We start from the raw sequence: 60948 nt of genomic DNA, 5'->3' as shown, positions 1-60948 counted from the left end.
TGCCTGGAACACAGCATTAGCCAAAACGACCGGATCGCTTACTTCTGCTTTAAAATACCATCATAATTGACTGTAATGTGGTATAAAATAAAAGATAGCATAAAAGACAAAAAGCTTGGGTAACCCTTGAATTTACAGGCCGCTAATTACATGATAATGTCTAGAAAAAGCCTAGAAATATAGCCAAGATATAATGATTGACCGCCAAGAAATAGCCCAGAAATAATTGATTGTAATCGACAATTGCAAGGACTTGGTTGAGAAAAATTCTGGCCTTTCCCAAAAAATTTGAAGCATGAAATTGCAATCTTTTACCTTCATGAAAAAGATGACATGACAATGAATTTCTTGACATTATCACGTAATTGTCTCAAATATGTATTTGAAATAAGGAAATCTTATCATCTTTTTGAGATGCTCACTTCTAGAACGAGTCAAGGCATCAGTAGACAACATTGCCTAGAACAAGGACCACTGTGTGTTTGGGATGAAACACAGAGACTGAGGATGGAGAAGTTCAGCTGTGATTGGTGGGATTTAGTTAATGCTTTTTTTTTTCAGGCAAGAATTCAACAGTTTTAGATGATTCCTTGAGGAGAAGAGGAGAGGGTGGTTGATAGCGGAGAGAAGTGCATCAACAATGGAAGGATCTATTAGACCCTGGAAGGTTGATTCTCAGTTGAGCATTTATTAATGACGTTGATTGATCAATGGCTGTCTCAAGATACCGAAGAGCAACTTCACTGAGACCTTAGACAGTCATGTCTCCATACCATACCTTATATTTTCAACAACCAACACAACCTGTTGTCTTGCGTAACTATCATTACCATCTACCACGTGAACTGTAGATTATACGGCATTATAGAAGTCTATGTATGAGCAAGGATTTTTAAAAAATCCAACTATCAGTCTATTTAGCTATTTATAAATCTGGTAGCATGGTTTTAGAGATTTCACCGGCCAGTGAACTGTACAGCAATGTCAGTAACAGGAATTTCTGCCTGAGTCACAAATGAATGCATCATGGGGCCATGCGGTATGTGCAGTGCGCTCACAGCACAAACTCAGAAACTCTTACTAATCCTGTACGTTCCTCAATATTGCTTACATTGTGAGTGTGGAAAGTATGTTGGTAGATTCCCAACAACGCAACTGCTTCATTTCACTCTGCTTCACTTTATTGCAGTGACATCTACAGTACAAATGTCTTTCAGTGCAAAGGTCCTGATTTTTCATAATTCAAAACATTACGGGAGCTTATCAGGCCCAACTGTTTGTCATAGTTCCAAGATCAAGGTTGTTAATTGGACCGGAGACATCGGCTTTGAATCAGCTACGACTATTCCAAGGAACTGGAAGCAAAGCATGAGTCAATATCATGACTGTGGTCAGTCACTGAACGGTGACAATTTATTAGCTCACCTTCCTGGTTGAAGAGCTGTGCATGAGCAGAACAAATGGCATGGAGACGACTTGATGACGACACATTTCCCATCTCTGATCACAAGTTCACATTTGATTTACTGTGCATTACTGGCTGCAGCTGCACCACAGCTGGCAATGAGATCAATAAACCACTATGATAAACCCACTTGGCTCGCTATAACAGTTTGAATCTGTGCTTGCTTTGCTGCTCGACGTCTGCTGAGCCAATTCCTGGTGTCAGCTAATCATTACCTGCACCCTGCTACCTTATTCACCTCACGTGTATGGGGTGAGCTCGTGTGTGAGTTGAAAGGTGTCGGGCTGAGCCACCTGCGTCCTGACAGACTCAAAACACAGAGCTGAGATGAGCGGGTTATCTCCCCAGTCGTAACTGTTCTTTACGGTCACTTATCTGCAGCTCACACACCTGGTCCAGAGGTCACTGCTGTGATATCTCTGTGAGAAGCGTGTGAGAGCGACACATTCGTGGTCGCCATGGGTTTGGGGAAGGACTCGCAGAGAAAGAAGAAGATCATTGTAAGTACCGGTTCTGACTCTAACAGACTGAGGCCTCATATTTATTCATTTATTATTAGTTTTACACAGAATTTAAAATGAAAGAGTTATATTGAACACAAGATATGCCGAGTATGAGTATTGTAATCTCTACTCATCTGTTCAGGCACAGATGAAAATCTATATACTTTATAATGCAAAAGCCCAAACACTGGTAAACTCTTTGAATTAAAGGGCATTTCCAATCGTAATCAATGTTTACCTCAGATATCAGCTCACCGATGATCAGTTCAAGAATCTATTGTTTTTCCAATGTTCATTAATGGGCTCCGGACTACTTTTAAAATTGTTCTGTGGTCGCAAGTAACGTCCTTTTGACAATCATTTAAAGTCTAAAATTCGCTTTACAATTAAATTAAATCACAATTCGGACTTACCGCATCTTCCACATTGTTCCTTTCCGGGTCAAAGAACAAACGCCTCAGAGTCCCTCTACCATTGTGTTGTGAACATTTAGATTTAATTTAATCGTAAGGTGAATTTTAAAATTTAAATGATGGTAAAAAAGGACGTTACTGTACTTGCGACCACAGAACAATTTCAAGATGAATCCAGAGTCCATTAATGAACATTGAAAAAACGATAGATTCTTGAACAAAAAGGAATATAAACGTCCACACGCTGCAGTTGGGAGTATGGATGGTATGAAATGAACTGATCATAGGTGACCTGATATCTAAGGTAAACATTGATTACGACTGGAAATGCCCTTTAACAATGGATCACAGGTTTAACTTAGATGGGTTCCAGTGATGTGTGCCTTTCTCATATCTCCAATCACAGATAAGCATGAGAAGATTATTAGACACATATAATAATGATGATGTTTGCTTCTTGCTGTTGTGTTGCCTGGAACAGCTTGAGACTGAATGAGGATCATTAGCATTACTTCTGCCCTCCTGTTGCTTTTGCTCCATTGCTGAAATACATATTTATTCTACGTGAGGTGCTGCCCCATCCCTGTGCAGCTGCAGCAAGTCTTGTTGCAGCTGCACAGGAATGGGACATAGTACAGGCTGCTCTGCGCTCCAGTACGACAGTTGAGTGAGTTATGTGAGATCAAACATGTTTCTCCGAGGTCGATGGTGTAAGATCCAGTGTTTCTCTTGCTCTAATACCTTCTGGCTGCAGCTCAAGAAATCCTTGACGACTTCAGAGTCTTCAGAGGGAGTGTGTGTGTGTGTGTGTGTGTGTGTGTGTGTGTGTGTGTGTGTGTGTGTGTGTGTGTGTGTGTGTGTGTGTGTGTGTGTGAGAGAGAGAGAGAAACCTCTGTTGTTTTGGTTACCGGGGCATGCCCCATCCTGTACGTTATGAATTTGTTTGCAGCTCACATAGCTGTCAAAGCACACTCTGAGGAAATCTATTTTTGTGTGTTCATTACAGATAGGTATCTTGGCCGTATCAATCGTAACCCTAATCCTCGGTCTTGGACTCGGTCTTGGATTGGACTTGCAGAGATGTCGGAACAAAGGTGCTGTCAAACACCAACACATACACACACACACACACACACACACAAACACACTGACATATGCCAACATGCTCCTACTCGCCCACATCAAAATTAAGTCTTATATAACAACCAAACAACTCTTATTTATCTTCAGTGTTGATCACCGTGCACCGTGTCTCCTCTCACACTCGTGACTCACTGACTCAGCCTCTTCATTTCAACACCCCCAGATTTTGAATTTTATCACCAAAACAATAGAAAAACCCTCCAAGTCACACTTCACCTCATGAGTCACAGTTTTAAAAATGTCAACTCCTTGTTGACTTTTCAGATATGATATGATTATCTTTTTTTATGGCGCCTAAGGTTAGTCCCGTATTTGATGTTTTTTCCAGTATTACTCTCAGAGCGGCTTCTCTGTGGCGCCGTGGTAACAACAGGTCAGTGTTTGCTGAGCGACTACAGTAAATAAGCCAGTGCTTGTACCTGATGCACACAGAATACACAGTTACTCCAACGCAACATGAGCCAAAGGCTTCGTTGCATGCCGGCTCATGGCTGTAGATACCAAAAAAGGTTTTAGAATCAGTTTATTTCTGCTTTAGCTAATGCAGAACTTCTTTTTTTTTGTACTTTTTTCCCCCATTTTGTTGCTGCTTGGCTGAGAACTGTGACATCACAGAGTAACAGGAAGCGAGGACAGCTAGACTCAGTTTCAGAGTACAGATCACAAATAGTAGTGAGATCAAGAAGTGGGTTTGTCTGGTGATTTTGGGGTTTCCTGGAGTTGCCCCTAAATGCAAACAAAGCAGTTTTTGAAAACTTCTGGACGATGAGTAACAGTTGATTGGCGCCATATGGGAACTATCTTTTTATCTGCTGTCAGAAAGGTGACATATGCTGCTCATCATCATTACAAACTTGTCAGAAGCTTTACTCAGCACAGTATCACACTGCGTCAGACATGCACGAGTAAGTCACTTGAGTATGTCACGTTAGTGCTTAGACTGTGATTTGATTACTCAGCTGACCATTTCCATTTTCTGGCCCTTCTCCTTTCTCGAGCATGTCTGCAGCACAGACGAAGAGCTGACTCATAGGAGGAACCACTGTGCTGAGCCTGAGCTCTTCACTTGGCATTGTGATGCATTTCTGAATGAATGAAAAGGTGTCAAGTGTTTCATGTTGTTCAGTTTGGTTTTCAGTTTACATCAACAGAGTACATATTAATTTCCTTAAGTTGAACTTGTTGCACATAATGTAGCGTACATTTCTCAAAAGACACAAAATTGATTAATGACGTGTTGGTTTTGCAAGAGGTAAGGTGCCAGGACAGGACCTGTTTTATGTGAGTTTGAAGGTGAAAGTGTGGGACAGGTCTCCAGAGGCTAAAGGAACATGATTCTGAGCTTGTTACCCATCTAACGTCATATCGTAGGCGTGGGGAGAGGCTGATAAAAGCCATCCAGGCCATAATCTGGTTGTTCATGGGCAGTTCATCCCAGTGGAACGTCTCCAGGGATCTATAAGAGAGCATTTGGCAGCATTATTGGACATATCAGCAGGGAGGAATGCAGTCACTGTGAGTAATGGGGGATTCTTTTATTTTGAAATTGGCCAAAATATTAATAACTAATTCAATTTTGGGAATATTCCTTTGAGACATCACAGCTAATGACCTCAAACGTAGATTTCTATGGAACAAGGGTGTATTGGGTAAAATGCTCTAATATAACTCATCCCCAGTGAGGTGTGTGGATTTTTTTTTTTTTTTTAAAGGGTTCTTCAATAAAGGGATTTTTTTCTGTCCCTGGTAAAATGTCAATATATACAGTGTATTTCAGAAAAAACAATTATTGTATTTGTTGGGGCTAAATTGTAAAAAAAACAAAATGGCATTTCAATATTTTTTTGTTTTGGGCTTGACCCCAACTCAGACTTTAGAACATTCTTTATAGTAGTAAAATAATAAAAATTTGCATTGTCTCATAAGATGAAAAAACATCCTTTAAATTCATTTGGTGTATAAATGGGCAATTAGAACATTTAAAAAAAATAATATATAGTTGTGTCATTGCCATCACACCAACTGTTTTAGTACAATAAAGGTTTTTCAAACTACTATTCAGTTGTTGTTGCCAGGGCCACGAGGCAACAAATGTGAGTAATTTGAAGATTCATGCATCCTGATCTGAGTGTATGTTCATTAGGCTTCATCACTGAACAAGTTTCCATTTGGATATTTTAGTTCAGAGAGAAGAAATGTCACTTTATTCACATATACAGTGTCCAGTGCACATTAGCTACTGAGTTATGCCAGGAGATCTGACACTTAACTGACTTTTGCTCCAAAAGGGGAAAATTGTCATCACCATCACGCATCACTAACGTCACAAAATTGGCTGACAACCAATGATGTCAAAATGACTCTTGTTCCAGAAGAGAGCTTTAGAAATAGAAAAACACGGTTAAAATAGGGTATAAGTCATAAGGTCATGTGGCAGTTGAATAATCACCCATAAAAGGAAGAAAATGAATGGATGTACCAATACATGGCCGATGGGTTGCACCTGACTAACCTGTGCAACTTAGATCGTCAACAAGCGAGTTAAAGGTTAAAGAATCTGCTTCGTCATATCGGCTCGTGTTGTTAGTTTCCCTGTACAGGTGATTCACACCTAGATGACGGATAGGAATAAATGTCATGTGTGAGAGAGCACAGAGTGACGACTGTGAATCCCCCCCCCCCCACACACACACACACACGAAACAAAAGAGACTGTTTGAAGACAAATAAGGACGAAGCTGTGAGCTCATGATGGCCCAAACATGTCACATGCTCCACTGCACAGCCGACATGCAGAAAGACGAGCGTAAGCATGACAAGCTAGCATTATTATTCTTAAGCTTGGCTGCAGCATGTTGTTGTCTGCCTGAACTAGCTTCGGTCTGTTGTATGTCCTGTTCTAAAAACAAGTAACAAAAGTTAAAATAGTTAATTTCTTCTAAATATGAAATGTTTTGTTGTGAATAGTGTAGAGAAAATAAAGTAATACAGATAATTGATGTTTGAGAACATTTTAAAGTTTGAATTTAGTGCATAAAATGTATGTAAAACAGGTTTCATGGCAACAAGAGATACAGAAAAACAGGCCCTATTTATAATAACTTTGGTTGGTTGTGAGATTGTGAATAATGACACTTTAAATTCTACCCACATTGCTGTTTTGAACCCTTCATTGAACTGTGTTGTTTTTAATCAACTTAATCAAGTGAATCGGAGCAGGGTGTGTGGGAGCTTGGGAACGATTAGATTAGGACACTGTTCTCTGAATAATAAATGACACATTGTTGCAGTTTCTACTTGAATGAAAGAATTAAGATGTTGCAACATTTTAACTGCACATCAAATGTGCAAACGTTTGTGAAATAAATATTACATCTATTTAATGATATTTAATGAGTCAAAATGGGCACGTTATTCTAATTAATTTATGTTTTGAGAGATTTTGTTCCTTGTTTGAACATTTTAAAAGATAAAACCCAAACCCAAAACCCTCTCAAACCCAACCGGTTGAGGCAGACGTGTTAACATCACCCTGTAAAGATCCATGAGATAAAGTTTATTATTATAATTTTTTAAAAACACTGAACATATAAAAGTGATATTAGCTGGAATTAGCTCGAAAAACGTCTCTGTCTCTTCCAGTTGTCCCACACACTTCCTGCAGAAATCGATGCTACGAGCCGTACGACGTCGAGATCCCCGGCTGCAGGTGTGACGAGGGCTGCGCTGCCAGCAACAGCTGCTGCTATGACTACCACGACATCTGCACCATCCCAAGTGAGTCATAGAAACCCCCTTCCAGACCACTTTCCTGGACTGAGGAGATTTTGGTTTTTTTTTTCAAATCCAATGAGAAACATATAAACATTTGCTTTTTTAAACCTACAAATGTGAAATACACATATAGTTGCAATATGTTATGCCATAGGAAATGTCATCAACAGTTTCAGTATACATGTTATTATGGGTATTTCCTGTATAATGTGTTACAAATTTACACCTTCATCAGGATATATCTACATTTGATGACATATTATGTGTCAATATCACTCTTATCGGACACAAGACCCGTTTTCAAATGAAAAAATGTACAATGCTTGTATGATGTACCTAAACCTCCATATTGTAATTGTTGCCTTTAGCTGAGCAGTGGGAGTGCACGAAGCTCCGCTGTGGAGAAAAGAGGCTGACGCAGAGCAGATGTCACTGCTCAGATGACTGCCTATCTGCAGGAGACTGCTGCACCAACTACAAACACGTCTGTCACGGTGAGAATGAAATCTGATCACGGAAGTCAGTAGACAAGAAATTGAATTGAAAGGATGACTCGAAACCAAAAAGGACAAGTTGAGGATTGGCTGCTCAACCTGATTCTTTTCTGACAGTTGTATTTGTAACACTTTGGCCTCAAAGCTGTTTGTGTGAACAAATGTCATACTTGGCAAACAACCATTGGTTAATTCCATTTCTCTATGAAATTCCCATTTGACTTTTATAGGTCAAAGTCAACCTGGGACTATAGTTATCTGGTATTTGGGGTCTAAAAGAATGAATCTGAAGATTTTCTTTTTAATGTCTCCTGTTTTGCAGTAGTTCTGTCTGTCCCCGCATCGCCATGGCAGTGATTAATGGCAGCGGACCGATCTTATCTCTTTAGGCTGCTTACAACCCTCAAAACCACATTTTTTTTTCCACAGACAACGTCAGATGGCTTCAAACATACTGTAGCTACACCAAGGGGTTTATACTTCAAGAAAGCCGACATGTTGGTAAATGGAGCTGTAATACAGTCTCGCAAAGTCTCACGCAAGACTCAAGTTGGTAGAATAAACAATATACAGACTTAAAAAAAAGGAAGGAGTTCCACCGCACACAAAGCGTTCGTATAAACACTGATTACGACCCCTTTTTGTGTGGTGGAACTCCTTTTTTCCTTTTTTTTGGACTTTATTCCTGACACCACCGGCACCATTGTGAGGTTCTGATCTGTGCTGTGCAAGGCAATCTCCTCCTTCTCAATATCCAGACATACTCTTACTGCTACGAAGAGTTTCAGACGACCTGGGTATTCCATCAAAGTCGCTAAAAACATCCAGACTCTGGTGTAATCTTGAAGTTTGAATTAGCAGGAACTCCAAACCTAGCCTCGACCCGTTCCAGATCAGCTTTCTCCACTTGACGCTAATTCAAGCCTCACCTGTAAGCCTCACCTCGTCCAAGCCCACACCAGTCGAGTGCCGAAAGCAAAGTAAACACACGCACCGAAGCTTCTCCACAGCCGAGTAAAAGCTCCTCATGGAGATTTAGGATGAACGTCAGGAATGTACAAAAAGAAAAGGAAACACAGCTGCTGTTAGCAAGATAACAAAGGAGGTCAATGCACGACTGACACACAGGTCCGTCTATTTTAGCATCAGATGAACCATTGCTCTAGGCGTGTCTTATAGCTCACTGGGTAGAGTGGAGGCTGTAAAGTGTTTTAGTCCTCCCTGCAGCGAGTCCGAGTTTGAATCCCCCACTGGTCCTTTTCTGCGTGTTGTTCTCACCCGTCGTTTCCTGTCTCTCTCCACCTTTCTTCTTGAAATAAAGGTGTAAAAGTCCAAACACCCCTCATCAAAGGGACTAAGTGTATGTAGATAGTGACACCTATTAGCATTTAATTCATTTAGCCTAAAGAAATTCACAAAATCTATTAATTATATATTAATTATATCTATTAACATTTATCAACTAGCTATTTCATGTGATTATTTCACAATTGACTGTAGAAAATCATATTTACCAAATCTATCAATTCAAGGAGATGAAGTGATAGTGAATAGCAGTTTTAATCCATCTTCCATCCATCCATCATCCATCCATCCATCCATCCATCACTTCCCTCTCCCCTAACCCTCCTCCACCTCCTCCAACTCTCCATCCATCCATCCATCCATCCATCCATCCATCCATCCATCCATCCATCCATCCATCCATCCATCCATCCATCCATCCATCCATCCATCCATCCATCCATGCATTCATCCATCCTTTCATCCTTCCATCCATCCATGATGTTTGTTTTTAAAATTCTGAATGGTATGGCCCCTGTGTACTTAATGGAACTCATACATGTTCACAGACCGATCAGAGCTCTGAGGTCTGCAAACGAAATACATTTGGATGTTCCTAAAAGCAGGCTGAAAACTAGAGGCGATCGAGCATTCGCTGTGGAACAGTTTACCACAGCATATCCGGTCGTCAGAGACTCTCTCTCTCCTCTCTCAGAACCTATGTGTGAGACGAAGTTGTTTGGTTTGCTGAGTGTATGTGTCATTGTCAAAATTGTATTTTATTGTTATTTATTTTATGTAAAGCACCTTGGCCAACCTAGGTTGTTTATAATAATAAACGTAACCTTGACCTTAAAGTGTATTAATAAAGCAATGACACTTAATCCATAGTGAAAAGGCTGCAGGTTGAATTGATAAAGAAATTATTTGTGAGGTCTAACATCTGGAATCAGCGTGTGCGCTGATAACATCAGTATTACAGTAAATGGACAATAATGAGCGCTGTTTCTTGTCTCAACCCTGCGGCAGGGGAGAGACAATGGGTGGAGGACCAGTGCGAGGAGCTGTCGGCTCCCATGTGTCCCTCAGGGTAAGACTTTCTACTGAATTATCATCTTGAAAAAGACTAACGAGAACTGGTTCAAGATGTCCTTTGTGTTCTATCAATAAATCAGTTTTTATCTGAAATCAACTCATGACTCTAACCTGGGATGAACTCTTCCCCCTCCTTAGCTTCAAGCAGCAGCCACTTCTTCTCATCTCGCTGGACGGACTGAGAGCAGAGTATCTGTCGACGTGGAGCTTCCTCATTCCCGTCCTCGACAAACTCAGTCAGTGTGGACCTCTCATCTCCCCTTTTTTCCTTCAACAACCGATGGGCGTAATGTGTGCGTCAGTGTACGAACAAGTAATGTGTTGTTGTCTTCTCTACATTACAGAGACATGTGGAACATCTGCACCGTACATGCAGGCAGCCTTTCCCAGCAAAACTTTCCCCAACCACTACACCATTGTTACGGTAAAGACACAAGGCTCCGCCTGCAGCCCATCACACACACAAACACACACACAGTGTTTGAACCAGACACCTACGTGCAGATCTTTGCAACTGAATCTACTACAGACTCAGAGTGAATGCATTAACTGGTGTGATTTGTGAGGCTCCATTGGAGAATGAAGCAACTTGTAAAGCATCACTATCTGTGAGATAACTGTGACCGATGTTGTTCTGGCCTGCGCTGAGTGGGTTTCCAACCTGGGTCTCCTGCACCGCGGGCGACAATGCTAACCGTTTCGCCAAGAGGTCAATGACCACTTGGCAAATGGATTAGCACGTGTTTTATGGAAGAGTGAGTTTAACTTCAGTAATGCTAACCGTCACACGCTGTCACTTCTCCTTACTGGTACCTTGTGACTGTGACTATACCCGCGGACCTCCGTTACATAAATACCTGTTTTTATATACCAGGGTTCGATCGCAATGTTGCCAATGTTGTGTTATGATGTGTACCATGTTGGGTAGGCTCAATAAACAGCTATAATCTGGTGGAAAGCAACAAATTAAACCAATCTAAGGAAGACTTAAAGCAGAAGTAAGCGATCCGGTCGTTTTGGCTAACTTCCTGTCAGCCGATGGAGTTAGCAGTCCCCGCCCTCGTCCCTACGTCACCACATTCACACGCATCCCTTGGCTGCACACACAGAGAGGACCGCCCCTTTATGCCGTTCTCTCTCCTCATTGGATAAAGGTTGTAGGATACAAGGAAAGTTTTCTCCTCGGCTTACAGCAGAGCAGAGTGACTGACAGACCCGTGTTTCAGACCAAACACTCTATATAGCCTAAGTGATTGCTGTCGGAAGATATAACTATTTAAGACTTATATTAACACAAACATTTCGCTTAGTGGAATGTTTGTGTTAATATAAGTTTGTGAAGGAATGTGGTGCAGACGCACATGGCTGTAGACTGCAGGTCAAAATCTTCATCTTGTATTCACAATCAAATCCAGACAAAACCATGATTTCCACCAGGTTTGATGGGAATTTGCAATGTTAGCATGGTAATATGCTTAACTAACATGGTGAATATGGAAAAACATTGCTAAATTAGCATGGTTTATTGTCATTGTTAGCATGTTAGCTCACTGATCTGTAGGCTCTGTTTTGTCTGCCTTCTTGCACAAGTAGAGTGTCAAGTGTTGAATCCAAGTCTTCAGGACAAAACTCTGGTGTTCTCCCTGCACGTGGACCATCTCATGACAAACTGAAATATTTCTATGGTGTGTCAGGCGAGTCCTTCAGGAGGTTTCCTGGGAACATGCTTTGGAGTTAATGCTTTGGTTTACTAGAAAACTAGAATAATGATAGCTGTTAAAATGTTTACTCCCGCAGTTGACACTTGACAAATGACAAGTGACTAATCAACAATGACCCATGCCAAACTTCCACTTTCACATGTGTATTTCATAGGGAACTGGTTCACAGCCAAATAACTGTCCCCTCCTCCCCCACACTCGCCTCCTCTCTCAGGGTCTCTATCCAGAGTCCAATGGTTTGATTGACAACACCATGTACGACCCAGTGTTCGATGCCTCCTTCAGTCTGTCCAGTCCGGAGAAAGACAACCCCGACTGGTACCTCGGACAACCTGTAAGTCTTGTTCACTGCAATTGAACCCAAAGATGTCAAATACCAAACAAAAACATACAGTAAAACATAAACCAGATGAGTCAGTGTGAGTGTGAGAGATGGTGCAAGCCACTGGTGAAAGACAAGTTTTACGATTGATAGAGTGGTATGTTGCCTCAGTTACTAAGTGCAACAAGCAGATCGAGAACAGTGCGTGCAGTGAGAGGAATAGTACGTTCATTTCATGGGAAAAGGAAGTTTGGGAACAGGTTCAGCATGTGTCATTACCATACTATACTGTATTCTTCTGCAGCTTCTATTTCTGTATATCTCTCAACCTTTCCCTTTTTTCTTTTTGTTTGATTTGCTGGGTATCCTACCTTTTATTTTTGCCTGTTATCTGCCTATATTACATCCCCTCTTTTTTTAGTGTGTCATATACAGGTAGACGCCTATTTTTATCTTCAGCATTTCCTCAGTGCCAGTATACAAGATTTATGACAGCATCTCATCAGTTCCTCTTATTTCTATTGCTTTTATTTATCACTAGGTCATCAATTGTTCTGTGTGTGTACATGTGAGTGTGTGTGGGAGTCGAGTGCAAATCACGTTACTTAGGGTTAATTTCATAATTAAACCAATTAAACCTGTTTGTGTGTTCAGGTTTGGCACACAGCAAAATACCAGGGGCTGAAGTCTGGCACTTTTTTCTGGCCTGGATCAGACGTTAAAATCAACGGCAGCTTCCCAAACATCTACCGTCCTTATAACGGGTAAGACTGCAGCTGATGACTGTGAACTCTGAACCACATGTTAACTACCAGAGAAGCAGCTTGTGCACTACTACTCACCACAGAGCATGTCCTGTGTTTGTATGTATACATGTTAGCAATTACATTTTGGCTTTTAGCTCTTATTCTAAAAATTCAAGAAACCAAAGTTCCAGCCTCTGTGTTTTTCTCCAAACCAAACATGCACCTCCGCCCTTTCAAACGTCTTGCATGTGAAATCAATCGGGCAAATAGACAAACAAATAGATTTCTAACAGAGGAGGATTATTTCCAAAGACTGACCTGAAAAAACCTTAACTGAAGCACATTGAGAATATCTTTTATCACTTGTTTAATCAGAGAGTCGTATTGTTGACTGTAATGTAATATGAGTGCATGTACAGTCCACTGATAATGATACTGGCGATGGTTGATAATATGGTAGGTACCATGAAAGTGGTTATTGCAGTAAAAAGATTAACAGGACCTGAGCTAATAAAAAAGTTTACAAGACAGACAAGGCAGAGTGTGTTTTTGTGGCTCTGCGTGGGAGTGAAGGTTTCAGAGCACAAATGTTATCAGCTCAAATGCTAAATTCATTACCCTTCATGCTTCCCTGACAATTTTTTTGGTATCAACTCTCTAGGATCTTCACATTCTTCCATTGGATTCTCCCATGGAGTTCACTGAGCTCATTACTCATAATATTAATAGTTTCTCATCGTGGCGTTTCGGCCGCGAGGTGTGTCTCCAGACCTGCTGGTTCCTATTACGTAAAGCTATGGTCTACGATTTGAAAGATTGATCATTATTATTAGCGTCTTTCAGATCGCAGACCATAGCTTTAAAGACCGGAACGACTGAATCGCTGTAATTTTAAACAAATATTACAACAGGAGGAAATAGTATGCACATCAGAACTAATTTCAGCAGCCAGTTAATCCACGATGAGTGAGTATTTGGTGTGTGAGTCAATAGTTTGGTGTTTGTGTTCTAGATGATGGATGAACATGTTACTTAGTGTTGGTCATCCACTGCAGCTCTGCGGTACATAGGCATAAGGTGCATCACTGTACATTGAACAACCGTACTTGTCCGTGTGGTGGTTTCTAGTCTTTTCATGAGGTTTTATTGTCAAAATATGGTATTGACTTTCCTTCAAATATTGGCTGCAGGATTTAGAAGTGGAGTCCAGCTCCTCCCTTTTTTTCCAATAAAATTCCCTCAGCTCTTTATGGTTTGGGGTTGGGCATCCATTCAGACCAATCATCAGCAACAATATCAGCATTACAGTATTTTTGCAGCATCTGTGAGCAGCATGTTCTCATGAATTCAATGCGGGAGACTGAGACAGCCACTAAAGCTCCCTCTGTGACAGTTTTTTGGGTCTATGGCTCTTTGATTTGTTCTGTTGGTGGCAGATTCTGAAATATTAGATATCTAGATCCATCAGACCAGGCTTCCAGTCTTCAACTGTTTAGACTTCATGATCCTTGGGTTTCTCTTCTTCTGCTGTTGTAGTCCATCAACCTCAAACATGCTTGTTCATTATGAGGTTTTTCTGATCAACTAAGATGGTTATTTGAGTGACAATGACTCCAGGCTATAACCCAAAACTGTAGCTTTGTTGTTCCCTCTATTTTGAGTCTGAAATCTATCCAAACCAACAACCCAGGTATGGTTGTTTGGAAATGGTTGGCAAAGACCATTTACAGATTGTCCGTCCGCCTTATTCTTGTGAATGCAACTTTGCAGTCTTCTACAATTTAGTGGTCAAAGATCTACAGTTGAGTCAAGATCATTGTGACCTCACAAAACACATTTTTGTCAAAAACTAAAGAATTCATACCCTAATTGTGAATTATTCTAGTTGAACACTCTTCTTATCTTGTGCCGGTGAGTGAAAACATCCTACCCCCTGAGGACACTAAGAGCTCAATCCAAAATACCTCAGTTTGTGCATCATAACTGTTGCCGTTGCCAAACATGCAGTCCAGTGACTTGACGTCACGCCCACTGGTTGAGACACAAGAAATCACTTATCTGAATTAAGTGTTTCTCCTCCTGAAGATTTCATGTTTACCTCTGACATCTCTTTATTCTTGTTTCTTTTAGTAAAGTGCCATTTGAAGAGAGAGTGTTCACTGTGCTCAAATGGCTGCAGCTGCCTGACGATGAAAGGTTGGTTCCTCTGGTTCATTTTAACCTGTTGGTGTTGATTGTCTTTGATTCTCCGAATAGTAGCTACTAGTTAAAATGCTCTTGTTTGGATATTTTAGTAAAGATCACCTTTCCCATCAGGCCAGATTTCTACACGTTGTATCTGGAGGAGCCTGATAAGTCTGGACACAGCTTTGGTCCAGTCAGTGGAGGGGTAAGGTCACATGACTCACTTAATTACACAAGTTGGTAAAATAAATACATAAATAAACCAATGATTATGTGATTAAAACATACCTCCTTTGATCAAACAAAAACAATTCCCATCCCCATAGTGCAATTACAGATACAGATCCATTAGCCTCGTCAATGCTACTCCTTGTCATACGTGATTACACATAAGGCCTTGTAGCCTATAGCACAAATAAAAAGTCTGAAGTCCTTTAATAGGCCACAGATTAAAGATCTCAATAAAGATTAGTATTTCTAATAACACCATTAAAACCTCATCACATGCTTTATGAGACTTATAGCTCGGACAGTCATGTAGTGAACTTTGCTTGTTTGGCTTTGCTAAAGGTGGAGAGACACGTTTATTTACAGCATGCAGTTTACCTGATCCATACAGATCACTGTTCTTAGCTGTATAATATGGGGTTATATAGAGAGATCCACGATAAACCATCACAGGTGCTTACAGTAATGTGTTACCTGATCAAACCTCTCCTTCACCACTCATTCGTTGTCGGATTGCACAAAGTAATCAACATTGTTTGGATAAACTTTATTTTAATCAATATTTGACAGAATCCACCAGGGTTTCCAGTCGGGGTATATACATGTACATCAAAGGTTATGGCCATACAGATCAGGTCTGACAACATAAATAAAACAATAAAGATTCATATGGACGTTGTCAAACCAACAGTTTATGGACGGAAGATAGATAATCTTGCTCCACCAGATTATTGTCTATAACTGTATACAGGAGAGTATCTGCCTCTCCCCAGTCTGATCAAAGAGGAGTGCGACAGTGGTTTAGAGAGCAGGACGCAAGAACATGTATCAAGAAGTGTTTAGAGCTGTGACCAAACATGGCAGCCCTGTTTAAATACAATTTAAAGTGTATCTGCTCACAAATTCAGCTGGTTAGTTATGCTGCTAGAAAATGGTTAACCTTATCTAAACAGGCCATCCAGACCAACAGTGGGCTCATGCACTGTCCTTGTCAAAGTTTCACTGGAAGGATGAAGCCTATATGCACATTCACATTCACACATGACGCTTGACATATGTTTCAAATCAGTGTGAATAACAATAAAATGTAGCTTTGAAAGTGGTGTTGAAGTTGAGGAAGAAAGCCCTTGTGGAGCAACTGGGGAGCCCTTTTCTGGTCATTTACAGCCACTAAAACCTAAAGCAGTAGAGTATGGTTCTTCCTCGTATAATCGTGCGGCCTCTGTTAAATATTTACAATGTAAGTAAGCAGGTTATATCGGAATCTCTTAAACGGGGACTTGTTTTCACTAGAGACCAAACTGCTCGTAGCCTAACAAAGAATGTGAACAATATAGCAGGACAACAAGTTGAAGAGGTTTGGTGAGCACTTAATAGAAGGCAAGGCAAGGCAAGGCAATTTTATTTGTATAGCCCGTTTTTACAAACAGTTTGTCTCAAAGGGCTTCACATGGCATCGAACAACATCCTCTGTCCTTAGACCCTCACATCGACTGAGGAAAAACTCCATGGAAAACCCTTTTAACAGGGAAAAATCGGAGAAACCTCAGGGTGAGCAACAGAGGAGGGATCCCTCACCCAGGACGGACAGACGTGCAATAGATGTTGTTAAATACAAGACAGTAGAGAGATAGAAGATAGAATATCTTAAAGGAGATAGAAGATAGAATATCTTAAAGGAGAAAAAACCAAAAGAAAAATCTAAGTTTTGAGTTGAAATGACGAAAGGCTGCTAGCTTGTTGATCAACTGGCATGAGCCGCTGAGCTTCCACGCCTTTTGTTCCAAGGAACTGAGCAGAAATAGATTTGATTATTTTCCGTTGATCACTATGGTCTGATAAATTTGTATGTGCTTACATAACTGTCAAGATGATGTGAAGTATTGGTAATAAAGAAAGAGAAAGTAAAATAATAAAGGCATTAATAATTAATAAAGTAATTACACTTCAACACTTTTCCTGCATTTAATCCTACAAGGAGGCGACTGAGTCTCCTCTATGGTCACCAGGTGGTGGTGTGGTCACACAGTATGCAATGTATTACAGTAAATGATGCATGACAGTTGGTGAATAAAACATCAGCCTCCGTCTTTATGGATGGTCCCACCCCATCATAGCCTGGGAGACCACAAGAGGTCGCAGGGTGCAGGGTGTTGACACTTCAGTCACCATGACAAATCTGCGGCCTCCTCCCACTAGAGAGCTGTGTGGTGGTTGACTGACTGTCTGGGGAATATTTACACTGATGTTTTTGTTGTGAAGGCTACATCATCCAAAACCAACTTCTGCTACCCTGTCATCATTTAGTCAACAGTTATAACTAACTACAATAACTGAATTGTTCATTACAGTGTATGAGAGTATACTGCTGAGGCTGTTATGAAAGCCACGGGAATGCTTGGTTGATGCTGACGAGAAGAGAGCTTCCTGTCAGACCTTTTTTTTTACAAGGTTACTTTGGGTGGGTGGTTGGATTTGGGACCAGTGGTTTTCTGAGAAAGTGTGATCAAGCTCCTTGAAACTGCAAAGGTTGGCTTGTGGTTTTTGAGCTGCCTCAAAATGTTCAAGTAGTAGGGGATAAAGGTTGTACCAGTGTTGGGCACATTACTTTTAAAAAAATAATTAGTTAGTTACTAGTTACTTTCCCTTACTGAGTTAGTAACAGTGTTTATTAATTAATTAATTACCAGGAAAAGTAACTATTGTGTTACTTTTTGCCAAATTACATAGACTTCTCTCCCTAACCCCTGTTTATCTGGAATTAACCAACTTGCTTGAGTCAAGTAACGCTGACCCATGGCGCCTCTTATTGTCAATAACGGTAACAGCGTTGTAACGGGGGAAACGGTAACTTTTTTGACTACTCGTTACTGAAAAAAGAAGCGCCGTTTATTGTAACGCAGTTATTCCCATCACTGGGTTTTACTGGTAGGCTGTGTTTTCAGTTGTGAAACAGGAAACCAGTGTGGGATGTTCAATTTTAAACAGAAATCTTGGGGTATTTGGTCGGCATGATATTTGGATTTGACTGCCCGATAGTGTATTTGAACTTTTTGCAGTGATCCAGGCCTGATCATGTGATCTATCCTCTTAATGTTGCATTACATGAGAAGAATTACCTGACCAAGTGCTGTTATTTGATTTGTGAAGCCATTTCGAAAGCTTTGGGCCAAATATCGGATCAGTGGATAAATCAAAACCCACAGCAGCTGAACTATCAACAATGCAGCTCTTGTTTGAGGAGGTGAGCACATGATGAGATAATGCTGGAGCAGATTATTACTGGTAAGAGTAAATCAGTGGTGTCTGACCTCAGATTATTCCAGTAGACTCATGAAGGTTATTATGAATACATTTTCCCATAATTTCTATGACTGCTGTAGTGTCATCATCAACCCATCACCAGCACCTAATTCTGAAACCATATCATTTTGCTACAGTAATACCTTACTTGTCTTGTTGTCTCCCTCACTGCAGATACGTTTCAAAATGAGTTGCAGTAGCTGGGATGGGTGTTTTGTTTGTGGTTTGGAAAGAGCCTAAAATGAAGTAACTGGATCCTATTGGGTAATTGGAAAAGATGTCAACAGCATTTTCTAAGGGAACTGCATTCTTTTCGCACCCTCTATTTCCAGTCTGTGGGGGGGGTGTGGTAATAACCAGGATTCAAAAGAAAAAATACCGGAGAAGGAGACGGAATGAAATGTTCCAAAATAGCAGATGTGTTCCAAGTATCTAGTAAAGGCCTGGAGGATGAAATGTTAAGCAGGAGTGTAGCTTGGGGGATATTAAATTTGGCTAGCACAGCTAACAACTATACAAAAATAATAATGAAAATATGACATTTTTGTATTGATTCTCCAATTTTGAACCAGCAGGGAAAACATGGCCACCGGTGTGAACACTGGCACTGCAAAATGTTCTTAATGGTGATGATAGGAGGCAGTTTGCAGGGGCAAGTTCCCAGAAGTTAAACTTAACCTCTGCCAGATGGCCATCTACCCACCAACTGGAATGTGTGTTGGCACAGCTACATGAAAACACCTGAGGGAATCCACTGATGGATGAGTATCCTCAACAAACCACACCAATCAACACTTGTCATCCAAAAAGCCCATCTCACGACACACTTTCAGCTGTTGAAACCTCCATCCTGTTTGTCATCCACACGCGTCAACTTTCTGAAAACACTGCAGTGAACAAAGAGACAAAAGTTATAGACGTCTCACAGCTGTGGTCAATAACGCTGAACTCCCATTCAGAGATTTCATTGGAAAGTTTAATGTGTTTAGTGGCAACGAGCCAGCAGTTAACTGAGAAGCCAAACAGACTGCGAGGTACAGTACAGTCCCAAAGAGTCATTGATACAGTTTGAATGGAATCTGCACTTTGTAATATCTGCTAAATGCTGAGATTTACTGTATGTCATCTCATTTGCTTGGCTTGAACTCTGGAGTTTCCTTTGCTAACAAGTGTGTTTACAGTCGGGGAAGTGTGTGTGTGTGTGTGTCGTAGACTGTAAAAAATATGGACGTAGCATCTGTAACGTCACCCATTGGTTTTGGGGAGTCGTTTTTGTGACTCAAATATGGCGGCCTGAACAGCGCCATGTTGGATTGGCCGGCCGAGAACCCGCCCACTGGCCTCGAAGCAGCTGTCCACGGACCGCTCCGGACCTGTCTCTCAACGTTTCCGTGCGTTTTAAAAAGTTTTTAAAAAATTCACCCCCCTCAGAGTGTGTGCGGGGGTAGAAACTATCGGTTGAGACCAAAAAACGTTCTGACACCAGGCTTTGATCATGTTTATTGAGGATGTAAAATCGGCGATTTTAACATGGGGGTCTATGGAGATTTGCTGCTTTCTGGCACCAGCCCCCAGAGGAAGCCGAGGGGATTGCAGTTTTTTGAACGCGGAAGTGACAAATGCCCCCTTGGTGTGTGTGTCCACAGTGATATCCACTACACACTACGGATAAAACGACTTCCAAGAAACCTTGTACTGTAAATGACCACACCATTTGATGTGTATGTGTTTGTGTTTGTTTCATTTTTGTTCTTTAGCTGGTTGATGCGCTCCAGGGTGTGGATAAGGTCATCGGTCATCTCATGAACGGCCTTAAGCAGATCGGCCTGCACCGCTGTCTCAACATCATCATTGTGGCTGATCATGGTAACACACAGAACACACAATACCAAGGCCTGGGAAACTCAGTGGATCCAATTATTCTTTTAAATACCACACACATCCACTTGAATTCAGTCATTCAACAAATTTCGCTAATTTCTTCCATATGACATCGTTATCACTGCACACAAGATGATGTCAGGCCAAACTATAAAAGCAGGAATGTCTGTCTTTAAAAATCCTTTGAAGGCTCATCTCTCCAAAGAGCACCGCCGCTACAAACTCCCTTTTAAACCTTAACTTGCCTAATAACTTATGCACATACTGTACATTTCTTGCTCTGCACCATACTGAACAGATTTAGTGCTAATTTATAGGTTTCAACTGCACTGCACTTTTAGCATTGTCCTTCACTTGTAAGTCATTTGTGTAAACCAGGGGTTTAAGAGAGTGAGCCCCCCCTTAATGAAAACAAATAAATAAATAACACATTAAACCTATTTATTATCAGCTACTATGACCTAAACAATATTTAATTAATTAAACATAAATTGGTCTTTCCTGTAAAACTGCTAGAACTAGCTTGTTTCTCAGCATATGTTACTTATTAACATAATAAAGCACTGACAAATAAGCCTGATGTAAACATAAAACTCTGTAACACACACTCATCACACAAGCCAGCTACATGTTCTCCTTGTGTGATCACCTGGGAAGCAGAAAGCTTATTAATGTTTTGGGACTCCGGATGGAAACTAGCACTAGCTTCTACAATCCGGCACATTTACATGGGTTTATATGTCCATTAATGTGCATTGTCCCACCCAAATAAACCAATAAATAAATTAAAAATAAATAAATTAATGAAATGCACCGAGGAGACTGTGACAGGTCGCCGCTGTCCGTCTCGCCAGCTGTTCAGCTGTAGTAGAGGAAAACTCCACCACGACATGCTCCTGGCTTTTTTTTTTAAATCATTACTATTTGTAGAGCTCCAGTATGTATGCAGCAAGACACGCTGTAGGCTACTGTGGGAAAAGTGGTATCACGACATCTCAACCTTGAAGTCCTTAATGCAGGAAATCTGATACAAAAGTGTCACACTGATGTAGAGATTTCAAAAATTTGTTAGAACATGTTCATCTATTCAGAAGAGTTTGTTCAGAAACAGCTTCTTATCGCAGGTCAACTGACACCACTTTCTCCCCATACATTCCCATAGTGTCTCAGTGCTTTAGTCTGTTGAAGCTCAGCATCCATGGACTTCAATGGGGCAGAATTGTTTTTTTCACTGCAAGGCCTGGACGCTGGGTTTCTGCATGATAATTGGAGGATCTGTCTAAAGGCTATATAAATAAATAGACAAATTTTATGGTGCAGGCTGAAAATGTGTTTCCCCTCTTTGAAAGACTAACAGCTGCCATTTATGTGGTGCATTCAGGAACCTTCAATATAAAACTTGAGTCGGATGCTGAAAAATTATAGAATTTATAAACGTCTGTACGTTAAGAAACAAAATCCAGAAGTGTCATGAAGTAAAAAATGTAAAAACTGTGCTAAAACACCCGAAATCAACACCATGTTCCCTCAGTAGCTGTAATCATATTGCTGTTACAGGTATGGAGGACACAAGCTGTGACAGGAAGGAGGTGCTGCAGGAGCTGGTAGGAGATGTCAAGAAATATTACGTCACCGAGGGGCCATTCGGACGCATCAGAGCCATAAACAAAGACACAGTCTGTGAGTAAATACACAAAGAGCAGTGTGATGAGCCACACAGCATAAAGGTCTGATGTGAGAAAAATTGAAAAAGCTTTTGTGACCTAATCTTCACTCATCAACTCTGCAAGAAACATGTGATGTGGAAAGACATGTGAAAACAAGACACCTGATTATGAGGACAGTGTCAGTGACTATACTGGTTAGAGATATGGATGAATGGGTTCCTGTTTTTCAAAGAACAATTGTATTTTTGGTTACTATCCGTGGTACCTGTTTATTCTTGAATGAACATCCGTGACATTGATTGATTGATTTATTTGTCCATTCCACAAAACATTAACATACACAAACAAGTCAAAATTTCATGATCAATATGGGCGAAAGGGCGAAGGCAGAAGCAAAGCTTATTAATGCCTACCCTGTTTACAGGAAGAAAAATTACAATAACAAAACAAAACAAAATTTGTAGGAAAATTACACTCGAAGAGTAGAGTAAGTAAAGTGAATAGTATCAAAACGAAACAAACATAACCACCATTTAGTAATAATAATTTTCTAACTTTATGCTAATGTTAAATATTTATTCAATACATTGATTTTAAACATCCTTTTGAATTGGGTAATAGTTGTGCATGATTTTAATTCATTGTCAAGGCTATTCCATAATTTTAGATTTACATTCAATGAATATATCAGTCCAACAAAGCATCTGGGTGTTTGGGTCAAAATAAATGCTGATGAAAACTCTCCAGTGATGAAGAAAAACCATGTGGACCTTCAACACGTCTCTGTTAGAAACAACACACCAAGCAGCCTATGATGTTGTGGAATCTCTGATAGGCTTCATGGAAAAAAAGCATGTGAATGCCTCAGTGCAAGCTATTTGTTCTGTTCGACGCGGGAATCATTGACTTTGGAAAACACTGTAACATTTTATAGTTTATACTTAAAGCAGAAGTAAGTGGTCCGGTCGTTTTCGCTAATGCTGCGTTCCAGGCAGGCTTTTGAAATCGTAAATTACAGCTTCAAGTCACAACTTACGACTTTGTAGCGTTCCAGGCAACCCACTCGTGTTTTTCCGACCTTCCGACCGGTGAACTCGTACCAGATCGAACTGGTGCGACTTCACGGTCGGAAAAATACGAGTTTCCTTGAACGCACCATAACAGTCCTCGTCCCTATGTCGCCACATTCACGGCGTCCCTTGGCTGCACACACAGCCCTGCATGCCGTTCTCTCTCCTCATTGGATAAAAACTGTAGGATACGATAAATGTTTTCTCCTCGGCTCAGAGCAGAGCAGAGTGACTGACAGACCCGAGTTTCAGACCAAACACTCTATGTAAGTGATTGCTGTCGGAAGATATAACTATTTAAGACTTATATTAACACAAATATATCACTTACTTCTGCTTTAACTCTCTCCTTGAGAAGAACCAGGCGTCACAGGAACAGTTGGTTAGTTTATTAGAGCACCACTATTTAGGATTCGTGGTACTGGTGCTCTGGTTAAGAAGAGCAGCTGTCTGCGCGGTATTGCCTACGTGAATTTGTTGCAGCCTGTGCGAACCTGCACAGGCCTCAGCGGCGGGACAGTGCATCCTATTAAGTGTTTTTCTACCACTAACATGAGTTTAGAAACATTATTTTAAGGTCGAAAAACTATATACTGTTGCTTTAAAAGCCTCCATCATTGCATGACCAAGAAACAACCAAAGGCTTTAAGGAATCACTGGAGCATCTTAACGCTATAGTAATAGCATTTTTATAGAGCACGCGATGATGAGATTTCAGGGTGATGGCAGGGAGATGCTGTGGGAACGGTCGGTCAGTCATGAAAGCCAAGTGTTCACTCACTATTGAGTGAACACAATGGATTTGTCTAATACTTGGAAGATTACATCCAATTCTTATAGCAGGTTTGTTTTAATGTGACAGTCGATCAGATAACTGTAATGCACTGGTAAACATTGAGACTTTGAAGGCAGGACTGTTGACTTCACTCTTCTGTCCTTTCAACAGTGGACTCGGCTGGACTTGTTGCCAACATGACTGTGAGTACACGCTCAAGGGTATTTAGGAAATCAAGACTGGAATTGACACAACACAACAAACAATTAGAAATTGCATTTTTTCTTTCAACTGGAAGCTCAGTGTAAACAATTTTCGTCAGGCTTCAGAGAAATGTGGTCATTGGTTAATGATCCGAGTCTGCTAAAGAACAGGTCTGTTCCTGACCTATGATTCATCCCTCATATGTGGTCCGAATCAGTTTGGCACTTATTTGCATAGTCCTGCTCAAAACAAACATCAACAGACGTGGGTGAAAAAACAAACTTTTTAGTTGAGTTAATGAGGCATATTGGAGCTATTAGTTTTAGTGCAACAGAGAAAATCGAGTCAATGCCTGTGTTTCTGTGATGTCAACAGTGTAAGAAGCCAGAGCAGAAGATCAAACCGTACCTGAAGGCCAACCTGCCAAAGCGCCTCCACTTCGCCAACAGTCGTCGCATTGAAGACGTCAATGTCCTGGTGGATCCAAAATGGCTGTTTGAGAGGTAAACGGTTATTATTCATCTTCAAGTCTCCTGGGGTTTAAGCAACATCTGACACAATTAAGACTCAGAGACTGAGAATCACATAAACGGTGGGAAGAGGGTTAATATGGTATTTTTTTAACAGTCCAGGTGATGCATAAGCCACATCCGAATGTTTTCAGAATGAACAGGGCGACCCCCCCCCCAGGGTTTCAACAGACCATCCACTCATAGAAACCAGTCAACCTAAATTCCCACATCTCGCCTGTAATCAAAACTCTTCTGCTGAAGGCTTATATCGTCTGATACACTCACTCCTTCAAACTCTACGCACTCACTTCCTCAGTTCATCTTAGACACTGATCGTATGACTTCTCTGCTATAACTGAAGAACTCTCCTGCAGATCTCCTGGGTCTTTCACTTTCTGCCCTGGCGGAGCTCATGGCTACGACAACGATGTCGAAAGCATGCATGTGAGTTTTCCTCTCTTCCGCCATCTCTAAAATCCAAAAATAAAGTATCTCTCTCATTAGCATGAGCTATTCTTGATGCTTTTCCTCCATCTTGTCCACCATTGCCACATCTGCACTGAGGTTAAAGTTTGAAATCTCTCCCTGCCTCCTGTCTTGCAGGCCATGTTTGTCAGTTATGGACCCAAGTTTAAATCCAAGACAGAAATTGAACCGTTCTCCAATGTTGAGCTTTATAATCTCATGTGTGGTAAGTTATTGGCTGTTTCTAAACAATTCTGAAATCAGATGAATCTGCAGACAAAAAAACATTAAAGTGAATATTTTTCTCCAATTGTTTATCTTCTTTAAACTCTGTCAGGTGAAGTTTGGTGAAGTCGCCACCGATCTCCCTCCTTGTTTTCACCTGTGTTAACGTTCACTGCTACAGTACAATAGCGACATAAACACCACCAACTGAATATAAATGTGATGGATTAGTTGTGTTTTGTAGCGTTGCTGAAGCCGAAGTCAAACCAAGGTCTCAATGAGGGTTCACCTGTGATGTACTTAACACAAAACTCACCAGTTATTGTCCTGCTCAGATTTGCTGCAGATATCTCCCATTGACAACAACGGGACCCATGGCAGTATGAACCACGTCCTGAAGGAGGCCTTCTATACGCCGCTGCCCCCCCAGGAGCAGAGCAGCCCTGGTCAGTGCCCGCTGGTCAGCCTCGAGCCTGCAGACAGCCTGGGATGCAACTGTTCAGACTTGGTGGGTGTTACTATTCCATCTTTTTTTTTTTATTCCAAGGGAGAATGAAAATGTCCTTTATCCTATCACACAGATTATGCTATTTAAAAAATGGCAGCAAACTTTCAGAGCATTTACTGTATAAACCATCTATATTTCCTGTGCCTTCCTTTGGCCAACCAGAACAGACAGCTTTTTTAGGATGACCTGCAATAACACTGCCTGTTTCAGCTGCGCAGCTGTGTTAACAGGCAGACAGATGGTGAAGACTGTGAATCAGAGTTAAACTAATGAACCAAAAGAACAGAGCTAGGGAATGACCAGAAATGAGCCCATTGGAATATATGTGACGTTTCTTTGGCACATATTCCCACTTGCATCCAGGTATAATTCGTTTTCCAAAATCAGTGACTCATAGATGCTTCCATCTGAGCTTCCAGCTCAAATCTTAAAATCACTGTTGTTCATTAAACACCCACATTGACAATAACAGTATTGTAATTAAAAAGTGTCAACAGACATCCTGTTCACAAAGAATACTGAATGCATTGTGGGATGGTAAATGGAAAGTCACAAAATTGATAGTTTTGCAAGACAAAGCTCTGCAAACATCTGGTTCTGGTCAACGAGCCTCTGAAATCTGTGAAACTTTGTATGAACAAGCTCAGGCCTAATAGACCCTTTAGCTTTATTCAGCAATAAGGAATCACTGCTATAATCGTCGTTATGGTGCCTGTGTTCTTTCAACATTCAATCTTGCAGATTTGTGATTTATTTTGAGCCTAAATTTGTTTTATTTGACTTCATACTACACTTGATGGGTGGGACAGTGGGTGTTAAGGGGTTTTAAATAGCCATCTGACATTGACTTCAGTATCCCGGTTTTGATCAAATTCGGGATATGGTGTTGACATGAACTTAGAGAAACCTGGTTATTCAGTATCCTCGTATACATGATAAATACCAGTATCCCAGTTTCTTATTACTGTGTCTTATGTGCACATGCATATTTCATGTTTATTGTTTACAGCAGGAAGTGCAACAAATTGGAAATCTGTACAAATCAGAAAATTTACAAATTGAAAATGCTGCCATGTTATATAACTTACTAAAGTAAAATAAAATGTAACCGGGTAAATCGAGAGCCTTCAAACCAGGACCTTCAGCATGTACTGGGGCGGTTTGCAGCCGAGTGTGAAGCAGCTGGGATGAGAATCAGCACCTCCAAGTCCAAGTCCAAGGTTCTTGACCAGAAAAAGGTGGCTTGCCCCCTCCAGGTCGGAGGAGAACTCCTGCCTCAAGTGGAGAAGTTGAAGTATCTAGGAGAAGTTTAATTGTGAGATAAAGAAAAAGGAAATGTCTATAAATCTGCTCTTGCTGTGTCAAAACAAACAAATGATGGTAGTACAGTGGTTAGAGCAGTTACCTTCCACATGGGAGGCTGAGGATCGAAACCCAGGTGGGGTATATGTTGTTATCGTTCTTGTTTTGTATATTAGGCCACTGTACATTATTAGCCGGCCGGAGACACACCGGCCCATATTAACTCGTGTTTCTGTGTTTGACTTCCTGCCCGGCTTGACACGATCGCTCACGGAAAATAGACCGGATGAAACGATCGCTGCAGGAGCCGGTGGTGTGTCTGGCGTGTATGAGCGACACAATCGGTTAACATGGGCCGGTGTGTCCCCCGCCGGCTAATAATGTACAGTGGCCTAATATACAAAACACGAACGATAACAATATATACCCCACCGGGGTTTCGATCCTCAGTCTCCCGTGTGGAAGGTAACTGCTCTAAACACTGTACTACCATAATAATCATTTGTTTATACAGCAAGAACAGATTTATAGACATTTCCTTATTCTTTATCTCATAATTACGACATCAGGATGAGATAAGGTGTCTAATTTTTTTTTAATCCAGTAAATGCAATGCGCTTCCGTACTTTCACACTGAGAAGGCCGATCAAGGTGATAACCTCCCCCTGGATTCTCAACCTCTTCACCTTCCTGTGCGGATCCATCTGCGTCAGTCATTGTAAACTTATTGATCTGCCGTGGAAGCTGAAGTCACAAAGAAAGACGTTTCTGTTCCTCTGAACCTCCTCCCACCCCGCCCCTGTTGCTTTCCTGCCCCGTCAGCTGTGGATCCAGCTGCTCACTCAACATCAGACAGCTGTGCACACTATGTTGGTCCTAACGTCAGGGGTTTCTCATCTTGGCTCATGAAAGGTAGAAGAAAATACAAGGGCACACACTCACTCTTCTAAACCTCGGAGGCAACCCGCAGCTGCGTCATCAGTAGATTGTTGGATCGATGCTGTTTGTTTTTTCAGCTCATAATGAGTGATTAAAAAAATATACTACAAAAGAACAAGCACATTCCCAGTGGCCAGAGCAGACTGCTGATGTAATGATCTGGTGAGGAAAAACCAATTGTCTGAAGTTGACTCAAAGAGATCGTACAGAGTTCATTAAAGGGACACTTCACCCAAAATTGATAATTCACCAATTTTCTACTCACTGTCATGCCAAGGAAGGGTTCGGAGAACTTTCAGAGGGGGGTCCGGCCGGCAGCGGATTTTCATATAATGGCGGCTGACAGAGTTCACTTTTGAAGCCACAACTTTTCCATGTGGCGGCTTCAGGACACTTGGGCCAGTACAGACGAGCAGTATGGAGGTATCTGGATGTTTCATAGTGTGTGTTTTGGACGATTCAAAAGTGAACTCTATCCACCGCCATTATATGAAAATCCGTTGCCAGCCGGACCCCCCCTGGAACTCCTAAAGCGTTTTGATGACTCTGAAAGTTCTCCAAACCCTTCCTTGGCATGACGGTGAGTATTTTGGGTGAAATATCCCTTTAAACATGTCACTTGGTTACTGGTCTTACCTCACAGTACACATGTTCACTGTATTTGCCTTTTAACTTGATATATACAATGTATCTGTGCTGTTCTCTTTGTCCCATAGGGAAAATACAAACTTCCATTGATTTCTATTGACATCATGAGTTTTGTGTGTGTTCTCTGTTCAGAACGAAACCGCCATAAACAGCCGTCTGAATCTGACAGCTGAAGAAAGTAAGTCACTTTGATGATTTCCTTTCTAAGTTTACTTGAGTTTGGCTAATGCAAAGAGAATCAACAAATTAAAACAAAACAAAGTACTTGATTCTTTGCTTTCACTCTTTCAGAATCTGCTGCAGAGGAGAAGCACTTGTTGTTCGGTCGTCCCCGGATGCTGCAGCCCAACCAGAGCTACTGCCTCCTCCACCAGGAGGGCTTCGTCAGCGGCTACAGCTCCGAGGCCCTGATGCCTCTGTGGAGCTCCTTCACCGTCGACAAACCGGTGAATACTGAACATTTACAATTAAAATACTCCAAATGTTTTAAATCTGAATCTCACAAAATTACATCAGGATGATTTGTCCATGATTTGTACATTTCCAGCTCACACAAAGTCCGATTTATGGCGATTTTCTTTTTTATTTTAACCATTGCTTCACCACTAACATTTTGTAAAACAGGATTTTACAGGATTGCACGGAGTTAATGGTTTGAATCTTTGTATGTGTCATTAACAGTGAGTGTTTGCATAAGACAGTGTAGGAATTTAATGAAATCATCCTGCTGGAAAAGGTTTGCTGTTTGCCAAGCTTCAGATGATGAATAGTTTAAATCTAGTTAAATCATACTTCACCTATGTGAACATAAACTTTAGTGATACGTTGAACACATATTTAAATTTTAAACATTTTGTTAATTTTTTGTTGCCTCAGAACAGAATACTTTCTGTTTCAAATCTGTTGAATATGAACATAATTTCTATGTGACAGGGTTCAGAACACCATAAATCTGAAGGTTTGCCGTGTGATAATTCAATGAATTACAAATGAATCAATGAATTACATTAAACAAATAACTTAATCACTTCCCAATGCAGAAATTCTGCCACTGACAAACAAATACTAATGTATGTGTAAGTCAATCAATTTAGAATCAACTTTGTCCTTAGTCATAATTAAGATTAGAATAAGAATGTGCACCGTGGTGTGTCGTATCAATATTACCATAAAAGGAGAGTTGTTGTTTTTTTTCAGGCCGAGAGGATGAAGTTATTCAGCAGCGTCAACCTGTTATCACTGTATACATAGTTGACCTCGGCCAAGGTCTTGCCAATGTTTTCTTCTGGCCTTCAGCTGTCTAACACAGTTTACATTTACAGATAGAGACTGGAGACTTGTACTGTATCTTTCTCTCAGCAGTCCTTTTATTAAGTGATTTCCATGTGGTATCATTCAGTTTTCTGGGACTTGCTGAACTTGAATTTCATCTGATTTCTATTTTTCCCAAATGGAAGGTCAAAGAAAATAAAAAACCCAACTGGGTCCAGAGTGCTCAGGAAGTTTTTTTCAGTATCTGGAGAGGGTGCTCTTTGGTTAGGGACGGCTCTTTGAACGTAGAATGGAGATTGAATATACATATGATAAGTGAAAAAATACACAGGATCAAAGAGATAAACAGCCAGGTACACGTGACAGTTTCTCTCAAAGAACACAAGTGTAAGACTTCAGATAGGTCATAAGAAAGGATTGAAGTGAACTTCCCCAGTCAGTCTATGTCTGGAGCTGAGTATTTCTGATGTCAATGATCGATTTACAAAGAACATTTCCCTCGTTCACAGTTAAGCTTTGAGCCGCTGCCGCCGGTGACACCCGACTGTTTGAGGGCTGATGTCAGACTTCCAGCTTCCCAGAGTCCGAGATGCAATCAGTCTGACACAGCTGGAAATGTGACAAGCGCCTTCCTCTACCCTCCTAGTATGTATCAGTCTGCGTACACACACACAGTCATCTATTCAAGAGTGTTTTGTCTCTTTGGTTCAGCGGGATGTGAATGTCTTTTCAGCTGCTTCACTCACTTCCTCTGTCTCTCTCTCTCTCTCTCTCACACACACACACACACCCTTGAATCTTAATTTCCACAGAATTTCAGCCGCTCCTCTGCAGTTCACACTTATGACAACAAGCGCGTGTAATTATTTTTCATCTGTCATGCATCTGTGGTCAGAGGACTGTCACTCTGCCAAGTTCATTCAGAGCGACAGTACACAGTAGAGTTCATTGACGTTTAGATTTATGAGACTGTGAGGCTGAGAAGCGTCCTTTCTGTCTTATTCTTTTACTCTTATTGAGTTTCGTTCAAATTTTTCAACAAAAAAACAAAACCACAACAACGCAAAGCTCAGCAAAACACTGGTCCACAGAGTTGGCATCAATGCAAATGACAGAAATTTGTGATGAAGAAAAAGAAACACATTTCCATCCTTTTCCTTCAGTAAGATTATAATACACTATTAAAATAATGATGATGATAATAATAAACGATAAGATCACAGAGGTGGAGTTCTTTATTCAACTAATATCAATCTACGTCCAGTTTAAACATGGAAACAAGTGATTGGAACTCACAATATAAGCCACAAAAAAAAACAAAAAAAACAATTACCTGTCACTCACTGAGGCTTTTAGTCCTATAGAAAGGATTTATTTGACAGATTTGACTGAAGTCAATGTTAATGTTGGGTGATATAATAATAATAATAATAATAATAATAATAATAGTAATAATAATGGATTACATTTATATAGCGCTTTTCTATTGTTACCCAATACCCAAAGCACGTACAGCAACCATTATTCATTCATACCACATTCACACCGGTGGTGGTAAACCGGTGGTGGACCACCACCATGATCATTCATACGCATTCACACGAGGCAAGTTGGGTTAGGTGTCTTGCCCAAGGACACTACGACAGAGACTGGGAGAGAGCGGCTCTACCTCCTGAGCCACTGCCGCCCCAAATATCCAGTGTCGTCACGCCGCGCCCTGTGATACAGAAATGGCAGAAATCCAATGAGGAACTCATGTGTTTTGCTTTGTTCTGGTGCCATCATCCCAGATGCAGAACAGTGCTTTAGGCCATCATTGGGAAAGGAGTAAAGGAAGGTGGCATTCAGTTTTTCATCACACTTTGTCTGAAGATTTAAATTGACATCCAATCTTGAAAATATAAACACACCCTAATTTCACACTTCCTTTCCAGACATTGAACAATTTCCCCCCACAGGCCAAAGAATATGGCTTCTAAACATCCGTGCCTGCAGTTCAAAAGCAGTTTGACAGCACCCGCAAAAAGTGAGATAAATGACGTGAGATTCTTTGATCCATGCATGGCTCTCTTTAATTTTAGGTGGTTCCATTCGTTTCCGCAACAGAACCACTGGCATGCAAACAAACTTGTTGATTTCAGAATATTTTATGAAATGTTAGCCTACCATCTGCTTTTCAACGAGACGTTAACATCTGTGTGATGACCTGTCGGGCAGTGGAGAGACACCACCTCCTCCTTTTGGTGTCGGCACATACAGTACAGGCCAAAAGTTTGGACACACTCAATGCATTTCCTTTATTTTCCATGACTATTTACATTGTAGATTCTCACTGAAATTCCACTAATGAACCCTGACAAGGCACACCTGTGAAGTGAAAACCATTTTGGTCAGGTTCACCTCTTGAACCTCATCAAGAGAATGCCAAGAGTCTGCAAAGCAGTAATCAGAGCAAAGGGTGGCTACTTTGAAAAAAATAGAATTGGTGGGGGCAGAGATAGAGGAGGAGGAGGAAGAAGGAGAGGAAGAAGAAAAGAAGAAAGAGAAGACAAAGAAGAAAAGACATGTTTTCAGTTATTTCACACTTTTTTTGTTAATTCCACATGTGTTCATTCATACTTTTGGTGCCTTCAGTGAGAATAAAGCAAACACATTGAATGAGAAGGTGTGTCCAAACTTTTGGCCTGTACTGTATTCGATATCTGATGTGTGGTCTGTGTCTGCACAACCTGCTGAAATGAAACTCAAAATATGTGGCATTACATGCAGCGATAAGAACAGACTTGAAATAACTAACAATGTGTGTTTCCTTGATGTCTCATGTATTGGTAGATAAGTAGGTAGGTAGGTAGGTAGGTAGGTAGGTAGGTAGGTAGGTGAACTTTATTATCCTATCCTAATATTGGCCTGTTTTTTACTACACATTCTCACAAGCCTCATCTTGTTCTTCGCAGTGAGACCCAAACCAGCAGCCAAAAATGTCAACACACACTCAATAAAACAGGAATAGAAAATCTTCATAGAACTTCTGACAACAATAAAACTATCAACAAATGATATAATAGCTAAATGTGCAAATGATTCAAATACTCACTATATATCAGCAATAAAACTGAAACAAAATAAAATTGTATTTTAAGTCTGAGCCAATGGGGTGGTGAAATGCCGATGCCAAAAAAATGACATTGATCAAGAACAGAGCCTTCCAGATGTTAATGAAGCCTCCTCTCAGAAGAACTCATCAACATATTATCAAACCCATTGCATCATCGTCAGTCACGCTTTCCCTTTGAAGACAATACAATATTCAATCATTTCCATTTTGAGTTGCGCACATTTCCACAACAGCTGCGAAAACACTCATCAAGATGAAAGCAGCCACCAACCTACTAAACAGAGAAGCACGTGGCCTCTTGCATGACGCCTCTTGCTTATTAAAGTTCAATTTCATGTCCTGTTGATGTTGATTTTACGCAGTGTTGGGACACCTACGTCAATTGTTTCAGCATGCCATTGGAGATGGCCATTTCAGAAATTATTCACCAACTTTTAATGAGTCATTTTCTACTGGATGAGCATTGCACACTCACATGTATGCAAAGTAGTGCCTGTTCTTATTATTCATGCACATTATAAATGCACAGACAAAGATGCTGGCTGGTCTTCAGTAAAATCCCTTTTCGGTTTCAGTGACAATTTTTTTTTTTTTTTTTTTGCGGTTATACCAACTCTATGTAGTTTTGTTTGTGTTGGCACTGTTCACCTCATCCAGTTGGCAGATACAGTGAAACAAAAACACCTGCTCTCACTTCTCCAGAAGTTAGCTGCATTCCTCTTCTTCGTATGTCACTATTTTGGGGATGTGAATTTCACAGGAAGGTTTAGGCGTGTTGATTTTCTACAAAAATAGACACGTGTACATACGTGAGCGGTCTAATTATTTTTTTTCCTTAGTCACTTTGGGCTGCAGAGAAATCCTGTCGTCAGATAAAACCAGCACATTGTTCATTTCTCAGGAGGCAGGCTGAGGTTTTAAATGAGAACGACATAGTGTTGCATTGCTTAAGTGAATTACAGTTATTCCACATTTGAGTCCAGATTCATTTTCGCTGTATATAGTCAGATTTCTATGCCAAAATAACGGTTACACCAATTGCATCATGTCATTGACTGAAAAAAATATATATATAATTCACTCACTGATCTGACACAGGTTGGTGTTATACCATCTTTGCATGTTCAGTTAACTGCATCACAGCATCCCAAAAAATAACAAAACAACTTGTTTCTTGTGGTGTTTTTTTGCAGACCTGAATGCCACAGAGGACCAGCAGTTCGACGCTCTACTGATGAGTAATGTTGTACCAATGCACCCTGAGTTTAAAAGTGAGTTACCCACAAAAACATCAAACCACCGAACCAAACTTTACGAAACTCTGCTAACATTTTTCCTTTGTACTTCTCTTCTGCTCAGAGATCTGGGACTACTTCCATGACGCCTTATTAAAGAAATATGCTCTTGTTTACAACGGTATAAATGTGGTGGTTGGCCCCGTCTTTGACTACAACTACGACGGACAGTACGACACTCCAGAGCAGATTCAGCAGTAAGTTCACCACTGAGGATCATGTTTAAAGTACTTTTATTGCATCCCAAGTTACTCAAGTTAATCCCAAGTATGGATTCACGTAAAATCAAACAGCACGTACCACATTTTGGTAGCTGAATGCACCCTTGTGTCTGTGAGATAGTGGAGGAGTGTCTGGCTGACGTGCAGCGAGTTGATGCTCCTTGGCCCACTATCTAATCACTCACAGACATATTGACACATATTGACACAACCAACCCGCCCGGACGCGCTTGTTTGGTTCGAAATTATACCAATGACTCAAGTCTGGTTAAGGCTGAGGGTTAATACTAGTGAGTGGGGTACCCGTTCCCAGGAACCAGGAAATCGGTAGCTATTTTATCAGTTTCAATGTGAAGTTACCCATCCATATATGTTTAACACAGAATTTATTTTTAAAACACAGCCTCACATCACTTTGTTCCCTGGAACATGCACCTGAAACCATGACACATGATCAAATGGAATTGCATTTTCTTATGAATGAAGCGCTTCATTAATTAACCACAGATGCGGGAGACTGCCAGGATTCATTTACTCATTCATTAATTTTGTTTTCCTTTCGATCCTTTAGAACAGACAGAAACCATACTACAACAACATGAAACAATGTGCATACATACAGGAAAAGAAAATATTTTCTTTAGCATTTTAAACAAATTTGCGTTACGAGATGAATTGATAAGAAATTGGATTTACGGCACAGGACCTTCTGATAAACTCTTTTCTGTCTTCATGTAGTTTCTCATACCATCTCTGTAATTCCATGTCAAACAGTCTACATCCAATCAGTGATTTTAAAAACCAGGATCATGCCATAAATGTGATAAATTCCATTCATCAAGAATGTTTTTGACTTGGGAATCCATATCGTAACATATCATCATCATACATTATATCATTACAACACTTGAAAAACAATTGAAAAACCAATGGCAATGGAGTAAAATTTAGAAATGTAGTTGTGTTATAAGTAATGAAATCAACCTAAAACTCAATTATTCTCCTTCAAATCTAATCTGTGTTGGCCGAATCTTCCATCAATAACACAATTTAAACAGCTTCATGACTGAAGCAGTTTTCACAGTTTCTCCTTGTTGCATCCTCTTTGTCATTTTTTTTTCTTTTTTCCAATTATTATTATTATTTATTTTTTTTACGCTTTAAGCCACAGATACAGATTCCTAGGGTCACTTCAGTGCAATGGGCTGGAACTTCACAGGAAATTCTTGTGGGGGGGGTCTTGGAGTTCATGGCTGATGTTTCTATAACACCTCCAGTTGATTTCCTGTAATTTTTGGCCCATGTCAGGGATTGGATAAAAGCTCTATCCAGGATGTGCCCCGAGTCAGTCAGCTATGGCATCTGCATGGGTAGACTCCTGACTTTCATAACCCTTCCTAGGAAATTAAGAAATTAACTTAAGTGGTAACATCCCTCCTGCTTTTTTCTCATGCATACGCAAACTAAACTTTAGAAGTGAACAGATGTGATGTAAAAAAAAAGATTTTGAATGCGAATACTCTGGCTGTACTATTGTTGTTGGTGAGTTCATCATGTTATATGAACATTATTCCTGAGTCTCTGTGACATATTAGGAGGATTTTACGGCCAGTTGCTTTACATTTCTTACATACTGTACCTTTAAGTTAGCTGAACATGGTTAGGAGTGAGCGGAGGTGATTACTGCAAAATAAGAGGTGATCATATTTGAGGAGACTATGAGTTGGTAGCTACTTGGAAGTGGTGAGTTAGCTGGTTAGCATGCTAACTTCAACAGAAGAAAAGAAATGATACAGATAGAGAGTTCTAGTGTCGCTTTCCACCTGTGGAGGTGGCACGTTTGATGCTGAACTCACAGCATTTCCTCTAACTGTTAAGTAGTCGGCTATTAATGCAAATGTTAGCTTTGTAGCATTAGCAAAACGTATACAGCACGCGTCCCACAAATGTGCACAAATGCTCTGAATGCGTGCACAGGTTGCAGACAGTGATTGACTGACCATAGGGTCATATGGACAAATGCCACAAAGACCACATAGTGATGCAGCCGGGGAAAAAAAGAAGAAAATCGTGGGGGAGGACTCGATAAAATCTCTGTGTCTTATAGCTCAGTTGGGTAGAGGTAGAGCAGCCCCCCCCCCCCCCCCCCCCCAAAAAAAAAATCCCACTCCAAGCTAAATTCAAAACTTGAGATCGCTTCAAATAGTTCTTCCAATACACAACAAAAGAGGCAACAAAATTATTTACAAATACATTTTAAAAAGTAAAAACACACCACACATGCCACACAATCAATTACTTTTATCTTTGCTTTGCTCAAGGAAAGTTTGGCCCAACCACTCACAAGTTTAACCAAAGCAGTTACTGTACATACACTGCAAAAACTCAAAATCTTACCAAGAATATTTGTTTTATTTCTCGCCAAAATTTAATTTCTAGTCAAAACAAATCTAATTCTACTTAAAATAAGACTCACCACATAAAAAAAAGTAGCTTGTTTTTAGACACTTTTTTACTTCTTTCAAGCATATTTTCACTTGAAATAATATTCAATAGCACAAAAAACTTGCTTCCACTGGCAGATTTTTCTACTTATTTCAATTGAAAATTAGTTTGAAACAAGTGAAAATTATCATTTTTAGGTGATGAGTCTTATTTTGAGTGGAAAGAGATTAATTTTGACTAGAAATGAGACATTTTGACAAGAAATAAGATTGTGAGTTTTTGCAGTGCACTGACTTCATGGGGTTGTAGTTGTTGGGGAATATTATTTTATAAAAGTTGTTCTCATATGTTCCGTTAAGATATTTTGTAGGAAGTCAGTTTGTATGTGGCTAAAGTGCAAAAACACGGCTTCTTATCAGCTCACCCAGCAACATGATGACGAATCCTTGGGGGTTGTTTTTACACTCATGCTCGTGGATCACGCTACTCACAGTGACCCGTTGCTGGTGATACGAAGCAAACTGAGGGTTCATGACGGTGTGTGATTCATCCAGCTCAGTTTTAATGAAGCATAATGCTGCAAGGAGACCAAACATCAACACCGAAATCACAACATCACGTCGGGCAACCGCCATGATATGATTTATTTGTTTGTGTCAGTCCGAGACGCCTCGACATTTTTTTTTACCTTGTTTACAGTAAATATAAGATCCCCCGGCTAGCAACCACAGGACGACTTCTCATGAATTTCATGTCTAATTTGATGTGATATGACGTTTTTATAATGTTCTTTGTCTCCAACTAAGGTCTTGCTACCTTCTCATCCACCATTGTTGTCGTACAAGTCGTTCATTGATCCACCTTTGTGTCTGAATGGGATCAAAGACATTAAACATTGGCACCCACAGTATTTTCATTCCATGTTCAACACAACTGGCTGGGAGGGTTTTTTTCAAGTTGCACAGAATTTCGGATGACTGCTCATCTGTAACGCTGTGTGTATTTATTGTGTGATTCAAGGTTTGTGTCTGGCACCACCATCCCCATCCCCACGCATTACTTTGCGGTGCTGACAAGCTGCAAGAACTCAACCCAAGCCGTGTTCGCCTGCACGGGCGAGCTGCAGACCGTGTCCTTCCTGCTGCCTCACAGAAACCAGAACACCGAAAGCTGCAAAGTAAGAAAAACATGACATCGCAGTTGATCTCTGTAAGAGTTCAGCAGTGTTCACTGTCTCCCTCTTTTACAACCGACCTCACATTGGGACAGGCAAGACTGAAACTCTTAAAGGGATAGTTCACCCAAAATTGAAATTACACTCATTATCTACTCACCCTCATGTCGACTAAGGGCTGGGAGAAGTTTCAGAGTTATCCGTGGCTTCTATTTCAAGCTTGTTTGTAGCGGAAGCTCCTCTTCCCGTTTCGTCAAATTTGGACGAACCAGGGTCTGTCCTCTTCCCGGTTCGTCAAATTTGGACGAACTGGGAAGAGGGCAGACCCTGGAAGAGGAGCTTCGAGAAGCTTCCGCTACAAACAAGCGTAGATAATGAGTGAAATTTCAATTTTGGGTGAACTATCCCTTTAAATATGAAACTTCTCCCCTGCTGTCTGCCCGTCATGCTGCACTGCCCTGAACAAAGCAGCTCTCTGTGGAGGGTGGATAACTCTGGATAGCCAAATAATAATAACATAAACTCACTTCTTGGTCGTGGTCATTGACCTCTTGGCAAAACGATTAGCATCGTTGCCCGTGGTGCAGGAGACCCGGGTTTGAAACCCGCTCATGACAGGCCAGAACAACATCGGTCACACCAGTACTGTTCATCTGGGGACCATGAATGTCTGACTGCACCAAATTTTATCATTAAAGCCCCTGTACGGAGCTTTTAACTGGATACACAAAAGTCTCTGGCTTCTGCTGATGTGTCTCTGTTACCTACAACAGCAAATGAGTCCATCAGTGTGAAAATACGCTATTTCTAAGTAGTCTAATGGGCTCTATGCACAGCTCCAGCACTTCCTGAATTTAAGGCAGGTCCTTCATTTCCTGTCTTACATTATTGGACACAGTGATTAATCCAGGTGTGTCTGAGTAGTCACACATTCAAAATGGCTGTCTAAACCGGTAGTGACCAGATTTAAACCGCCAGTGGGCCGATTTTGATGGATTTCAATCTGGTCCCTTCCGGTTTAGACAGCCATTTTGAATTTTGAAAATGTCAGAAATGGATTCAGCAGCATCAATAACCCCTAAAACCACTCCAATATTGCCCAGATCAGCCAAGTCAATTTTGCTGAAATATTGCCCATATAGGCAATGATGCTAATTTATGCTAATTATGTCAATTGTGCTAATTGCCCAATATATATAAATTAGCATCCGGCAGTTTCTGAATACTGGGGACCCATACTATATATTTCTAACATAAAACTTTGGGGTACTCAACATTTCCGGGTACTCATTGTTGGCAAGTAGACTAAAGGCAAAAATGATTTTGTAGAAACAGGAAGCAAAAGAAAGGAGAATGGCCGACCAAGTTCAGAGACACAGGCTGTTTTCGAAACCGCATACTACCGTACTGCCTACTACATACTGCGTTATATGTAACTGCATACTGAATGTGGGATTCAGTATGCTGCTTGAGCAGACCGACGCCGTTATCATCACAGTATGCAGTATACGAGTTTCCCAGAATGCATTTCACGGCAACCGGTAGCAGCAGCTGTAAACAGGCTAAAAGCTGTTTTATTTCTCGCTCTAGCGCTGTAATTATGTAACTTTATTAAGTTTTAATATTTTTTCATGCGAGAAAGTAACTGTTAAGACCCCAAATATACGGCCAGTTTATCCAAATGACGGCTGTTTAAAAGTTTGCTCCGATGTTTTTCGGAGAAGTGAAGCTCCGCAGCGACCGGGACATCACAGAGGCAGCAGCCCGGCTCCTGACGTGCTCGGCCGGCCAGCACTACGACGTCGAGAAAAATGTTCGTCTCATTGATGAAATCTCAATTGTGGCAGTAGCATTAAGTTAGTTTGTTTGAATGTAAAGTGAAGCTTCTTGTGTGTAAGCAGCGCTGCCTCGGGGCTCTGGAGCCTAACGTTACGTACAGAAATCACCACATTTACAAAAAATAAATAAATATTTTACAATGAACCGATCAGTCTGCATGAAGTTTTATTTTATTAAACTATAGTTACGGTACACGGCTACACTACCGTCTTTGGTTACGCTCTGGTTACGGTTAGACGTCAGGGGAGCATTGCATCGTGGGATACAGTAGGTGATGTAGACTGGTCAGATGCATACTGGAGATATTTTCCGAATCAGTACGACATCCGGGAACTTTTCGCATACTGCAGATTTTGCTTTTGTTCGCATACTGCATACTACATACTACATTTTGGCCAAATCAGTACGTACTAGCAGTATAGTATGCGGTTTCGAATACAGCCACAGTATGACAAACAAACCTTTTGTTGTTTGTGACTGGTTTCCATTTGTTTGTGATTTTGACAGAGCGCAGAAGATGAATCACAGTGGGTGGAGGATCACATGTGGTTCCATCAGTCCCGAGTCAGAGACGTGGAGTGGATCACGGGACTGGACTTTTACCAGGGCAGCAGCAGAGCAATCCCAGAGCTGCTGAGGCTGAAGACCCGCCCCACAGCTGCCATTCACAGAAAGCACTGAAAAATTAAACAGAGCAAATACACAAGTTAGAGGATTCATGCTCAATATTTGTAAAATTTGTCACGATTACTTTTAAATTATGTCATCACTTCGTCAACACGTTATCCAACAGGGTGGCATTGTTTATTTATTAACTTTGTAGTTTTAAATCAGATTGTTTTATTTTTTATATCATTTAAAATTTCCATGTTCTTTGTGTCACAATTTCTCAATCTGTTTGATTTTGCCAAACTGTTTTTTTAAAGATTAACTTAATGCTAATTTTGCCTGATCTTGCTTGACGTTAGATGTTTTTTTTTTATTTTTTATCATTGCAAAAGTACTACATGTATTTTATTTTGTATATTGTACCAAGAATAACAGTGTCCACTAAATTCAAGATGAAAAGCTGTTTGTTTTCTTTTAAATATAATTTTACAGACGTGATGGCAGCAGGTTTCAGACATCGATGTCTAATGTACCAGTTTGCAATTCATGGGAAATGACCTTCATAGACCGCCTGCGTACGGTCTAGTCTAAGTTCTTTGCTTTGTGCCAACAGCTCCAGTTTTGACAATACAGAGCATTTCTCCCTGTAAAAATGTGTGGTTTTAAGGTCGCTGGTTTTAATAGCAGGCTGTCAATCTGGGCTGAAAGTCAAGTGTAATTGCTGCTGTGTTATTTTCTTCAGTGAAGGAACTGTGGGATAAGAGAAGGCGCTTCCTGGAGATTTCATTGCACCAGAAAATAGGGAATATAAGTGTGATCACTGAAAAATTTAATTAGATTTTTTTATTGGATGGGACTTGATATTCAATGTTTTATTGTGTTAATGAGCAAAACCCAGCATCTGCTATACTATACATTACAGTTGGTTGTGGCACAACTCAGTTTAGATGATAGATGTAACATCTGCCAATTGTTAAGAGTTCAACATCTCTGTGACGTTACTTTGACGTCTGGTGACTGATCAAAATCATCAGTAATCAGATCAGAATTTTATAATATTGTTTCACCGTCATGGCTGCTGGGAAACAGCAGGAAGTAAACTCTGCATACTGTCAGTGCCTGATTCACCTCCCCGTGTAAACACAGACTAAGGTCAAGAAGGCAGGAAGATGGGGTGGGGTGGGGTGGGATGGATGGTTCTCCAGATTATGATGGAGTCAAATCCAATATAATGTCAGCGCGAATTCAGCACCGCAGTAAGATTCTGTCTATACAGAGTGGCTTCATGATGGCTTGATCTGTACCTGCAGGCTGTAAGATTTCCAGTGCTACATTCCCACATTGCCACATTGTTCCAACGAATTTCTTAACATCCACGGATTGGCCAGTGGTTAAATGAACCTTTGATTAAGTTCTGGGTCCGTGTATCTTTTGGTCATTTGATTTTCTTTTGATAAATGGGAATTACAAAACATATTCTATTTTCATTTTAAAATAAAATTCAAACACACAGCATTCTTGTTTTTGAGTGTCAAAGAACAATTAAAGCAGAAGTAAGCGATCCAGTCGCTTTGGCTAATGCTGCGTTCCAGGCAGGCTTTTGAAACCGTAAGTTACGGCTTCAAGTCACGACTTAGTAGCGTTCCAGGCAACCCACTCGTATTTTTCCGACCTGTTTTACCTGTGAAAGTCACTATAACGGCCACTCGTAACTTCCGACCCGTGAACTCGTACCAGATCAACCTGGTACGACTTCACAGGTCGGAAAAACACGAGTTACGGGTTGCCTTGAACGCACCATAACTTTTTGTCAGCCGATGGAGTTAGCAGCCCCCGTCCTCGTCCCTACGTCACCACATTCACGCGCATCCCTTGGCTGCACACACATAGCCTCGTAAACCCGCCTCTCCCGGAACTGCATTTCATTTCATTCTGAGGGAGAGTCTGGCCTCATCCCCATTCTAAGCGTTTGGACTGAAACCCTCAGAAGGCCGAGCCAATCAGCGTCGCCGCTGTGATTGACACAGCACGTTGGCCAATCAGGGACCGACTGGTGCAAAGCCCCGTCCAGGCCCCGTCACTACACCAACTTGCTGATTGGCTGAATGGGGTTGTCTGTCAACGCTACTACTCCCGCCCTGCCCCGCCCACCCCAGACGCTTAGAGCGGGGATGAGGCCAGACTCTCCCTCAGAATGAAATGAAATGCAGTTCCGGGAGAGGCGGGTTTACGAGGCTAGCACACACAGCCCTGCATGCCGTTCTCTCTCCTCATTGGATAAAACTTGTAGGATACAAGGAAAGTTTTCTCTTCGGCTCAGAGCAGAGCAGAGTGACTGACAGACCCGTGTTTCAGACCAAACACTCTATATAAGTGATTGCCGTCGGAAGATATAACTATTTATGACTTTTAACACAAAAATTCTGCTTACTTCTGCTTTACTGTAAGTAAATTTCTTTTTAAAAGTTTGATTTCCATGTTCTATTTTACATAACAAAAAATAAAATCACTAGTCAACAGAAAACAAATAAACAGGCCAAAGATTAAGATACTTTGTTTTTCATATTTTGACACCAGATATTGTCATTTTCAAGGCAAAAGCCCAGTGTGCACTATAGTACCTGTGTGCCTCTGGTTCTGTAGGCCAAAATGTTTTTAGGGCCCTACTCAGATATGATTTCAGACATAGCAAAACGAGGCCTGACTGGCTAACACTTCACTTGAAGGTATCATCATAAGCATGACATGACACAGTCATAAACATTATGTCAATGTCATAAATGTTTATGACTGTTGTCATTAAGTGTCAATTTGGTTTTTGTAATGACAAATTGACATCGTTTGGGTTGTCTTGATTATGACAACTTAATTAAATAATCAAAGTGACACTACCAGAAAATGTCTTTATCACGTCAACTTGACATTACGATAACAAAATATGCGCCTAGTTTATGGCAAGTTGACATACTGATTATTATAATTAGATGTGCAAGATTACAGACCAATACCCAAAACTGACTGTCATGACACCATTATGACAGTGTAATTAAGATATTCTTTGACCTATCCAAAATAGGTGCATATTTCGTTAATGTCAAGACAACCCAAACAATGTCAATTTGTCATTACAAAAAACGAATGACACTTAATGACAACAGTCATAATGTTTATGACATTGACATACTGTAATGTTTATGACACATTCATGACTGTGTCAAGTGTTACCAATATTTGTGTGCATATCGCACAAAAGTGCAGAAGAGGAGTTTCTGCTTTAGTTTTGTTATATGAAATAGAGCATGAAAATCAAACTGTTTTTAAAACGTAGTTAATTGTTCTTTGACACTCAAAAAGAAGAATGCTTTGTGTTTCAATTTTATTTTTTGTATTTTAAAAATTAAAATCCAATAAACCAATCATAGGCCATACTGTAGCCATAGGCTTATGATTTATGATTGCAACCATGACAACAAAAGTCCAGTGTGTATTGTGATGTATGAGTCATCAAAGTTGGAGACAAACACACAAATGCTCCACAAAACTTCACCACTAATGGTAATCCATGTTTAGTAATGTTTGGATTCTGAGCAGAGATTTCCAGAAAGTACATAAGATCCAATATAATTCCATCCATGTTAGAGTGGTCCTTGTGTGTTGTGGTTGTAATCTAAATGATTTGCTAGGACAGACTGGATTTTGGAAGAACCTAAGAGTTTTTTCTTTTTTTAATGTTTTGTTCCCTGGAATACTGCACCACCACTTTTAAGTTTTGCCATCTCTGGTTTTCATTTGTTTTTTTTTAATAAGGTTCAGCATGAGGACCGATGCGGTATTTCCCAGTATTGTTCACATGCAGGCAGTGAAGTTCTCTGTCACACAAAGTTACACTTTTTCTAAAATGGAAACATCTGCCAGACGATGACAAGGGTCCAATCTGCTGCACCGATGACTCGGATTTACTCACACCTCACGTATAGTAGTGCGTCTATCTAGCTCCACTCAGAAGAGTCATTCTGGTGGGATTTTTTCTTTTTTGAGAAAGGTGTGTGTGTGTGTGTGTGGTCAGACCACAACCAGAAGTCTGTTTCACCCACCACATTGGTTAATGTTGTGTCATGGATCGTGTGAGCAGACTGTTATATTCCAGTCCTCAGCTAGGGAATGTAAATCAGACACTTTACTGAGTTTCTTACCTCAACAGGATACATTTCATATGGAAATATTAATTTTAATGCATTTCTTGTTTTACTCTTATTGGTTACACGAAGGATAAACGTAACCGACAAATGTGTAAATGACAATGAAATCAATTCATAGACATATATGAGTTGCTAGTTGTAAGTATCTGTGTTTTGTGAAAAGGAAACTATAGTGGACATAAATGTTAAACATTTTAGAAATAAAAATAAAGCAGAGTATTATTGGTAGGTAAGGTATAGAAAGGATTGATTGATTGTCATCTTTTATCACAAGCTGAGGTCTGGGAACAACCCTCAGGGCTCCACACATGAATCCAAGGTCTAATGAATGTGAACATACCAGGCTGATAGATCAGAGTCCTGGGATTAAGTGAGTAATTAAATTAATATTCTCCAAGGATCTCGCCCAACGCCAAGCGACGCTCAACCACGAGTGGCTCAAGCTGGCGACGGTACTCGACCCGCGCTTCAAGGACTTAAAGTGTATTAATTTTTTAATAATAATATCCTTAACAGGTAACCAGTGAAGTGTGGCCAATACAGGAGAGATATGAACGTTTTTTCTGGTACCAGTAATGAGTCTTGCTGCTGCATTTTGGATTAGGATAGGGCTGATTGGGTGATTCCAGAGTAGAGAGACTTACAGTAGTCTAGTCGGGAGGAAACGAAAGCATGAACCAAGGTTTCAAAATCTTTGGCTCACAGATATGATTTGATTTTGGAACTAGATGGAAGAAGCTTGTGCCGACTACTGTAATTGATCTGTTTGTCGAATTTGAATCCAGAATCGAAGATGACACCTAGGTTTTTTGCATGAGGTTTTAAATGTTAAGACAGGGGACCAAGAGCACTGATGATGGAGGAAGATGTCTCTGTGGGGCCAAAAATTAGGAGCTCACTTTTATTGTGATTGAGCTGGAGGAAACTTCGAGCCATCCAAGATTTGTGCATAGTAGTAATGCATTGACACTGCCCATGTCAGATATTTTTAACAAAGAGATATAACTGCGAATCATCGGCATAACAGTGGGAGATATTGTATTTTCTTAGGATCGAGCCCAGAGGAAGCATGTATACAGAGAATAAAATAGGTCCTAAGATGGAGCCTTGTGGAACCCCACAAGGGATGGATGCAGAGGAAGAGTACATATTGTGCATTTGGACAGATGAGCTGGAGCTGGTGATGACAGGAGGATCAGCATCAGTATCAGCATGAGAGGTAGGTCCTACTAGTCCTAGTTCTAAGAAGTAAGTACTGAGTAGATGTCACAATGCAGACAAATTTGGGGGTGGAGTTCTTTCTGACAGAATTTTACATTATGTATCGTATCATGTATCATTTAAATAATAACTTATGGGTTGTGGTTATAGGTGATATGGGTTGGTCGAGTGTGCAGGTTCTTCACATTATAAAGTGATGTACCAAAAGAAATGAAAGCTGACGGAACAAAAAAGTGCACAGAAAAGGTAATGAAGGTAATAGCAGTGAAATAAATGACTGTAAATGTTACAATCTCTGATCTCAAAAGCCCAGTCATCTTTTATCACAAGCTGAGGCCTGGGAACAACCCTATCGGCTATATCAGAGTGCTGTGATTAAGTGAGCAATACGCATATCATCATATCACAGGGAGTATCGGGGGTGGGAAAAGAAACTACTTTCTCTGTGAAAGTGCCACTTTTGGGCACCACTGCAGAGGCCAGGGAGAGTCACAGGAAGTAAGTACTGAGTAGATGTCACAATGCAGAGAAATTGGTAAACAAATGGGCATTAGTTCTGTGTGTATGTATTTTTCTTAATGCTCTCATTTTCCTGTATTTATTAAATTATTTAATTTTTTTTAAATTAATTAATTCCCTATTACATTTATTTCCAAATGATAGTTGTTTCTATATTGATCTTCATATTTATCCTGACTCTATGTATTATTATTATTTGTTATTAGTCCTCTTGATTTAATATATATATATATATATATATATATATATATATATATATATATATAATACACATACACATATATACATATACATATATATATATATACATATACATATACGTATATTCTTCTTGTACTTTCTTCATTCTTTTTTTCTTGCTTTTAACTGTAGACTACAGTATGTTTAATGTTTACAATTTTCTGGGTTCTTTACATTTCTGGGTTATTTTCATTTTTAAAAGTTGTATGTTTGTATGCTGTTTAATGCTGTTCTTTTTCCATGTCTAGTTCTTACTGTTAAATGTTTTGTCTTTATGTAAAGCACATTGAGTTGCCCCTTGGTATGAAATGTACTATATAAATAAAGATGAGCCTTTCCTTGTATTATTTATGTATTTTAAGAGGGAGTTGATCAGTCCAACAACAAATTAACAGTTTTAACGTGTATGTGTGATTTATAGTGAATACTTGAAGCAAAACAAAAAACATTACAATGTGAATTTACATTTTAAGTTTAAATTTACAATAACAGAAAGGCTGAGTACTGCAGGAACAAATGACTTTGTGAACCTGTTGGTTATGTACTGTGGCGTGTTATTGAGCTGAAGGCATTATTATGTAATATGTAATGTTATGTAAGATTTCTTTTTCTTTTTCTTTTTCTATTTTAACTTAAATTCATGTTTTTATTGTGTCTCTTCTGTGTCTCCATATAAATCTACTGCATCTGGTGATATTTCTTTTTATGTGGACAAAGGTTTCAGCAGTATTGGGGCTACATTTTGGTGAAAGTTGCAAAACTGTAGCATGTACCGTTGGCTTGGTAGGAATTTTTTAAGTTTTTTAATTTAAACGCTTTACATGTACTTGGAGTTGAGTAAATCTGGCATGGGGTCGGACATTTCTGTAGAATTTGGTGAGTTTTCGCCCATGGGAAGTATGATTTCCTCGGAAGAAGAAGGAGAAAGAAGCAGAAGAAGAATTCCTCAGAATACAATAGTGTCTTGGCAGCTTAGCTGCCCGGACCCTAATAATCAAAAACATACACACAAACATTGGTCGGTCACTGCACTCCACACTGAAACAGGTCAATAACAACTGGCTGGATTTTCTACACGCATTCATTCACAGCCCTCAGAGGATGAATCCTCTGGAGATCTATTCACTTTTCATTGTGTGCCATTCAGAGGTCAAAATATCACTTATCCAATGAAATATCTCAGAAGCTACTCAATGGGATGATACAAAATTTGGTGTTCTCCTCTGGATAATTTCTTGATGATAATGTTGGATACTCAACTTTTTTTTCAGCGCTACTTTTATTTGGTTCCACACCTTTACTATTGACCAAACATCAAACATTAACTTGTTTGTCGTTTCATTCAGTAGAAACAGCTTCAGATGGAGCATCCCGTCAGGCTTGACAAAGCCTCATCTGTAAATCCTGGCTCAGTCCGTTGCACATTTGTTGATCCAGGATGACTGAGGGCAGATTTGTTAAACCAGGTATAAGTAATTCAGCAGATAAGCGCACATCCACGGCTTTCTGAAACAGACCAGTATTTTCTGATTTACTGAAGAAGAAGTGGAAAAGACATGCGCAAAGCAAACTTTTCAGTGAGCCAGCAGCTGCTCTGGCTTATTATCAAATAAAATAAATAAAACTGAGCATTATGGTAAGTAAGCAAAGCTGCTGATGATGTGTGTTAAAATTATTTTGAAAGATTTGTTTTCATTGTGGGAGAAGCAGGTGGTCCATAAAGCCAAGAGAATAATTTCGCAATGCGATCCTGTTCTGCAAGTTCAGGGTGATGCCCTCATTCTGTCTGCCATTATGCTTTTAAATCTCGAAGGATATCTAGATGATACTTGCGGTAGACCACATAAATGGAGACAAAAGGTGCTCTGTTGGTTTTAACGAAAGTATTTCTTTGACCATTTATTTTATTTATTCTGTGTGTGGTTACACTATCAATGCTATCTTGATTTTAGTCTTTTTGTTTTAGCTGTGTTGCACTTCCCCACTTCAATTCAATTCAATTTATTTAAAGTGGGACAATGCAAGTTCATGAATGAAACAAAATCGTAAACCAGCCGGATTGTAGCCACAGGCTAATTTCCATCCGCTGTCCCATACATAGATGTTCCCTGGTACAAAAAAATACAATAAATAAAAACAAAAGCATGTTATAAAATAGCAGCAGTCAGTTTACAGTACAATAGATAATAATACAGATTCAGACAGTACTTGTATTTGTTTCTTCTATTTGTTTGCTACAGTTTTTTTTTTTAGTTGACTTCTGTCTTGATTATCATACTATTATCACATTATTAAATACTATTTATTTCAATTTTTGAATTTTTATGAATGATAAGATCAATTGGGATGGGAAAACCCCTCTTCTTACATCGTTAAGACTCAGGCTTTATGGGCCGATGACAGTAGCTACACTGCAGACAGGGGTGAGATCACGGAACAACAATAAAAGTTGTGGTCATGTCTTCACTGATTCAGACGTTCAGAGGTAGTGAGGCCCAGAGAAAGTGAATGCAAATTATGGTCAAAGTGAAAGTGTGTGTGTGTGTGTGTGTGTGTGTGTGTGTGGGGGGGAGTTATAGGGCAAAAAAAAAAACTTCCTCCCCATATATGGTGCAACAACTCATCACTCCCCCTCATACAAAACACAGCAGTTTATATTTGAAAAAAAAGGTGATAATCTAGTTGTCATGGTGACAGAGAACCAGAGAAAATAAACTACGGATGAGTAAACAGTCTTGATAGTCTGATATGTCAACACATCTCTCGGTTTGCAAAAGCCTTTCTCTTCTTCTTCACTGACATACTGTAATATATCATTGTTTATTTGGATCTCCCCATCACTCACCATGGAAACCACTTCTCTTCCCAGGGCCATGCAGTTTTGTATGTTTTACCTTCACTATCATTAACTACAGTTTGTGGTAGAGACTTTGGGCTCTGACTTGCAGTACGCACCCTAAGATTAACAGGAAAAATCTTGGAATCATGACCATAGTTTCTGAACAGACTAGTCATACACACTACACCGTCATCTGCCTTGAGGTAATACATTTTATACACAAGTCAAATATTCAAATTAGTTTACTTTCTTGGCAGTTCGCAGGATATTTCTCTTCCCAGAAAAAATGACAGAGCCGACAGTGAGTCTTACTAAGAGCCTTTACGATAGAAATATATTAAGTTGTTTGAGCTGATGCATTTAGTACTGCCAAAGGCGAGGCTGGTGACCCAGAGGGCAAACACAGAGAGCTGGGAGAGTCAAAGAGCATTGGGGAGAACACTTAGGCCATGTTGAGACAGCCAGCCAAAATCCGATTTTTAGCCAATCCAGATTGGAACCGGATGGCTCTTTTTAAGTCTGAACAGTCACAAATCACATGAAATCGGATTTTTGCAAACCGGATTGAAACCACCTTCGGGAGGTAGTTTGAAATCGCATTTCTACAGATGCGTCTCAGTCTGAACAGCTCCAAACACTCAGATCGGTTTTGACTGTCCGTGACATCACTCTACGCCGCACCAGATCGGCGTCTGACCACCGTCTGACCTATTTTGAGTTGTGGAGCGATATCAACGAAATGGAGCAGTAAATGGAAGATGTTGAAAACATCAGTCCTTGGACAGAGGACGAAACGAAAAGCCTCATTAATCTGTGGGGAGATGGCTTATGGATGGCTCCGTTGTTGTTGTTCTTGTCGCAGCCGAAATTATATGACGGAAAGGGCAAAGGGCACTTGGTGGAACAAGTACTATGAAGGCTCGTTCCTAAATACAGCGACCCAGGTTCAAACCCGACAGACAGCCCATCCCTGCATGCATCCTCACTTAAAAGTCAATCAGCCCAGAAACCTGGAAAAACATCATAGGCTTCCCTTCTCAACTGATGTTGAGATTTACTCGTGCCAACTTCTTCTTTATCCTTAATGACACACAGACCTTCTGGCATGTAAAGAAGATCAGACTGCACAATGTTTGGAAGAAACACAATCCTCAAAGATCCTGTGGGACGCGGCATCCTCTGATGTCCTCATGCTCAACACAGACTTGTTACCTGCGGTCATTACTTGGGTTGGGCCTGTAATTGAAGACAGAGGGACAAAGCCACAGTCACACCTTTGCAATCATTTTGCATTGTGCTGTCACTAGTGACGCTCCAGTCCATCCATCACGTCTTCCAGAGACACAAAGGGCCGGTTGGGTTGGAGATCCTGTAAAAACAGTTCTAGCAGGCCACGTCAACAGTCTGAGCCCCTTTCCTCAGACTTTTCTCCGAAGCCACGCCTCCAGAGCATAGGAACGCGCAACGCTTATTTCAGCATTAGGTTCACATCAACCCACAACATCACCAAGGCGGCAGCCAAAATCACCCTGCATGCAGAAGCCCGACTTCCCTCCGTGCAAAACGTTTTGTTTGCATTATTTCATAAGGCTGCAGTAATCAGCCTGTTTCCCTCCCCACTCCACCTGTTTGTGCCTTTTTGCTGCATGTTCATCAGGTCCCAGAACACCAGCCTCCATGTCAACAACTGATGAAAATTATTCTATTATTAATTTCTGCCACTACACATTTGTAAAAAAAAAAAAAAAAAAAAAAACTGCAACAATGTAATGTAGGCATTCTGACATACTTGTGAAATGAGACGTACCTACATACTCAAAATACTGTACAATTAGTGGAAGTATGGAAGTATGTGCATTGAGACACAGTAAATGTTAATCCTGGTGCAGTTTCCTGCTGTAGATCCCTCCACCAGCCTCCTCCTGCTGTGGAGTTGATTTAAAGCAGAAGTAAGCGATCCGGTCGTTTTGGCTAATGCTGCGTTCCAGGCAGGCTTTTGAAACCGTAAGTTACAGCTTCAAGTCACGACTTACGACTTTGTAGCGTTCCAGGCAACCCGTAACTCGTGTTTTTCCGACCTGTTGCCTGTGAAAGTGCACTATAACGGCCACTCGTGTTTTTCCGACCCGTGAACTCGTACCAGATCGAACTGGTACGACTTCACAGGTCGGAAAAACACGAGTTACGGGTTGCCTTGAACGCACCATAACTTCTTGTCAGCCGATGGAGTTAGCAGCCCCCGCCCTCGTCATGGATCTATTGGTCCTCGTCCCTACGTCACCACATTCATGCGCATCCCTTGGCTGCACACACAGCCCTTCATGCCGTTCTCTCTCCTCATTGGATAAAACTTGTAGGATACAAGGAAAGTTTTCTCCTCGGCTTACAGCAGAGCAGAGTGACTGACAGACCCGTGTTTCAGACCAAACACTCTACGTAAGTGATTGCCGTCGGAAGATAGAACTATTTAAGACTTATATTAACACAAAAATTCTGCTTACTTCTGCTTTAATTAATTGCATTTATCAAGGGTTTTGATAAATAGTCTTTAAGAGCTCCCTCAAACAGTGAAATCTATCTATTCAACCCAACATCCAATACCCAGTTCATTGGTTCCTTTGCCGATCTCACATATCCTTTTTTTAATACATGTAGAAATTTCAAGAAGAAAAAGATAATCAATGTGAGTAAACTAGTCTACTGTGGTTGATCTAGTTGCAGTTGAGGAGAGCTGAAGTAACTGCAGCAGTTAATGAGAGGAAACAGGTGTGAGCATGCTTGGGCAAGACAGGTGAGGAAGTGGGGAAATTACAAATAAATTAGCTGGTAATAACGTTTGAACTCAAATGATGGAAGAGTGTGATTTATATAAATACTATAATTACATGTCTTACTGCAATCCCAAAACTGATTACACGTTTCACTCATCAAAGTGTTTTACAAAGAAAGCAGTGATGGCTTTTCTCCATAAGGTGTCAGCAGTCAGTTCACCATAAAGCATGGCCTGTGGTTACTAGTGGTACTGATGCTGTGGCAGGAGGACAGGACATGAGCGTCGTTGATGCGTCACAGCTGCTTTGAGTTTCTGTACAGGCTGTCTCCACTCTGATGAGGTGCAGATGGTGGAAACGGACTGTAGGCCTACATACAATGACCAACAGACCAATAGGGCACATGCTGCAGGGATACCGTCTTTGAAGTTGTCATTGATGAGCTCATTAGCATCACACAAATGTTTATAATTATATTCCCTGGAAAATATTGAATCTAAAACATGCAGTGGAGCAAAACATGTGAAAGTCTTTTATACAGCACCATGCAGGTCAAAACCTCACCAAACAAATAAATACCAGGCTTTATTTAATAGTGCATTTTTAAAAAAAAGTTAAAGCAGAAGTAAGTGATATATTTGTGTTAATAGAAGTCTTAAATAGTTATATCTTCCGACAGCAATCACTTACATAGAGTGTTTGGTCTGAAACACGGGTCTCTCAGTCACTCCGCTCTGCTCAGCCGAGGAGAAAACATTTATCGTATCCTACAGTTTTTATCCAATGAGGAGAGAGAACGGCATGCAGGGCTGTGTGTGCAGCCAAGGGATGCGTGTGAATGTGGTGACGTAGGGACGAGGACTGTTATGGTGTGTTCAAGGAAACTCGTATTTTTCCGACCGTGAAGTGGTACCAGTTCGATCTGGTACGAGTTCACCGGTCGGAAGTTACGAGTGGCCGTTATAGTGACTTTCACCGGTAAAACAGGTCGGAAAAATACGAGTGGGTTGCCTGGAACGCTACAAAGTCGTACAAAGTTGTGACTTGAAGCTGTAATTTACGATTTCAAAAGCCTGCCTGGAACGCAGCATTAGCGAAAACGACCGGACCACTTACTTCGGCTTTAATAGTGCATTTAAAAAAAAAAGTTAACAAAGATGCTTTCTTCAGAAAACCTTTATTGTCCCCTGCAAAAAGCAGTGGAAATGTCTGTTTCATTTTATCTCAATCTGTTGGAAAGAGGACAAATGTCTGTTTTGAGAAAAGCACAAATGGAACTATTGTTTATCATTTGTGTCTGTCAACACAACAACATGCACAAACAGACCTGTCTCTGAGGCTGAACAGTGATGTTTCACCAACTTTGGCCAAGTCAACATCTGTTTTTTCTGTCCCCACATCTTGGCTGGGCAACAAATAGCTGTCATATTGACTGGCTCCAGCATAGCAGCGACTTCCTGGGCTTGTTTAAAGGGATAGTTCACCCTAGAATGATATTTCGCTCATTATCTACTCACCCTCATGTTGACTAAGGGCTGGAAGAAGTTTCAGAGTCCTCCGTCCCTTCTCTGAGTTACAGGGGGTCTTAGCGTAGCAGTGCATTTCAAGGCAACGGTTGTAAAGGGACACCAGAGCTCTTCGTAAAAAAACACACACAAAAAAACATCCAAATACCTCCATGATGCTCGTATGTAATGTCCGTCTTGTGCTGAAGCCCCAAATTGCGTAATTGTCCCGAAAAAAATTAAATAAGTCCACATTCCAAGCATGTTTGTAGCATTAGCTCTGTGTCTGTTGTCCGGTCTTCCGCTGCCAGCGCGCATGCGCAAGGTTCGCACTGAGACCGACTCGAGTCTCAGTCTGGTTGCGCATGCGCGCTGGCAGCGGAAGACCGGACAACAGACACAGAGCTAATGCTACAAACATGCTTGGAATGTGGACTTATTTAATTTTTTTCGGGACAATTACGCAATTTGGGGCTTCAGCACAAGACGGACATTACATACGAGCATCATGGAGGTATTTGGATGTTTTTTTGTGTGTGTTTTTTTACGAAGAGCTCTGGTGTCCCTTTACAACCGTTGCCTTGAAATGCACTGCTACGCTAAGACCCCCTGTAACTCAGAGAAGGGACGGAGGACTCTGAGACTTCTTCCAGCCCTTAGTCAACATGAGGGTGAGTAGATAATGAGCGAAATATCATTCTAGGGTGAACTATCCCTTTAAGGGCTTTAAAAAGTAACCAGGGGCAACCATCCCTCACCATTCCTTTATAGAGCTCTTTCAAAACAAGACAGAACCAAAAACTGACATAATAGCCACAGTTTCCTTTGTTTTCTTCATCAAAAATAAAAAAATAAAAAGTGTCAATTTTGTATTATAACTTATTTGATTTTTGTTTTCTAATGTCTTTTGCTTTGATTTCTTTTTATTTAAAAAAATACAGATAATTAGGAGAAATACACTTCAGAGTTTAATGTCAAAGAAAAAAGTGTCATTCTCAAAATGAAAAAAAAAAAAAAAAAAACCTTCCTTTTAGGTCGCTTTTACAGTGAAACGCAGAGAAGAGACAAAGACGACATGCATGAATGAAAAGAAATGTATGAATGGAATGAGAGGTAGAGGTTGGGGAGATCCTCTTCTCTCTCTCCCCTCTAGTGGTAGGCCTAGTGACTGATTTGTTTGACCTTTAATATAATGACTCATCTCACTCCAAATGAGGGGGGCAGGAATAAATAGGGATGGGGGGGCAGGAATAAATAGGGATGGGGACGCTGATAGAGCTCCATCCTCCCACCGCTGCACCGGCAGACACAACATAATTATGATGGTAGGTGGAGAGAGAGGAAGTCATGTCCAGACAGCACACTTGTGCCATGGCCTGACTTCATCTGTCAGGGGAGCCGTCAGATTTAACCGAGAACTGAGCCAAACTGGAAAAGTGACTCTCTATTTTGTTTTAATTTCATTTGATTTTATTTATTTTATTCTATTCTATTCATTGTGTAGCCTATATATTTTTCATTTATTTTCAGTCAGTGTTGCATTTTGACAAACCTGTGACAGGTGTGACAGCGGCTCCTTGTAATCTCCTCGCGTGTGTAAATGTTATTCTGTTTTCCCATGTTTTGTCGTGAAGTTTCCTTGTGTTAACACCGTTTTCCCTCCTTCCCTGTCGGGTGTCCTCCTTCCTTCTTTCCTTCCTTCCTTCCTCCCTCCACCCCTAGATGCTCTTCACGCTCTCCCTCCTGTCCTTGCGCATCGCCTTGATCGGCAGCGTCTCCTCGCCGGTCCTGACCTTCGTCCAGACGGACCCAAACACCGGCGCAAAGCTCGAGTGCGACCGCTGCCCGCCCGGAACTTTTCTGCGCTCCCGCTGCACGGCGACGCAAAAGAGCGACTGCGCGCCGTGCCCGCGGGGCTCGTTCACGGAGCTGTGGAATCACATTGGACAGTGTCTCCGCTGCGAAGTGTGCGGCATGAACAAGGTTGTGAAGTCCGCCTGCGCCGCCGACAGCAACTGCCAGTGCGAGTGTAAACAAGGATACTACTACAAGGCCCAGTACGACCTGTGTCTCCGCCACAGCCAGTGTCCAGCTGGACAGGGAGTGCTGACCAGAGGTAAGCTGCTTCTGCTGCTGCCTCTGCTGCTGGTGCTTGTGGTGCTTGTGGTGCATGGTGGGACTCAGAACCACTAGAACAGAGTCAGAACCTTTAACCTCGTCCTTTCATCGGGATCAGCACAGTGTCAGGAGGAGCAGGTCGCCTGGTCCACTTCATAATAGGCTGTGGAATTTACATTTCATCTGAGAAAGTCGAGTCAGCATAGAAGCAAAGACTACACTACCCACAATGCCTTGTGATAGCTCTATGTTGTGATTTCTCTGAACTGGTCGTTGCCATCAAACTTAAAATTGTGTTCACCTCTGTACAATCCCAAACAGCTGGACTGATATCTACAGCTGTTACCATGAAGACAGGGTTGTTATGTGTCCATTAATGGTATCTGTAGTCCACAGCTGCCAGGGTTGAAAATCCAATACTGAAGCTGAATGGGGTCTATCCACAGCTCCACTACTTCCTGAACTTACGGTAGCTCCTTTATTTCCTGTCTTACATTATTGGACAAACTGATTAATCCAGGTGTGTCTGAGTAGTCACAATGGTCGGACACACCTGGGTTCATCAGTTTGTCCAATAATATAAGACAGGAAATAAAGGAGCTGCCTTAAATTCAGGAAGTAGTGGAGCTGTGCATAGAGCCCATAGGGGAAATGGTATAAAATGCAGTATTACTCTGTGTTGAGGGCTCGTTTCCATGACTTTGGAGGTTTTGTCGATTGTGTTTGTGAGATGAGCAGCATGTGTTGATATTAAAGATGCACTGAGAGTTTAGTGTGAAGTTTTAGTCTGTAGTCTGCTGCCCCACACAGGCAAAGAGTCATCACTACATTTATATTTATAGTGAATTGCTTGGTTTAATGAGACTAACTAAAAAGAGTTAAGAGCACGGCGGATTTTATTCTGTCTACAAAGGGCTTTTCATTAGTTGGATGAAAAAAAGGCTCCCTGAGTTTTGTAAGAAGAGGTCTTTGTTGTCTCCTCCAGGTACAGCGACTCAGGACACAGTCTGCCACGCTTGCCCCGACGGCACCTTCTCCGACAACGACTCCACTGAGCTGAACTGCACCGAGCACAAGAGCTGCCCCGCCCCCGGGCTGTTGCTGAGAGGCTCCAGCTGGCACGACAGTGTGTGCATGAACTCCAACGGTAGGATCGCACTGCACTGCACTGCACTCTGGGAAATGGTGAAGGGGGAGGCAGCATCTCACGTTGTTGGCCTGTTACTGTGAAGTTCCCAGTGCTGGAAAACAAAGACTTGAATTTTACTTTTGATTTATTCCCAGAGACAGTTTTCAAAACTGTGTTCTGATGTGGAAGATTTTAAATTCCACCCACCTGTTGTGATCCTCCACCATCCAAATAGGGTTGTTAGGTAATAGTTAAGCTTTCACTTTCAACCATGGTCATTTGACTGGAAATCACCAGACTCCTGTTTTGTCTGAAACTCAGACAAAACAGGAGTGACGTAATGAGCTGAGGTTTGTGTTTTGTCTGCAGGCCAATGCCCTTTTGTTTCTCTTCATCATTCAGTTGCCAATTAATCATCATCTTCATTTTTTGCAGATGGAGCGAACTACCTCAAAGAAATTATCCCGGCTTTTTTCCGCCACCAAAAAATGAACATCAAGCATCTGCGCCGGATCGCACACAACCTGCCCACAGAGGACGGCAAAAAACGCAGGGGGACGTCGACTCTCAGCCTTTCAGAGGTTAACGCGCTCATCAACACTTGGGTCAGCAACGCCACGCCGAAGCAGATTCGACAGCTTCCGGCAATACTGGCGAAAGTCGGGGCGAGCAGCGCAGGAGAGAGACTACAGAACAAGCTGCAGAGGCTCGACTCCAATCTGAAGGAGCTGGGCAACTCAGTGCACGAAGGCATCATGGTTATAGCGTCAGAGTAGGACAAGGTAGAAAAACGTCTTGTTAAAGCAACATAAGAGTTTGACTAGTCCAGTGTTCACTTCCTTTTTTTTTTCTCCAGGATTTGCTGTTTGAGATGCACTGTCAATTCAGGCTTTAGTACTTTTTGCATTAGTTAAAGGAAAATACCAATCAATCAGTGAGAGGAAAGGTTTGTTGATTTCTATCTGCATTTACACTCCCGTTTCAGAGCATTCCAGTTTTTTTGTTTCTCTCTTAAAATGGACCAAATAATCTGAACTCCACTTTGTCACCTTGCATGAAATGGCCTGCTGTCCTGTGACAAAACTTTAACGATTAGTTATTTATATAGAAATAGATGTTACGTGCAAGAAAATATGTTTTGAAGGGCACTGTATTTCAGGTCAGGTGAGCATCAGGAGGTATCGTACCACACCATTCAGTGCCTAATTGTATTATTTAAGGTACAAAACATTCTGTTACTATATACAGGTAGCACAGCTGGTTACTAACAGCAACGAATGGTGAACCTTAAAGTACAGAATCCTTGTATTTTATTTGCGCAAGTAAAAGCAGAGAGAGGATCTGCACAATTGACACTCTAAACTAAAAAGTTTTTCAAAAGCACCGGTATTAGCCTTTAAAGAATAAAAAGTGTTGGCCTACATCTACCTCTTTCTACGTCTACAGTTAAACACAGATGCCTGTCCTGCTAATTCCAAAGGTTTCATTTCGTGTAAAGAAATTAGCGTGACTATTGTGAGATCTTAATTTATTTTATTATTTATATGAATGAGGGAAGAGGGCATGTTAGTCGACCTTTTGTTAGTCATTGTATTTTTTTATACACATCAAAGAGAAGTTGGGGCATGTGTGGCTGCTTTGAATGGCACTAATAAAAAAAATATATAAAATATCGGAACTGTTTTTTTTATTTATTTATCTATACATTTTATCTTAAACAACATAAAGAGGAAAGAACGTGGGCATAGGACATATAAAACATACATATGGAAATCAAGGCAGATTTGGTGAATATTATTCATTCATCTTTCTAGAAAAGTCATGAAATGGTCCCATGAGTGTTTATAAATCCATTCCTTTTGAATGGTTGTACCTGAAGGAACATGATGAAGATGTTCTTCCCCTCTTACACATCTTCTACCAACCCTCCCTCACACATAGTTCTGAAATAAGAAGAAAAAGGGAAAAGATGTTCCTCATCTGTTTGGTACAAGTGACCAGATTCAAGGACACTAAACCTGCTCCCCCAACAGCATAGTGCCACAAACAAATGTCCATTGACATTCATTGTCCATACAGTACATCTCCTTTCTATGGCCGGAGTTTGTTAAACATGACACACATATTTTGACTTTATATTCGGATAAACTGTGCAGCATCTTAAATGCTTTGCCCACAGACATGTTTAAAAGTATTTTAATCTGTTTGGCAACAGATCGGCTCAGTGGTTATGTATGTGATTAGCGGGTATGTACTTATAGACTACCGCAGTTACAAATATGCAAATAGACACATTGTATTGTGTCATTTGGTGTGTATTTTTTACAGAAACACACAATCTGCTTCTACGCTGTACTAAACATATAGATAAAGAGCACTAACACTATTTCTCCAGTGTCAAACTTCCGTTTTATGAAAAGACAAAGTGATAATGTTGGTGAAAACGTATTTCTCACCAGGAATGTCATAATGATGAATAATCAACGGTGACTGATTTAACGTCCTTCGCTCTCACTAGAAACGAGGCAGGTTTCATGTGTTGATTTGTTGAGGCGTTGTATTAGGATTCATGAAGTTGTGTCATAAAGTGTAATGTGTCGGCTGCTGCGTGGTAGTAAATCCCATTTCATTTTTAAATCGAATGCTGCTAAGTAATCCTGTTTTTAACAAGAACCTGTGGTGTGGGTTTGTCTATTTTTCTGTTCTGTAATTTTGTATCCTTATACGCAACAGTTCTATTTAAACGGTAACTCACAAAGTTTGGTGGTTAGTTACCACAGATGCTTACTGAACCGTAAAATAATTGAAAAAGTCATTTAACAGCAACTGAGTCATTAAAAACTTTACAAACTGTTGCAGTTAAAGGAATAGTTCACCAAAAAATTAAATGTCATTGTTGACTCACCCTCATGCTGATGAATACTCCGGAGTAGTTTGCATCTAGAGACCCAGGAGGGACGTTCAATACTTTATATGAGAGTAATAGTGCCTGACACAAAAACGTCCATAAAACTACAACTCCTTACTCCTCGTCCACTGCAATCCAAGTGTCCTGAAGAGATATAGTCCAGGGTTAACCCGAAAACGACATCATTTAGGGAGGTCCGGGCACGTCTGCGGGCATCGCATGAACGCAAGAGCACGCACCAGGCAAATTCAATACAGGACTGTTGAGGCTGTAAAAATGTCCTTAATGACGTTGTTTCGAGTAAACTATACTATATCCCATCAGGACACTTGGATTGCAGCAGACGAAGAGCATGGAGGAATATTATAGGGTTTTTGTGTAGTTTTATGGACGTTTTTGTGTTGGCCGCTATTAACCTTATACAAAGTTTCGAACGCCCCTCCCGGGTCTCCAGATGCATTTTGAGGAATAAAAAACTAGTAGTATTCATCAGCATGAGGGTGAACCAACAATGACTGAATTTAATTTTTTGGTGAACTCGTCCTTTAAATATAGGCATTGGTGTGTAAAGTTTAAATTGCTGCTGTTTGTCCAAATTCTTAAACCTATTTAGGCACAAAATATATCACTGACTGTCTTATAACACACTGACCCTCTT

General features: G+C 40.7%; 2 protein-coding genes across 2 annotated transcripts; both read left to right on the top strand.

Annotated features, from left to right (window-relative positions):
• The first annotated feature begins 1802 nt into the window (after nucleotides 1-1802).
• Nucleotides 1803-40922, top strand: LOC146978215 (venom phosphodiesterase CdcPDE). The gene is made up of 25 exons (XM_085790897.1): nucleotides 1803-1965; nucleotides 3388-3475; nucleotides 7167-7301; nucleotides 7667-7792; nucleotides 10106-10166; nucleotides 10310-10407; nucleotides 10516-10595; nucleotides 12107-12226; nucleotides 12869-12978; nucleotides 15091-15156; nucleotides 15277-15349; nucleotides 20433-20541; nucleotides 22114-22236; nucleotides 24240-24271; nucleotides 24648-24775; nucleotides 25159-25228; nucleotides 25388-25475; nucleotides 25810-25982; nucleotides 29004-29049; nucleotides 29163-29317; nucleotides 30653-30788; nucleotides 34452-34529; nucleotides 34618-34750; nucleotides 38240-38396; nucleotides 40740-40922. Exons 1-25 carry the CDS (start codon nucleotides 1924-1926, stop codon nucleotides 40911-40913), a joined length of 2601 nt encoding a protein of 866 aa, XP_085647023.1. The 5' UTR covers nucleotides 1803-1923; the 3' UTR covers nucleotides 40914-40922.
• Nucleotides 40923-55386: 14464 nt separating this feature from the next.
• On the top strand, nucleotides 55387-58296 carry LOC146978214 (tumor necrosis factor receptor superfamily member 6B-like). Its single transcript, XM_085790898.1, has 4 exons — nucleotides 55387-55460; nucleotides 55858-56251; nucleotides 57239-57400; nucleotides 57818-58296. Exons 1-4 carry the CDS (start codon nucleotides 55455-55457, stop codon nucleotides 58156-58158), a joined length of 903 nt encoding a protein of 300 aa, XP_085647024.1. The 5' UTR covers nucleotides 55387-55454; the 3' UTR covers nucleotides 58159-58296.
• The last annotated feature ends 2652 nt before the right edge of the window (nucleotides 58297-60948 follow it).

This window comes from Trachurus japonicus, chromosome 11 (assembly GCF_045865225.1).
Source record: "Trachurus japonicus isolate A0001 chromosome 11, Traja_1.0".
Classification (NCBI taxonomy): Eukaryota; Metazoa; Chordata; class Actinopteri; order Carangiformes; family Carangidae; genus Trachurus; species Trachurus japonicus.
This window is presented reverse-complemented; position numbering and strand designations above follow the sequence as displayed.

Excerpts from the sequence above, each read along its gene's own strand:
- LOC146978215 (XM_085790897.1), top strand. The coding sequence starts at position 1,924 with ATGGGTTTGGGGAAGGACTCGCAGAGAAAGAAGAAGATCATT. Across the intron at positions 7,793-10,105 it reads CTACAAACACGTCTGTCACG|GGGAGAGACAATGGGTGGAG; the intron begins GTGAGAATGAAA and ends ACCCTGCGGCAG. Across the intron at positions 10,408-10,515 it reads TCCCGTCCTCGACAAACTCA|AGACATGTGGAACATCTGCA; the intron begins GTCAGTGTGGAC and ends TCTACATTACAG.
- LOC146978214 (XM_085790898.1), top strand. Across the intron at positions 56,252-57,238 it reads ACAGGGAGTGCTGACCAGAG|GTACAGCGACTCAGGACACA; the intron begins GTAAGCTGCTTC and ends TGTCTCCTCCAG. Across the intron at positions 57,401-57,817 it reads TGTGTGCATGAACTCCAACG|ATGGAGCGAACTACCTCAAA; the intron begins GTAGGATCGCAC and ends CATTTTTTGCAG.